The sequence below is a fragment of the Ruditapes philippinarum genome, unplaced genomic scaffold (genome assembly GCF_026571515.1).
Source record: "Ruditapes philippinarum isolate M1 unplaced genomic scaffold, ASM2657151v2 ctg6062_1_1_1_1, whole genome shotgun sequence".
NCBI lineage: Eukaryota > Metazoa > Mollusca > Bivalvia > Venerida > Veneridae > Ruditapes > Ruditapes philippinarum.
In genome coordinates, this window is record NW_026855467.1 from 36853 (window position 1) to 108941 (window position 72089).

The 72089-nt window shown below is 29.9% G+C and overlaps 1 protein-coding gene across 1 annotated transcript; it reads right to left on the reverse strand.

The window, feature by feature from the left end:
* Positions 1-22351: 22351 nt before the first annotated feature.
* Positions 22352-25383, reverse strand: LOC132743436 (G-protein coupled receptor dmsr-1-like). Its single transcript, XM_060731955.1, has one exon. It carries the CDS (start codon positions 24981-24983, stop codon positions 23796-23798), a length of 1188 nt encoding a protein of 395 aa, XP_060587938.1. The 5' UTR covers positions 24984-25383; the 3' UTR covers positions 22352-23795.
* Between the last annotated feature and the right edge of the window lie 46706 nt (positions 25384-72089).

Consider the following 72089-nt stretch of genomic DNA (forward strand, 5'->3'; position numbering starts at 1 on the left):
ATTGCATGAAACATTGACAATACCGGAATCTGTAAACACCGAGAATCGGACGGTTGAAAGGGGAAGATTAGTGTGTGTTTTTGGTTTTATTTATACTGGGCGCCGGTTTCCCATATGTCCCAGACTAGTCGGCCTCTATTACGATTGCTGGTAACGTAGAGCCTGCAACGGAGGACTTTTTCGCCTGCAACGTCGTCGATGTCGTAGAGCCGCGACGGAGGTCTTTTCATGCTGTCGATCGTCGTAGACCTTCTCTAGGACCCAATTCCTCGCTTCTTGAACAAAGGTTGACAATAGAGGAAAGGCACCTCTTCCGGGAGCAGCAGCTCTCTTTAGGGCCACACCCTTCGTCGTTGGTTAGGTCACACCAGCTAAGTGACCTAACTAGGTCACCCATCTGGTGTGACCTATGCCTTCCGAGCGACGTGCACGCCACGAAGGGAAGTCGGAAGGGGGAAGATTAATAGTATGAAGTCAATTATATAGATAATTACCTTGACAATACCGGACATCGAAGGTGTGAATAACCTTGCAATTGTCAATTGGTTGTGTGTAAATCGCTGACTGAGCGGTTACGAAACGGTAATTGTCTGATTTGTTTATTATGTCTCTTTCACAGTTTGATTTCTTTCTTTAAAACATTAAAAATGTATATTACTTTTTATATTTCTGTTTAATAATGACTAAATGACTATTGATACTGCATTATCTTTTCAGGACTTTACAACCGGAACATATATATTGTAAAATATTATTTTGTAAACCCCTTATGTATTTTATTAATACCCGGGTGAATAAAGATATTTGAATTGAATTGAATTGTTTATTATGTCTCTTTTCACAGTTTGATTTACTGTAAAGCATATATGTTACCGTTTACTATTGATGCCAAAATGCACAGGTAAAATCGGTATGAATAAAAACACAGATTTTTTTATAATGCGTTGCTTTTATATATTAATTTCCATATGTAGAATTTATTGACTTTTTGTGTAATAAACAAACTTACTCGGTCCGTCAATATGCCAGTTTATTTGGTAACTTTATTAATGTACTAATTAAATAGCTCTAAATTAACATAAAAATGAATAGACAGAAAGCTTGTCTTAGGTAAATGGTGGACTTCGCAGGCATCTTAGCGTGAAACTGATAACGATCGCTGATTGGCTTATCTCCGTGGCCCCTGTCAGCTTGATTGACAGGCGGCGTTATGTCAATTTTCAATGACTGCATGTTTATATTTGATACAAAATAACTACTTGTATGGCTTTATGCTACGCACGCCTTACGGCACACTTGTTTTTCATCCCTTATTACTTAATCGCTACATCTTAAAAATCTGTATGACACCAATTAGATTACCATTTGAGCATATTACCGTTTAATCTTATAAATAATGTTTATTTTTGTTTGTTTGTTTTGAAAAACGTTTCAGTACTAATGTTTCATCCGACGATGATAACAATAGAAAAATGAAACAATTTCCATTATTGGAATTGCTTGGTTTTATCCATTATATGAATAATATTAAAAATTTCTTTTCTATAAGGTTATTATTACAACTAAACGAAGTGATCAACATATTGTTTGTTTTTTTTTTTTTTTTTAAAAAAAAAACCTTACCGCGGTATTTATATTTAATGAAATCAAATAAGTTATATACTTCAAAACCAGGAGAGCCTTGACATTTAGCTTGTGGAAAACTATTTGCCTGTCAAAAATAAACTGGATGAGACAGAAAAAACAGAGAGGAGACCGGCGAACAGTACATCCCAGCATTTTGGATTTTTTTTAATTTAAATGGATTGTGTTGATAAAATCGTTACATATGATACTTTCCCTGTATTCATTCCCGTCATATTCCAAGATAAATGCCAATGCCTGTATTGTTATAATTATTATTATCATTTATATTATTATTATTATTATTTGTATTATTAGTATTATTCCTATTATTATTAATTATTATTATTAATTATTATTATTATTTCTTCTTCTTATTATTATTATTATCATTATTATTAATATATTATCATCAATATTATTATTAATCATTTATTATTATTATATCCATTATTTTTTATATATATTATTATTGTTATTATGATGATTTATATTTTTTATTATTTTCATTTTTATCATTATTATTAAAAAAAAAATTATTATTACTATTATTATTAATTAATATTATTATAATTATTATTATTATTATCATTATTATCATTTATTATTATTACTATTTTTATTATTATTATTTTTATGATTAATATCTTATTTTAAAAAATAATATTATTATTACTATTATTATTATTTATTTATTTATTATAATAATAATAATAATGATTATTATTATTATAATTATTATTTTTTTGTTATTATTATTATTATTTATTCATTTATCTATTATTATTATTTTGTTGCATTTTCCCTGCCATTTTATTTGTTTTTTGGATTTTATTTTGTTCGTTTATTTTGTATTATAAGTTATAAGCGCCACACCTAATAAATAGAACACTCTCCCATTTGCAAGGAATGGGAATTATCTCCCATTATTAGAAATGGGATTTTCTCCCATGTATCAACATGGGACTTTTCCCCCCATAATCAGGATAATCAGGATGGGAGGTTTCACCCATTGGTGGATTTGTCCCGCAACGAAAATGGGAGAATTTTTAAACATTACTTTTTATGCTTTTATTTACACAGTAAAGTATTTGAAGACTACAATAATAGTTTTCTTGCATAAAATTTAATTCTTAATTTTTTTTCTAAATCTCCCATTATTTTTATCTCCCATTTTTATAGAATGGGGGTAAAACCCCATGCGGGATAGCAAACCTCCAGTGGGAGAATGATAAAACCCCATGGGGGACTCAACTTTGATTGCCTCCCCAGCACTCATTGTAAGGGGTATGTGAAATTTAAAGACCAGTTTTTGTTTAACTTTATACCCATTGTTAACTGAACTCTTCATTTATTCTCTAATTACTTAAGAAAGGGTAGCTGAGTTTGTGAAAATCCCGGATTTGCAGCTGTTACTATGTTAACAACATTTTTATCATTTTCAATAAACAAAACCAAGCATACAGTCCTATAGCATATTTCCTTATAATACGCTTATCTTTTATTTTTTTTTTTTTTACTATTAATCATTTATTTATTTATTTATTTTGTTGATCTGTCTATTTTGGTTCTTTAACCCTTTCGCTGCCAGAGGGTTATTGTCTTTTTTTATTGTTTACATATTTGCCAGAGGGTTTTCTAAGAAATTACTATATTATTAATTGATATAATTGTTATTATTTGTCATTAGTATTATAATAATTATATATGTTTCCAAATATGTTAGTATAATAATAATTATTGTCGATGGTATAATTTTCTTTATATTTATTATTATTTTTATTATTATTATAATTAATTTATTATAATTACTATTATTATTATAGAAACGGCTTAAGCCGTCCCTATGGCAGTGAAAGGGTTAAGGCAGGGAACCTGAGTAAATCAACCATTATCGCGTAAACTCTTTATAATATCAAAAATAGAATAATCCAAATTTCCATACGGGATTCGAATCTACAGTGGTGAGGAGAAATGGTTTGAAGTCGTAGACCATAACCATTGGTCATGGACTTCCCATTATGTTTTATTTGATTCGTAAAGGTAGTTTGTGGACATGTGTTATAGCAGTTTTGCCCTTACGAAAGATTGTAGGATAGAGTGTGATTGAAATAACCTAATTAAAAAAGAGGATATCAAACCAAATTTTAAATGACAAGAACTTTAGATAAACTGAATATTATGCTGTCTTAATTTGTCGAAACATTAAACAAATATTAACTACATCATTAATTTTAAGACCCCACATCGACCACGGCTTGAATATTTTATATAATCTAATATGCACAAACTATTTAAAGTTAAATGTTTATGCTATCATTTTACATACAAATTATTCACATAGACTATTCTTGCTAATTTTTACTTAGTATAGGGCAAATAATAACATTTTAGGCCCTATTTTAAGCTGTTTAGGTAACAACTTCACTGCTATACTTAATGAGAGAATGTCTACCTTTTTAGAGAGAAATAATATATTAAAAGAAAACCAAGCTGGTTTCAGGTCAAATTACTCAATAACAGATCATATTTTTACCCTTAAATTTTTAATAGATGTTTTAAAATCTCAAAAAAAAAAAGAAATTGTTTTGCGCATTCATAGACTTTTCTTTAGTCTTTGATACAATATGGAGACTGGCCTCTGGGACAAGTTAATTAAGAATGGGTTCGATGAAAAATTTTATAACATTATTTTAAACATGTATTCAGGTATGAAATCATGTATTTCTGTAAACGATATTACATCTCCATTTTTTAAAAGTAACTGTGGGGTACGCCAAGAGGAAAATTTGTCACCAGCGTTATTCTCTATTTATCTTAACGACCTAGAATCGCATCTTGGTTTAACCAATGATGTCATTATAATTGAACAACAAAATATTCAAGCTGACCTTTATCTTAAACTATTTGTGTTACTATATGCTGATGATACTATAATTGTAAGTGATAGTCCTGAATCATTACAAAAAATATTGAACGACTTTTACGAATATTGCTCTAAATGGAAACTTACAATAAATAAAAGTAAAACTAAAATAATATTATTTGGATCAAATAAACCCGGTAATTTCAGCTTCCTTCTTAACAACGAACCAATTGAAATAATAAAGGAATATAAATACTTAGGTATACTTTTCTCATCTTCTGGAAAAAATTTTAAAGCTCGAAAATATTTAGTAAATGAAGCAAATAAAGCAATGCATATACTTTATTCAAAAATATCTTGATATCCCAATTGATTTACAGTTAAAATTATTTGACCAAACTATTGTTCCTATACTTACTTTTAACTGCAAAGTTTGGGGATTCGAAAATCTAGATTTAATTAAAAAGGTACAAATAACTTCCTAAGAACTATTACTAAAAGCAACAAAAGTACACCATTATATATGCTATACGGAGAGCTTGGGCGCTATCCAATGGACATAGTCATTAAGTCGAGGATGGTAAATTCTTGGTGTAAATTAGTTATGGGTAACAGAAATAAAATTTCTAAAGTATGTTATGATATAATGCTCAATTCTAACATAAGTTTTAAATGGTTAGAGTGTATAAAACAAATTTTAAATAATACAGGTAACACACACCTATGGGAAAACCAAATGAATATCAATCTTAAAGAATTCAGTATGACAATAAAATGTACATTAATTGGCCAATTCTTGCAAAACTTGAATAGTTCACTTACAGGTTCTTCAAAAGGTCTGACATATCAATCATTCAAATCCGACAACAATTCCGAACAGTACTTCTTTACATTACCTAATCATCTAAGATTGACCTGTTTACACTTAAGAACATGTTACCACAGGCTCCCTATAGAAACAGGCAGGTGGACGCAGTCTTTTGTTCCATATGCTGAACCAAAATGCCAACACTGTCGACTAAACGATTTGGGAGATGAGTTTCATTATATTCTCAAATGTCCTTTTTTCCTAGCCTCTAGGGAACGTTATATAAAACTGTACTATTTCAATAGGCCCAATATGCTTAAATTTTCACAACTTATGTTTTCTAATGCTACCAAGGGACTTAAAAATATCGCCCTTTTCTCGAGAGAAATAATGACATCATTTAAAAGGTAGCCCAAATAAACATAATACAAGTGGTCCAATAAGTTAACCTTTCCCTTTCGTTTCGAGACAGGTCGGCTGTAAATTGGCATAATAGTCCCAGTAAACTATTTTCCTCTACTTTTACTAAACACGTGCGCAATAATTATATATTTGATAATACATGGTATAACATCCTAAGCTCGAAATTCAAATTGCATTAATTAACATACCAGTTTGTTTAATAATCCTTTTTTATGTATTATCCTTTTTGTTTTGTTTCTGTTTTCTTCTCGATGCACTTAGCCTTTTAAAAAAAATTGTCAATAACAATAAAATGCCACGAAAAAATCATGGAAAGCATGCCTTCTTTAGATAGTAATACTATAGTAAAGAAAATTTCCACGGTATCTGTTTAAATTAACTATAAGTTTGACTGCATTTTTGATGACAATCATTTGCTGTATTTGTTGTCTTTTTATTTGTCACTATTGTTTTTTTTTTTGTTTGTTTTGTTGTTGTTTTTTTTCACATTTGACGAAAAAACATGAACATTGTTGTAAATGTATTCATTTTTCTGTCCCCGTAACATTATCCTCAATTACCTTATATTGATAACTATCTAACTAATATATAATCTAACCGGAGACTTACCCTCATAGTGTTCATATTTTAGATAAATCGTCATGTTGTTACCATGTTTGTAACCAGACTTACCAATAAAGAGTATTGTATTGTATTGTATTGTATTGTATTAAGAAAATTCTTTATGAAATATATTTGTGGCCAACTTTTGCTGACCGTATTTGTTATTTTTGTATCAATTAAGACACATAGCATTTCAAATATATATCATACTGCAATGTGTATTTTAAAAGTTAAGATAAACAAAAACGAAAGATTTGATTGATTTTTTTAACAATGTAACCTCAAGAATTATCTGAAGTAACATATTTCGAAGATAATGCAATTAGAAAAATTTAGGCTTGAGAAAAAGCCAAATTTGTATCAATTTAATGCGTTTTTGTACGAAGTGTTGAACGTGAACTGCTTTAACAAGCTATTGACCCATATACGTATATCGTATATGTGATATCAATCTTGAATTTAAGTTCTATCTAATATCCGGGTGAATAAGTTCGGGAATATATATGAATATATGGAAACATATTTCCAATCTAAACGATCGGGCGTATCCGGATGGGAAAATATGCCATTTCTAAAAAGTCCTCTTCCGAACATAGCATATCGTAATTGTCCGGAAGAGAATGCACTGTACTGGAAGATGTTTTAAAAACACTAGCGGTTTTAACTAAGTGATACTGCCGAGACACAAATAAACTAATGAATTCTAAAATTATCGAATGACGTTACCTTACCAACATTATATATGAACTAAATAACAAATAAAAATGATGTTGTGATATAACTTATGTAATAATGATGTTCTTAGTAATAACGACCTTTTAAGCCTTCACAAAGGGTGGTATTTCAACTCCAAACTTTCCAAAACCAGACGATTTTGCATTCTAGTGTAAGGATTCAGATGCATGCACCCTTCTCTTTCACAAAATATTAAACCGAGAAATAAAATGTAATTGCATTTTATCACAAATTACGGCGAATGAGTATTAAAAAAGCCATTTAATATAAACGATATTACACTAGTGTAATAATAATTTACGTTGAGGTCATTTTGCAGCCGATAAAGTAAGTGAGCTAAGTTAGGGATGCGTTAATGTAATTGACACTTTTTAACTGAAAAACGGTCTTTTTGTTGAGTATATGATATAAATATAATATTATATGTGTGTACATTCAACACTTTGTCTATTGAACTCGTTGAATAAATAAGTATTAAATATACACTCTATCAATGTCCTGTTTATAAACAGAAGTTACTGTTTCACAAAACAAATAACATTTTTAATACATCTCGGCAGACTCATTTCTATTCAATCAGGTGATTAAATTTACGAAGAGTTTAAGTGTATACATTGTTTGACATTGTACACATTTTTTTACATTCAATTTGATTTTCAATTACCGGTTATGTTTGTGCGAGTCAGTTGTAAATTTTGGTACACCTGTATAAAAAATTTTTTTTTAATTAATGTAGTTTAGATTTCATTTATCAAATGTTGTGTTGTAGATAATTTGCCGATACTATCAACGAAACGGAACTTTGAGAACAATGGTCAACACATCATCATTCCAAAAATCAATTCCGTGCTTTTCACTCTCAAACGGAGACATAAACTTGAATATATCTATTCAACTAAACAACAATGGAACAGAAGATATTCAGTATTAATCCTCTTCTCCAGAAGACCAAAATATTTCCTGTCCCTGTCAATAGAGAATATGATTTCAAATCTTATACTACATAGTATTATAATACATACACAAATTATTGTGATTTTACTCTGAAAATGTCTTTGTATATTATTCACGTACTCTACTTAAAATTCGCTAATAAAGAAGATTACGTATACGTAGACAAAATTCAATGCAGTGGTATCAAATTGTTTTAAAGTTGTTACATTTGTAGAGTGTACGTATATCTTTAAAAGTATATAGAATTCAGCATTTTATATGTTGGTTTACTATTTATTCTCAGTTAAGAATTGAGTACCGCTCATGCCGGTGCTAGCGGGGCGTAAGGGATGTTGCACGTTACCATTAGTAGTATTGTTGCTCTTTGTAATGCTTCCAAAGGGATACGGTAAGTGTTTTCCAGATATTTATCATTTGATTACGAAATAATATATATAAACTGAAAAATGTACAGTTGATGATATTATATGGTTAATGTGTATATTTGGATACACTTTTAACAATGTTTTTGTTTAGTATTTCGAATTTATTTATCGTTATTTTTAAGGTTTTTTATAAGTAAAAATATGTAAAAAAAATGTTTTAGAATATACATGTATTTCAAACTTTTGAAACTTAACAAAATAGGTAGTTCTCCATTTTTTTTCGTCCCTCATTGTATTTAATATTCTCATGAATTTAACAGTTTTGTCTTAACGAGATTCAATGGATAGATTTTCAATTGTTATATAATGACAAGAAGCACACAATAACACAGCTTTGTAAATGAAGAAAGTCGAAAGGCACAGCATTCTGTTAACCCTTTATCTTAAAAGCCTTAGTTATTAAATGAAAACGTTTACATATTCTTTATTCTTACAGGACGTATCCAATGGTAATAAGTTTTGGACTGAAATATTGTAAATGCTCCGAACGAATGGTAATTTATGTGAGTTATACTAAACATTTTAGCTTGCAAATAGTAAATTATAACATTAATTATCAACAATGAAAAAATATAATTTGCACCACATTCACACCGTATTTATGAACATTCAAAATAAAGTTGAAACAAACGCAATTTAAGTTAATTATTAAATATTCTCTATAACTTGATGGATGCTCATTTTTTTCTTTCATTTGTGTCGTTATCATTTTATAAACAATAATGCATTAACATTTTCTGTTTTTTTTTTGTTGTTGTTTTTTGGATGGGGGGGGGGGTCATTTTAAAGTTAATTCGATATATATCTGATCCGTAATGAATTTTGAGTAATTTCTTGGTGTACTGAATAGCAGTTGCTTAATATGTTACAACAATCTGAAAAATTTCTTTCTCAATACAATGATGAAATTTTACTCCTATTAAATGCAGTTTGAATACGTGTTAATGTTTTCTGTACTTTAAGTTACGTATAGACACATACCTTAAGAAATTTACTTTTCACTGTGCACGTGCATTTCGTGGGTAAGTAGAATACCTAAAATATAGTTTTCCCGGTTTGTCTTCACCCGACGCTTTCATTTGGTAGTATATTGAAGTATGATTGAACAGTTGTCGATTATAATATTGTTTTTTTCCAGAGAAAGCAGGTAAGGTAAAGCACTATCTGTTAAAAATTATATCAATGTAACAGTTTTCGACATGGAAACATTAACAAACGGATAAAACGACCTAATTGTAATTGACCACTAAATTAGATAGATAAAAGCATTTTTACGGTGAACTAACTTAACGTTTACTTTTGAGAAAAATTTTGATTTTAATCAACGAAGTTTTATATAAAGTATGCTAATTAAGATCAAATTGTATTTATAAGCCGAAATACAAAACAATGCCCACATAAGAACAACATCATATATCTTCAAACATATTTTGTTCGTTATAAAAATAAAATGAATATATATTCATTTTATGATTATTACATTTATATATTGATATTTTTTCATTGAAATTATAAATGTTGTGGGAATAGAGAATTTAACAAAACTGTCATTATAGTACTGTATAATAAAAAAAAGGAATTATTAATAACATATCAAAAATGTCTTATTTTTAAAAATCATAAATAAAATGAATTACAAATAAGTTTAGATTCTTTCCATAAATGACAATTCATTGGAAAAAACTATATTATTATTTACAGTCTATTTCTTCGAGAGGAAAAAAACTAGTTCCTAAATATTATAAACGTTATATTTTCCTTTCTTAAGAATTACGAAGATTTAAAAAGACTAGATGGTTATTATGGCAACAAATGTATATTGCCAAGTCAACAGACTTTATTATAAATTTGGTCATAGTGACACTTAGTGTAACATCTGATTTTTAAGATGATAACGTAGAGTTAATGGTAAGCAGATGACCATACACATATTGAGGTCATTAGGAACAATTTGACAATTTAATAACAAAAATAGTGTCCGATCTACACTGTTTGACAATGGTTGCTCTTTTAGATAAATCACATATATTTCATTAAATGAATTGCATTACAAATATTCCGAAGGAAATTCTCACAATAATAAGTAAAATTCTCAGGAACTTATGAATACGCACACATTAATCTACGCCTACAAATGTTTGGGGTGCTCAAATAATTAAATAGAGAAACGTAACATTCAAGAAATAAAACTTGTCACATTACACACAAACAATTCTTTTCGACATCCAGATAAATACGCTTTTTTACTAGTTCAGTCGCCAATTTTGCCGTATGTTGAAAGTAATATATCATCAAACTTTAATATAATGCCTTATTTATCAAAATGCGACATTTTCATTATTGGAATGAATTCTGCTGACCTGATTTTTACGAATAATTTAAAACAAACTACAAGAAATAATGTATTTTAAAAGCGTATTACCGATAGCGGAATGTGCATCATTTTTAAGGCGTATCAGCAATGCAGGTACATTATTATATTGTATATAGGATATGAGTACCATTTGAAATTGTTACACTGCAAACTTTCGCAACATTTAATGGGTTTTTATATTGAGAATAGAAAGCATGTACGTGGTAAAATATATCAAACAAAGCACACCAGAAAAGAATTCAGACAATTATAATATCCCACATAAGATTTCACAAAGGATAATTAACTTTAATGAACTTCAAATTGATTATTTTACAATTAACGAAGGAGTATCGCAGCTACTGTGTTTGATAAAATTGTATTCATTAATTTGTTTCTATTTTCGTCTTTAAGTTTATAGTCCTATAGATATAAATCAATTGTACTCATTTTTTCACAAAATGATTGATATTTAACGTTTATATTACAGACGGCATTTGTTAATTGATACAATAATCTTGATTTAATACGTACAAATATATAATGTAATATACTGGTTCTGTATCAAGTACACTGCATGTATTGATAAGAGTTCTTTTATGAATTTTGAGAATGACAATTTAACTTTTATTTAGATATTTTAATATCTATGCCAAAACGCAGATTTTTCTGTCGAAATAATGACCCCGTTACCTGTCATGTTCTTTTATGTACATGTAATTTTGAAAAGTTATGAAAATTTACTTCTATACATTTCTACAAAAAGTAAACCAAGGAAAGGGATGTTGAGAAGTAGTTCACTGTACGGCGAGCGGCCAAAGATAACTTAACTGAACAGTAACATGAGACAATATGAAAGTAAGGTATCCCTAAAACGGGTTGTTGGTTCCAAGCAAGGGGCCTGCCTTTCAAGCTATCGTTCTGACTGGATGCATTCATTCAGCATGTTTGCTTATATACATCTGAAATAATAGCATATGTTTTAATCAAACAAGGCACTCACTACCAAAGGACTTTTTAAATTTCTTGTATGTATTGGTACAACAAGCTAGACTATGAAACGTCAGTGGTTCTACCAAGGTAACCTTTTGGTGTTTCTGAAAATAATGCATAGATTTCTTCTGCCACCATTTAACCTAAGATTAGAATTCGCCGTATTTATATCTTAATTTTGTCGGTGGGACGTAAAATCAACACGAAGAATGTATAAGTGGAAAAGGGAATTTTCATTTTACACGCATCGTTAATGTTAAAACTTTTTTAACTTTATGTCTGCATATTTGTTGACATAAATTATATATTAAACTCATAATCTGACAGTTACTTGTTTACGGAATCGTTCTTATTAGCTGCCGTCTTTGTACTTATACCACACTTCTTTGTTTCAGATTGGTCACCAATTTAAAGTTATCTATTTCCAACAATGGAATAGACGATCACAACGGTCACTAACCCAACCCATAATCTCTAGATGACCAAGTAGCTTTCTGCCTATAGAAAAATGTTGAAATAAACACTGTGTCGTATTGGCCTTTTATAACCACTGTTTGATATCATACAATAATTATATATAGCTAGAGACTGGAGAATGAAAACATAGAAGTTTTGTTCTCATACGTGTTAATAAATATATCGGATTGATTTCTTGTGACAATAATTGTATTTAGTATAGAACAATTCAAAGCAGTCGAAAAGTCTGATACATTTTAACAGTTTTTAAAATGCTTATCATTCGGGAATTTTGTAGGCAGATGATGTCTGGTTATCAAAAATTTAATTGACCTTAATATTTCAGACGGATGCACAAATTTGTAGAACCTCAGACATATCATAAGCTAGTTAACTATAAAACAGTTTCTTGTGTTATTTGAATGTAACGGACTAAGGGGCGAGTGGGTTGAAAACATACACTTTAACCACTTAGCCACAGACGCCCTGTAATGTTTCTTAAATTCATAAAAAATGACATAATCGGTGCACATTGAGTTTGATAATATTTTTGCACTAAATCGTATACAGAACGTTAAATCCTGCTCGTAATTGAAAATTTTGTGAACTTTTTATATGACGAATATATTTCTGTCTAAAATTATGCCATGTTCTCCTGACAAATAAAACAATACATTTTTCACAGAGAATTCATGGAAAATTTCGAGAGCTTAATAGTTGACATCATCTACATGTAAAGAATGATTTAAGTTATTATGTGATATCATTTTACAAGCTAAGGTTTTAACCTTTAATAATTTGGTTATACTAGCACAGGTCTAGTAATTAGAAGACGCAAAATATTAAAGGTTTTGTCAATCTTAATTATGATTTATTAATTTGAAAACAGCTGAATTTATTCTATCATTTTACATCTATTAATTACACATCGCATTTAAATCATAAATGTCACTATTTTCAAAGTTTAAATAATCGGAGATGGACAAATTCATGTAACCTTTTATAAAATGTGTTACGTTTCAGGCCTGTCTGAGATATTGTATTTCTAAACGTACGGTATAAATTCTGTTAAAATATTGTTGGTTTAGTATAAAACCGAATTAAGATCAATTTCATCCGTTTTTGTACCAAGTACTGAAAATGAAATTCATTGACGCACTTACCATATTAGCATATTAAATTTAAATCTAATAACAATCTTGATCCTTGGGAATCATATATCTTTTCCTTTTTTATCTGAAAGATAAGGTTGACCAATACATGTGGTCTATTGCTAGTCGGCATTGCTCATTAATTGCTCACATAACTGCAACTTCTTTATTAAGGTTTTGAAAAGAACTTTTATTCCTGTAAGTGTGGGTAAGTAGTCGAAGTTTTTGAGGACCCAATTGAGCTGATCACAAATAGACCCTTCGCTAAAATAGAAATAACAGGATATCTTTCAAGTTGTTTTGTGATATGTTCATATCTTTTGTTGATTTTCTCACTCACATTCTTAAATTACAATAAAATAATAGTAATGTATTCGCAAAGAAACTGCTAAGGGAGCAATGATTTTTAAAGGAGGTAATGAGATCAACTACCAATTTTCTAGAACCAGAAGCTTCTCCTTTCAAGTGCAAGGATTCAGATGCGTGTACACTTCTTTACACAGTGAAAGAAAATGTTTTAACTGTAGACATATTTACACTAACATTTTTTTTACACATTTAGAGCAGTTCAGGAGATTAATGGATCACAACAAGATGGATGTATGTAGTTTTACTTACTTAATAGATTGTTAAGATCATGCTTACATTATTTAAGTATTTCAATATTTACATGACATTGCTCTTTTTTATATTATTTATCACGGTTCTAAAGTCTAAAGTTATCATATATGTATAAGATGATGAAACACAATGTGATAGTAATATAAAACAGGCATTTATGTATAAATTATAATCAGATGTGACAATACATGTATGTGATAAAGATATATGTTGTTTTATTTGCTTTTAGCCTACAGACCGGCAAAGAGCAACCAGGAACGTTTTGAAATGCAAAATCAAACAAAAACAAAAACTTTTAACGCAGTGATATGGCAGATACACCGTAATTAGTCTGATGTTCGTTCAGCCAAAGATACATTTGTTAGTGCACTATAGCCGAATGAAATAATCAAAGAGCATGAAATGGTAACTGAGAACCAGCATATTTTTTACAAATACATTTTTGCGTTAGTTTTTTTAAAGTGTGCTTTTTCAAGTTACATGATAAAAATACAAGCATGATATATAACAGGAGTTTTGCAGCACATAAAAGTTACACTTATGTGTATGTTCTAAAAAATATTTTATTCTTTTTTCTGTTCAATTCTTTGGCTAAAACAGAAATTGTGGGAATGTAATTATTATTGTATGTAGAAAAAATTAATTAAATAGAAAGATGCTAAATGCCAATGTCATTACTCTTCAATAATTACATCATTTACAGAGCTGCCATAGTATTACATTTTTTGGGAAAATTTTGACAGTTCTACAGTCACATGCAAACCGAGATAAGAAAGCATAGTCTTTATATTTGAAATGTTTTGTTTTTTTTGCAACAAAATAGGCTTATAATGTAAATGTCATTATGAACTCGTATTTTTATCGAGGACTCGCAAAATAAATCGTGTCATCCCGCAATATATCCTGCGTAATATTTAAAATCATATGCCTCACCTGCTCTCGAAATATCTTAACGTAAAATTCATTTACCTCTTTCGGATAAGCTTTGTACCCATAATAACCTTATTTTTCAGAACAATTTCTCATAATATATCAAATAAATTCACTTTAAAATTGAAATACTTGTTAATTTCAAAAGTGTGTATGTATTTCTAAAGAGCAGATAACACTTATATTTTTATGTTCATCAGTTTCTCAAAATCACCACTGATATGCAGTTCAATTTTACATGCTCGTTAAATAGCGTATGCAAACACTTTGGCAGACTTATGCTCTTTTTCGATTTTGCTTTCGTCATAGTATATCAGTACAGAACAACGCGGAGCATGCTGTTCCTCGGACGGTTCTTGTTAAATTCTGCGTCTTGATAATTAGCTGCTTATTTCAAAGAACAGGAACTGTGGCAACAATAGCCAGCACATTAACATTCCACTTATCTGTTCCGTGCTTGTCTACCACAAGCTAGGGCTTTACTTTGAATATATCTACTCCGTCAAACAACAATGAATCAGACGACGTTCGGTGTTAATCCCTTCCTTCAGATGACCGTAAGACTTCCTGTCCATAGAAAATAATTAAAGCAATGTCGAGTTATATATTGCATACAAAAACTAATGTCAATTTACTCCAAAAATGCGTTTGTATATTATTCACGTACGTCTTTCAGTAATATCTAACTAACAAAAAGGTTCTCATACAAAATACTATATATATTTTTTTCTGCGACGGATTGCTTTTTAATTTTTATGATTATACATTATATCAAGTATTTTTGAAACGACTCATTCATCTCTTAATTGTCGTCATGTGACTATGATTTAGTCTTACTTTGAGACATTTAATGAAAAAAAAACACTTAATATGTTGGGCAAAAATGCTTGTTAATGAACAATAAGACATAATAAACGTACAATATAAAGATTATATGCTTCGAATATTACATTGCAATTGTTATTTAAGCATTACGAGGTTCCGTACGTTATGGGTGTATCTAAAATATGATTTAAGAAAAAATGTAAATGTATTAGTCTATGAAGTTGTACAATTTGAACGATTCTCGTCTTTATGAAAGATGTCAATATGTAATTTATTTAATCTTTTAAACTGAAAATCATAAAATTTGACTTGTTTGTCTGTTAGTTAATAACAATTAATTGGCAACTTTAACATTAATTTGTAGTGACATGAAGCTTGCTAGAATACAGATTTATTTATTCAAATGCAACGGCATTCAGTTCACATTTTTAAGAGAATTTAAAGAATATGTTCATGGAGGACGTTGAATTGCTCATTTTGTCTTCAAATCGTATATATTGGTCATCCGTTTAGAACAAGAACATCGTAAACGCCTTTGATGTGGTAGATGGTTCTTGTTCCTCTTTTTTAAACTAGTTCTAGCAGAAGGATAATTTATTTATTGCATGCAGTTCTTGCTAGGAATTTACAACACAATGTCCATGAAAATACATTGTAAAGACTAAGCTGTTCATAAAAGTACGAAAAGTGAAATATTAAACTGTAACAGGTGATTTATATCTTTAATTAACATTACTTTCTGCCCTTGCTGAACTTTTCTGCTGACCTGGACTATTAAAATTATATATTCTAGAACGTTTTTATTGACTACATTTGTTGCTTAATCAGGCATAATTATGTTTGTAAACAACTAGATGGAGCTTATCAAATATACGGAAATGAACATGAAAGGTTGGTATGTTTACAAATTGATCAGCTACTTTTTATTTAAATTAATGTTATTTGAAACAGAATACTTTTCTAAATAAGCTACAAATGCTTTTAAAGCGATATAGTCTTAACTTTTGTAAGGTAGTTAAATCCTTTTTGTTCCATTTACTTTGATTAAAACCGGAATTAATTATTCCTGTGAATGAAAAAAAGGTATTATAGTTAATTATCATTGATGGTATCAGGAAAATAATCTATTTATATATCCAGTTCATGTTTTAATCATTGATTATATCTTCATCGCCTTACTCACAACACTGAAATAAAAATCATTCGTGATCATCATGATTACAATTTGTACTCGACCATAAGAAATGTCCTCATTCGCGTATATTCATATATTTTATCCCTTATTCAATGTCTCTATATGTTTATGTATGATCACATGTAATTATATTAGTAAATCACATAACAAATGTAAAACATCAGCATTAAATTACAGAAGTCTTGGAAAGAAAACGTGACCGTATGTTTGAATTTCTGGGTCGTGACGGGGTTGCGTTCACTGAACTGCGCTTTTCCTTATTGATATTGTTTATCATATTTTTTTGTTTTTTTTTACGAAGTGGAATAAATGATAAACGCTATGGCATTTCGAATGTGAATTGTCGGATATTAATAGGATATTTCTTTTTGTTTGAGTGAAATATGGAATATATTTTCAAGAAACATGATAAAATGCCACATATGTTCACGAGACGTGTTCAGTGAACATATATACCATTATTCACAAAAAACGAAAACATAACATTTTTATTTAATTTCATTATTAAAGAAACGGTTACGAAAACCCTTGCGCACAATAATATATTTTTATTTAAAGATGTGTCTTGTTTTGCACACAATGTTTGGCGTCACGTAAACAACTATTTAAACATCTGTACAGCGTTAATGACTGAATTAAAGATACTGGTGTTCGGATTTATTTTCTTAGTCAGACCATTTTCTATCATTTTAGATACTTTTCAAAATAAAATTCAACAAAAATTGTTTTGTTTCCAATTTTGTAAACAAAATGTCGAAATAAGTCCCTTATAAATAAATATGTGTTTTGACTCTGCCCACTTTTATATTTATATTTCATATTTATTTTTTAGCAAATATGAAATTATTTGACTGATATAGCATCTTATCACATATCGCAGGAGTGTAATAAAGCCATTTAATAAAAAACGATATTCCACTAGCCGATATTACACTATAGTCTGTCCCATCAAATTTGAACATTCCATTTTTTTTAATATAAAAGTAAAATCATTTAAAAATTTGTGTCATTGGTTTTCCCTTTTCTCCCAAAATCTTCCCAAGGGAATGTTTTTTCTCTTTTTTTTATTTATCGAAATATGGTCCCAAAATGTTAAAAAATATTTTTTTTCCCCTTAAATTAACGTTTGTTAACCCTGGGGGTTTACGTCCATTTTAAAAAGGCGGGCCCAAATATAAAGTCAATTTTTAAAAGGGGTTTGTCTCATTCAATTAAATGGAAAAAAAGGTAATTATAAAAATTTTTAAATTTTTCTTTTTTAAACCCCTTTCCCGATCAAAACCCCAAAAAGTTTATCATTTAATGAAACTAAACCCCCGCGAGGGCGGGGGTTCCCCCTTGTAAACAATTTTAGTTTTGGAAAAAAAGGGCCCGGACCCCCAAAAGAAACATGAAAAAATAAACAAGGGGAATAACTCAAAAAATAATAAGTGCAGAGCAGCAGTTTCTGTGCACTGCACTTCTTATCAATAAGATCTATCATTCTATGAAGTTTCAAGTCCATATCTTTTATAATTTATGAGGAATAGCCTGGATAAAAATAAAGTATGAAAATTAATAAAGGGTAATAACTCACAAATAAGAAGTGCAGAGTACCGGTTCTTGTACACTGCACTTTATCTTAATGAGATCTATCATCCTATGAAGTTTCATGTCCATAGCTTTCATACTTGAGGAGAAATGACCAGGACAAAAATAAAGTAAGAAAATCAACAAAGGGCAATAACTCAAAAAAAAAAATGCAAAGTATCAGTTCTTATGCACTGCACTTCTTCTTAATGAGATCTATCATCCTATGAAGTTTCAAGTCCATAGCTTTTATACGTTCGGAGAAATGGCCCGGACAAAAAAATTAAGTATGAAAATTAACAAAGGGCAATAACTCAAAAAATAAGAAATGCAGAGTACCTGTTCTTGCGCACTGCACTTCTTCTTAATATGATCTATCATCCTAAGAAGTTTCAAGTCCATGGCTTTTAAACATTAGGAGAAATGGCCCGGACAAAAATAAAGTATGAAAATTAACAAAGGGCAATAACTCAAAAATTAGGAAGTACAGAGTACCGGTTCTTGTGCACTGCACTTTTTCTTAATGAGATCTATCATCCTATGAAGTTTCAAGTCCATAGCTTTTTTAGTTGAAGAGAAATGGCCCGGACAAAATTAAAGTATGAAAATTAACAAAGGGCAATAACTCAAAAATTAAGAACTGCAGAGTACCGGTCCTTGTGCACTGTACTTCGGGTAATTGAAAGAAGCATACATACCAAGTTTGAAGTCAATCAGACTTATAGTGACTGAGTTATGCTCCGGACAAGCTTTAGGAGACGCCGACAACGACGCCGACGCCGCCGACAAAAGATACCCCTATATGTCGCCTTTTCAAGGCGACACAAAAATGAGAACAACGTTTGTGTCAAAAAGGCAATTTTACTAGCAAACCATTATTTTAAATAATCAAAATTATTTGAAGTGAAAATATCAGAAAACGCTTTATAAATTCGAACACACAAAGATTTAATTAATTACCATGATATTCTGTCGTATTATATATTATTTAAGAGAAAAAGAACAATAAAGTGATTTGATTAGATAGCTTTTCAATCAAGCGCGTATCTTGAATACCGCAATGCGTCGTAGGAGAGCGGGAAAAATAGCTAAAAGACTATAAAAATGCTTCTTCGCTAATTAATGTTTAATTTACATCATTCTGTAGTTCTGTAGTTGTTTGGATTCTGACCATTAGTATGTTTCACGTTTATTAAAAAAAAATTACCAGGTTCGATGGGGTACAAACATACGTTACCCTTCTTATATCGGGTGCGATGTTCGTGCGCTAAAACTTTCCGTAGGTTTCACAGGAAATCGCCAACAGATACTACATTATCGCGTTCGAAGAAATGTAAATCATAAGTATAACATCATGCTTTCTAGTTTGAGCAATCAAACGTAGGCCTATACACTATGCTCGTAAATACAGATTTAAATTTCCATCTCACAATTCAACAAAATGTCCAGAAATACCGGCAGTAATTTGATATTAATAAGAATAAGTTTGAATTGGAGCGTTTGAAATAAGCGACAATAAGTGTGTTTCTTTTTTGTAGGCTCAAAGTGTAACATTTAATTATAATGTTAATAAGAATGATTGGTCGAGTCAAAAAAGAGACACCGATTGACGTTCTCAATAATTTTAGCCTTCCTAAAATTTGAAAATATTCAGTGAAAAAACAATAGATCTAGCATATTTTTCGCGGGAGAAAAAATACCGCGTATTGTATATTTTGTAGCTCAAAGAGTAACATTTACAGATGTCTTGAATAACGAGATATTATATAGGGAAATCATTTCTGAGAAATATATAAAATAGTTCAAAAACATAAAATCAAAACGAATGTTATATGTAATTAATGGAAGAAGTATTGTACTGTTGTAGATTCATGTCATTTAGTGTTATTAAAATTATTTATATGTTATCAAAAGTTTTATTAATACATGAATTGAAGGTGCAATTTTTACAGTTTAGTTGCAAAATCTGGATACACAAAAATGATTTTAATTACCACCAAGACAAATTTATCTCAACGCTTAAAATTATCTATTTGAGGTTACATATGCCTAACCGCCCTCTGTCAATGCCGCAACTGGAATCATCTATAAAAAAGCGAGGCATTTTTGTTATGTCATATATTTCGTAAATTGTTGTTGACGTAATAATTTTTTTTTTCGTCAGAAATCCATTTTCAAGAGTTATAAACATTGTGGTGTTGACAAATAAAATTAATGGGCCGTTCTTGAATTATGGATTTGGTACATACTGAATTATGATGTGTTTGATTTACATATTTCATTTTCTAACCCAGATAAATCCACAAATTGAACAATGTTTTCATAATGAGACGGATTAACAGTTTAAAAATCTGGATCATCATAAGGTTAGGAGTCATGTCATTCAGGAGTTGAAGTAAAAATATGGAATCTATAGGAACTGGATAGAAACTTGCAATGAAGGAATCTCCAGAAAGCGAATTTGTCCTGACGTTTATACTTTAAGATCTATTTCGAAATTCATAGGGATTCTATTCAGCTTTTAAAGTAAATACAATTTCTAGATCTACTCCATGAGACTCGTGTTTTTGTTGCCTATTTTTCATTTTTTTTAAGTTTTCAGTCATGCATTGCAACTAACATGTTACATCTTGTAGATACAGCTTAGTAAAATAATCATGAAACTACCCCGAAAACCTTATGTATATTTAAGAAGAAACATGACATGTGCTTTCTCCCGTTCATCTTCAAATAAAGAGTACTTCGGCAATGGCTACGGAAAATAAACAACAGAGATTTACCAATGAGAAATCAAAATTTGCTTTCACAAGAAAAGTAGACACTTTAGAGTAAAAACCTGAAAAATCTCGAGGGTGACTTTTTTTAGTTTACAAAAATAGTTTAATTTGTATTCAACCTCTTTTTGTTAATTCACATCAGGCAAAAGTTCATTTCCATTTTTAATGGGACAGACTTAGTGTAATTACACTTTGACGTCACGTCATTTGCGCTATTAACATAGCGTTAAAGTGCGCTTATGTTAGTGTTACACTACAGGCGCTCAAAGAAAAATGACTCTTGTTAACAGTTAACCGTTCTTATTTTAAATATGTGATTAATAGAATAATATATTTTTGTAGATTCAATACTAAATTTATTGAACTCGTTGAATAAAAGTATTAAACATACACTCATTCAATATCCTCTATATATTTTATTGGTAAAACTAAATAATGTTCTGTACCTATACTTAAAGACACAAGTAACAATTCCATATCTGACATAATATTTATTTATCAATTAAAATCTATTCTCAAAATCTTAATAATATTTATCGGTATTTTCATTGATAAGTATAACAATAGAAATAATAAAAAAAATCATTAACATTAATTTATAGTAAAATAGAGAAAAATGGAATATCTAAAGGAAGCCCTACACGGCAAAAAAAATGATGTTGCAGGCTCGGTTTGATTTAGCTTGTTTATCGGGGGTACTGGAAAATGCAAGTTACCGTCCACGACCCCGGCTTAAGCAGAATTAAACATTTAAACACGTCAATGGTGAAATCTTGAATTGATAAGCATCCGCAGATACGGCGGTTATCATGGAACCTTCAATGTTAAACGGTAGTTCCATTACACGAAAAGCGGCATACGGTCCCCAAGTAAAAGAATGTGTGTGCCCTAAACGAGAAAACAATGGGCGGAACTAAATAAAATGGAGCTCCGAAAGGGGATTTGAAGTTATGAAGTCTGCAAAGTTCTTTGATTCGGTGTCAACATTCCTCACTGGACACTGCAATTGTGGAAAAGAAAACACATCAATAAACAAGATAACGGTAGGATGTACGTCTTTATTCAATAAGCATGAAAGATATTAGACTATTAAAACATTTTATAACTTTTTTAACACTCAACACATGCAAGAGAGTATGAACATCACCATACACCAATACAGATTAAAATATGACGATGAAAGCATCGATCAAATAAACTGAAAATAGAAATCATTTCCATAATGTACCTGTGTTTTACCTTAGAGTCAATTTATCATGGAAGAAAAAGAACAATATTTTTAATTTCATACACAATAAATTCATGTGCTGAAGATGTCGTTTAGATAGTAAATACAAATAGGAAATTTCAACAATAATATACTTACGATGATGAAATTATTTTCTAAATGACTTGATTTGATATAATTCAATTATGATATGTCATAAAAGGGAAAAAATTTAAGCAACTAAAGCAACGAGCATACACATAACGAACCGGCAGATATGTTACAATTCATTAGTTTACAACCGCGGTGGTATTTTTGACATTTATTCACAGCAAGCAAAATTAGCTACAGTACAACTCGATTTTTTTTTAAAACGGCGTCAATAAAATACATGATATTTTGTCTGTCGACTTCAAGAACAAACTCCAAAGAGTGCTTGCAATTATGAATAAGAAACATGTCGATAAATACCTTAAAAGTTTTTTTTTTAAAAATCTGATTTTCTTATTTCAATAGTAATTTGTTGGGTTATTTTTGAAATAACAAGGAAATATTTTCTTGATTCCTTCACTAATATTCCATGCGTGACATATCAAACATTGTTAAACCTTTCCGATTGTTTATTACATATTGAAAACGTTTGTTGTTTAAATATTCATAAAAAAGTCTTCTCTTGTAAACATGAATTAAAGATAAATAAATAAATTGATAAATGCAAACCCTACAATAAGACGGCGATACTATCCCTATCATGATTCAAAATGTACTGAACTGATACACACAGTTTAATATAAATTGTGTGCTAAAGTACCATGTTTTATTTTGTTTTTAATTGTGTTGAATTTGTTCGTTTTACTGATTTGAACAGTTATAAAACTATCAATGAACAGGCGAAAAAAGAAGTGGCTTTAAAATTGCGAGTATATCATTTATATTCAAGGCAAAAAAGTCACAGTTTGTTATTCATGTCAAACTTTAAATACGAAGGATCACTTTGTTTTTAGTTTTTTTTTAACAAGATCATGTCTTAGTACGCATTAATTTGTGCAGCTAAATATGTATATATTTATAATAAGATTAACAAATTTTCGGCAATTAACATGTTTTATGAAAAGCAAATAAACATCACATTCGCATGTAACACAATACATTAAGTAAACTACACCACTATATCATAGTTATACATGTATAATATATACAAACATTTTGTAATATATATTTACAATAACACATAATAGTACATATATTTTTTATCTCTAATAACAACAAATAAGTCCAACCTTATACTTCAGAATCTCTCGTCGTGACCATTGTAGTAACAGTTTGCATTTTGCGCCCATTTGCAATTGAAAAACATCGGAAAAACACGGATATGAACGTGTCCCGGAATTGCTTGCTCATTGTACAGTACAAAACAAAATTTATACCATTATTGATCAAGGCAAGAATGTCTAACAAGTCACCTAGTGGTGTGTAGATATGATGAAAAAAGTCTTGTATTAGGCCACTGAGTAAATTCATAATTCCTTGCGGAGTTTCCGTTACTAAAAATAGAATAACAACCGTAAGAAGCATTCTGGTAGTTCGCTGAGAACGGCGAGATCTTTTCGAGCTTGTTCCTATGGGCTGCGTTTCTCCGTCTGCGACAGAATTTTTGGTCATCATCTTTTTGCGTCTATTTTCAGCATCCTGCATTGTTCTGACGAGAAGGACGCTGAAGATAGTAAGCATGAAGCACGGCAGTAATTTTACAAATATAGCCTGTACCCAAAAATTAAATTTTTGTAAAACGACATCCGTATTAGTGTTATTTTTGACGTCAATCCACCAGAGTGAATCATTACTATTGTTGAAGCCATGAAGAACTGCTGGCTCATTTTTCAACTCATAAGATATTGAATTTGGTATGCAGACTATAGTAACAACCACAGCCACGGCTATTACTGCAGTTTTCGCTTTTTGTACGTTACAATACTGGGCTCCTATCCTCGGAAAGCGTATGAAGACGTAACGGAAAACAGCGAGTGTAACTGTTAACCAAATAGCTATAGAATGAACAATTACACTTACAATGGCATAACTGAGTTGAAACTTTGCGCATCCTTCAGTGTCCCTCTCTGGACTAACATCAATCCCATGTATAACATACATCTGCAGCGCCCATGGGAAATAAAAAGCCATAGTTAGCCCATCCGATATGGCTAAGCCGGTAAGTATTATATTTGTAGATGAAACCATATTTTTCCTTGTAAGCACTATGATATTTAGAACGTTAGCAATTACTCCAAATACACATACACTTGCTGCTAAGTACCCGTGAATAGGTTTATATTTTGCTTCAAACGTACGTAAAGCCGGTGATGGCGGGGTATCTGAAATATAGTTTCCCATAGTTGCTGTTGAATTCTCATAGTAAAAAGTAGTGAACGCTTCATAAGTGACATTGACGTAATAACCAAGTTTGTCCATAATATATTCAAACAATTATATGAAACTATTGGTCTTTTTCACTTAAAGACCACACTTCAAACAGTGAATTTAATAGCCTGGTAGAGTTTTGTTAAATCTCGGAGGCCTTACACAAAAGGAAACAAAAGAGATTTGAACGTGCGTGATCTGTAATTTCTTTTTATCACAATTACAGAAAAATAAATTGAACACTATATTCAATTATTACGAAATAAATTAAGTTCGTGTGAAACGCAATCACAAAAAGGATTTCACAGCAGGATAATCCTTAAACTGACAGTAAGCCGTCAGCCGGACGTGTTGTCCCTTCCTTCGTGTAATCCTTCACACAAAGAAGCTTTTATCCAATCTGTAAGTAGATATAAGAACAATATATAAGTTAAGCATGAAAGCTATTTCATAAATGCTACAGGTAGCTGAAATAATTGCAACGGTCTTTTATTAACTAACACTAATAAGACATACTAATGTATTTCAGTGATAGCTTGATTAGGATATTACAACAAGCAAATCTTGATTAGAAGTAAGCTCGAACACGGGCTAATCTGATTTGTACGAGGGAGCCTAGCCCCCGAGTATTAATCAGATTGTCGAGTGTTTTGATGCTCTTTCTCTTTTGTATCATAGTCAAACATAAAAACACGTTCCCTGTTGTTTGAAAAAAAAACACCAAAGAACGAGGATTTTAATATGATATTTCTGTCGTTTTTCCTTACTCTACTGTCACAATAAGTAAACCTTAGCAAAAATGAGCCAATCAATACTCATTCTCTGGGGTGCGGGAAACTAATATTTGCACCCCAGTTAACGCACTGTGCATGTATATGTATACGATTTAACTCGATTTAGACATTTTCAACAGAAAGGTCCCCAAACTATGATACAAGAAGACTAAAGTCAACTACACATAATATGAAGCTTCGCATCATGGAATACCAGCATTGTAATAGTAAATTTTGTATGCCACTCCTGTATTTTTTATTTTATTTGTTTTTCAAAATACAGGAACAGGAAACACCGCAGACAAAGTTACATCTTGATTGATTTATTTTTTTGCAATACATTGAGTTCATTTTTTGTTTTGAAAATCAAAGCCGGAAATTCGTAAGAAAATATCATTTCTGTCTAAAAATCTATTGCAGATAAATGACAATGATGCTCGTTGGTAGGCAACAGATATGATTAATGATCTAAATAAAGCATGTGTCTGTGTGACGGTGAGTTGTATAAGAAATATGATTATTTTGTGTGCGTGTGTTTTCGTATACGCCATTTCATTACATATGTAATCATGTCGGCGGCCGGTCCACCTCACCGGTGTCCTAGATAAATAACCAGTATTTTGTTAGTGCTAAGCAATTAACAAACTACTTATGCCACATAATTTCGGAATTAGCAATTGGCTAATGAGCAAATGTCTCTATGACAAGAGATTAATTGTCATAGGGAAAGGTCACTTTTTCAGCGACCTCTGGATTGCAAATCTAATGTTCTTCTATTCCGTTTCTTGTATACTTATCAACATTTGCTTGCGGAATTTAGAAATGTCACGAATAAATGAATAACTTTTCTTGATTTTAATATATTACATATTTGTTCTAGATTTTTGTATTAAAATTATTTACATGTATTTACAAATCTGATACTTGTCAAATGCATTTCAAATAACAGAATATGATTTAAATAAAATGAATGTGTTTAGATTTGGAGCATCATATCTAATAATAACAAGTTGTGCTTTAAGTATCTTAATTCAATATTTGAAGTTGCTTGTCAATCTGTTGAGTATCCAAGTAACTAGGGTGAAGTAACTGTAACTTGACATTTTGACGAAGTAAGCAGAAAAAGACTCGGTAACAACAGTCCGAACACAATACCTTACACGTGCTCGGATCGTCGTTATCGAATATCTGTCGCTTTGATACTGGCTTGTTTGTCACAGATTTTAACATCCAGAACGTTTTTATCAGTAACGTCAAAACTTCATTCTGAGGCGGTGCTAGCGGACGCGTCATCCGCACATCAGGAAGAGCTTGCAACAATCCGAGTTCTTACAAAGTCTGCAAAACATGATATATTTTCATGTTTCGTCGACCCTTAACTCGACTCTTAATGTTTCATCTTCTGATCCGTTTTTATATTTATTGACGGATGTCATTAGCTGGTGTGGGTTCTGATACTAGATGAATTGTGCTTGAAGCTGCCTAAATGTTACATATCTCCTAATGTTTTTCCTTGGTCGGGTTTAACGTCGCATCGACACAATAGTTGTCATATGGCGACATTCAGCTTTATTGTTGAAGAGATACCTTAGGTGCCCATCCTTGTATTATGTCAGGCACGACCGGACACCTGAGTAGAACCGCCGATGTTCCGTATGTTAGCTAGATAACTTCTTCACATGAAATAATCCAATGTCCCTGTCAGGACTACCTCGCCAATGTCACTAAGTGTCAATGCCCTTTCATTCCCATCAGTTATAATTATCCTTATTGATATTCATTCCTTAGCCTTTGAATGTATACATTGTTAGACAATTTCTAAACGCTGATTTCTGTAGCTGCTTCTTTTGATTTATGTTCGAACAATCTCGTACTAATTGCTTTTCGTTTTTGTCTAGTCAATGTCAAAGTTCTTCGATACGTCCGCAATGCTTTTGTTGTACTGTAGACATTCCGCATGTAACGTTTCTCTGTTGATTGATGTTTCAATGCAATTTCCAACTTCATTTGTACCATTTTGTTATGCAAATTACTGTTCCAAGACTTGTAGTGTAATATGAACAGACGCATCATTGCAATATCATTCAAGAATAAAGGCTGTTATTGACTTAAAATCCTATATTTGGTTATCCAATTCGATCTCACTACATTTTCATGGGGTTCAATGCAATTTTAACTGCATTTAACAGTATTTAATCATGTTTTCTGTTTCGTTTATAAAGCACGTAATTTATAAAGTAAATCATACATTAGTGTGCACATTTTGGAAGAATTTGTTACATTAAAATTAAGATTCTTGAATACAAAATATCAAAATAAAAATGTCTGAATAAATAAAGTATCAACAATTTAATCACATGACGTTTTAAACACACACAAAAAAATTCATTATACAACTGTATTATTTGGAAATGTGTTGAAAAATACAAAATAGTTTCTTAAGTTATTAAAACTATAATTTCAATAGTGGAAATGTATTGTTTTAAATCACATTGACATTGATCTATTGGCAATGCAACAATTTAAAATTATTTGATCAATAAACTGAATATGCAAAAAAAAATCATAGTATATAACAGGGATATGAATATTCATTCATAAAAATACAATGATTGTATCATTTGCCTATCACAAGTCTTGTACCTCTAAAACAAAGACGTTTGCCGCCATTGCTTATCTTTAGCATTATTTCCTTGACATAGGTTAAGCATATGTTAAAAATCTGTCTGATATTATTACCATCTTTCTATGCATGTGAATAGGTCTAGAAAGGCACAATTGAACAAATGTATTTATAATAATAATTGCCTTTATACGAATATATATGTATAATTTATTTTTAATCATGTTGTTGCATTTATGTGACCTGATTCTAAATAAAAGTATTTGTTAGTCTTGTTGGTGTTGTTGTAATAACGATAAACATGTTTTTAATTGTTCAACATTTTGGTTTTGATAGTACAATATTTCAAGTATCTTGATATTAAGGCGTATATATTTTTAAGTGAATTAAGACAATTTTAGGAAAGTGTAGAAGGGAAATCAATATCAAATCATACAGCTTATATGTAATACCTTTACACTTTATTTCACTTTGAGGTGTGTAATTATTTACAAACACATATGTCATAATTATAGTTTCGGTTTCAAATTTTACGATAAATTCTAATTGAAAACATGAACCTCCCCTAAAATCAAAAGCAGTACGAACTAAAAGTACAGCAGTTAAGCCCAAAGTGTGTGTATAAATGCATCATATATAACAAATCTGAACATTTGTCAATAAAAGAAGAGAAATTCTGTCAGAGGTAGTAATAAAGAAAGTAAACAGACGATCTAAATGATGCTCCTTAAGTAAACACAAGTAATTAGACAAATGACATACTGCCGTATAATAACATCGTTTTATATCGTTTTCCATGCTTTATTGCATGTTGCTATTCCAAAGAAGACAATTTTGAGGCACTTAATTGCTTGTTTTATAGATTTCAGATACGGTTTAATGATCGGGCACAGACGTCGTGCTAAGCAGACTATTTGATTGTTTTTTCCTCAACCTTCGCACTCAATATAGCATTATCCAGGCGATAAAGCAGAAAAAAATCTAGGTATAAAATGATATCATAATTGTTACCCATTTACGCTTTAAGCTTCCCATATGAATAATTCGTACAAGTCAATTGCATCATCGTTAGATGAATAAGTCAGACTGCCTTTTGTAAGTAAATATTTCCTGCTTATAAACACTGTTCACTGATTGTGTAAGTGTAAAAAAGACAAAACGAAAACGTGAAGTTTTGCGGCTTATCTAGCAGCCTGTACACGTATCTGTTCAATGAAACAGTTTATCTCGCAACATTGTGCTTACAGGACAAAATACTATGAGTTTAATCAGCAACCATTGTAAAAACAGGAAAATGTGACGGTCTTATAAATGCTGCTGAAACAGACATTGTTAAATTACTTTGAAGAAGAAAAAAACGATAAAATATGGATAACTTTCTTTATGCTGACTGTGCAATGCATATCAAGAAAGCAATTATGGTCGGGATTGGTCGAGAAGTTAATATACGAATTGCTGGCATCGTGGGTTCAAACCCCGTCAGGGACTAGCCGTTGTTTCATTAAAAAAAGTATACATAAACTCATTGCTTATTGCCTGTTGTTTTCCATGAAACGATTAGAATGTGTGTTACTAAGCTTACATCTTTGTACTAAATAAAATTAAATATTGTTTTTAAGGTCGGAAACATAGACAAAATAGATATAAAAACACATATTATAATTGAATGCTTTATGTGATAAAGTTTACGTATTGGCTCTTTTTCACATACAACTGTTTAATCTTAGTGATTATTGGCATTTCCGAACTAAAAACAGAATAAAATTAAATAAAGGCAAGGCTCACCTTATTTGTCTTGTCAACTTTTCGACAGCGACAGTACGCTTTATAATCTGAAAAGTAGATCGAAGTATACTGTTAGTTCAAAGCCTCCAAAACTGTGCACCAATATTAGAAATTGCATATTGAGAGTAGATTTGTCTATACTTCCTTCTTCCTAAGAATCAGATGTTACGCTTTTTTTCACAATTAAATGAAATATTATCATCGTCGAACGGAATTGTATGATATTTGACACACTAAAGCACAAGCCCTCTTTATTGGTTTCATATTCGTAGCCTACTCAGACAGAATTATTAACGCCTTGTAAATCTAGCACAATGAAATGTTAAACCTTTCATATTTTATCCCCAGAAGCATGCAACGCCCATGAATATTCTCTTTGAATTCTAGATCAGCAAGACGCATGTCTTTAGCATAAAAATGTCCATGAAGAAAACATGAAGAGTACGTGAAATTATAGTCGACTTAATTGGTTGGCCACCACGGATACACCTTTATATGTGTATTCAATTTGTATAAATGTTTATTGATTTAATGTGACGCCGATTATATTACAATATATTTATTTATGATAAATGGTTACGACTTATCAACTTTTTGTTGGCAGGCCAACTTGACTCAAAATAAGAAACATTACTTTTGTAGTAAATTCTAAATAATAATGCATGCATAACCTCTCAAGCAGCAAGCAATAATAATCATTTATTTATATTTTATGTTCATGTTTACATGCGTGTTTTAACTTTCCGTTTTTTTCACTGCATCAAAACATATTTCTGTATTTTAATTGGTGTCTCGCCATATATTGTCTTACTATTTCATCCAAGACACAAAACTAAAGTGGAAGTCATTCGAATCAAAAGGTCTAAATGATGAAATTCAAGTTTTAATTAAAATCTATAGATACAAGATGTCTTTATCTTGTGTTATAAAAAATATCATTTAACATCGGTGGCTACATATACATATCATTCGATGTAAATTAGTCCCGTATTTATAGAAAAGAAAACTGATGTTGTAAAATGTTAAAGATTTTGAACAAACGCTTTTAATCAGTCTGTAAATGTTGCTGTGACGTAAAACAACGAAAAATAAATATCATGCTTCAATTCGTAAAACTGATTTGTTGTTTTTACATCTTTTACAAACATCACTTACGCTATCTTACGAAATAATTAATTTAAACAATATTGTAATAAATCCATATGCCCCTAATTTGAATGTAAATAGAAACACATACTGTATAAGAATGCAAAGATTGTAAAGAAAGCTAAAACCATCCATTCCATATTTGAAATTATTCATTATATCATTTACAAATATTAGGCTATTCGGAAAATCCATTACAAAAATCATTTTACGATCAATTTATAATTCTGTTATTTTAAAACAAAATCAAGCAAAGATGAGTGTTTTTACAGAATTGTCGAAGACAAAGTGGTACCCTTTATGACATATGTCAACTCCGTATAACTGTAAAACTTAAGGCATGTTTATTTCATTTATCCATGTTTAAGCAAATATTTAATGTTTTTGATTTAAGAAAAAAGTGCTCTTAAGATTATACATCACTTTTATATATTCCAACTCATGCTTGAGAATTGTCGTACAAACCAAAAACTGAACAACAAAACTGCAGAAATGCATATATACAACTTAGAAATGGAAATAAACTCATTTCTTAACACGTTGTTTATTATTCGGAAATAGAAAGGCAATTCATGTGTCACAAGTAAACCACCTATTTTAGTTTCTGACAGTAAGATGCTTTTGATATCTGTGTGTAATTATTCCAGAGGCGTATTCTGTGCTTAAGTAATTCCGTAAAAGGCTGATTATCCATAAAATCGGCTTATTGCTGACAACAATAGGAAATGCTTAAAAGCGGCGAGGAAACAAGATTCTCTTACTTTTCGTATAATGGCCGTAATGGATTCAGGGGTTTTATCATTCATCGTCTATGTCCTAATACGCATAAGCCTTAGGCGGAAAGATTACTAAAAAGTCACGGAATAGTATATGAAAACAGAATATCTATTAACTGCACTCTTTCGCTGAGACATCAGCTAACAGAAAATCGACACGTTTTGAAGAATGAATTTTGACATTATATGAGATATAATTCTTCACGAAAACCGCAGCAGTTGATTTGGTCAAAGATTAATCCTACATTTTGAGATTCGGTTTTCGGTTAAGAAGTCTGAGGAAAAACATTTACTAGTTAAAGATAGAAATGGAAGACCTTGATATTATGATTTGCAGATAATATACTATTAACCTTTGTATGTTGCATGTTTTATGGGGAAAACTATTTCCATCTTAATTTATTCGTTTTTTAAGTTTGCTTCAAAGCATTTATTCTGGTAAAAACATGCTAATTGTTTTACATTGGTCGTAGAATAATTACATAACAAAGCAAAAATGTACGGAATCCACACAATCTCAACATAATGTAGAGCCAACAGTCTATGACAAACTAGTATGCAGCACTTGTTGTACTATGGAGATTAAAATATCATACTGTATTCATATTTGATATAATATGTCCATTCGTTTTCACCTTTGTCTTCATAAATGTTTTTTTTTATATCAAATTAGAGATATATTCGGCATTTTGGATACTTTACGTATCGCAGTTTAACAACTGTAACAATTCTTCCCTCATTGTTGCAAAACAACAGTAAGAAATTATCTGTCAATGAACATATTCCTCGAGAAATAAAAGCGTAGGGGCTATGATTAATATCATCATTTGCAATTCGAAATGTCAGTCTTTTATATTGATCACTTTTTATCATATGCATTGTATAAGTTTCCTCTATCCCTTAACCCTACTGTAGTTTTAGCAAAGATCAGTGTTCAATTATTTAAAAGACAGACCATTCTTCATTCGTAATCATCTCGCGGCTAAAGCCAAATTGCTTCCTGTCCATAGAAACTTTAATCACTTTCGGATTTCCTAACCCTGGGCCATATTCATTATTCTTAAAAAACGTCGCGTCGCCTTGCTTTTCAATTATTGCCTGCGATTGATAACAACGCTGGAATCCATCGCTGACCAATTCCAGATATAAGTAATAAATCATGTTTGGGAATAGGGTGAAAGAATAACAGTATATCGACGCCGGTGATATATCATTCTCAGAATATAACCATACCCTTATTATTTATAATTATTGTATATTTTCACAGGGAATACTTAACGTGTTTAAAATGTTCTTTGCAAAGAAGAGCTAAACTAGAAAGTATACAGAATGGCAATGAAATCAAGTATTTGATAAATGATTTAGCTAGTAAATTGTAAAATGAAGAACCTCTTTTCAAAGATGATGCATCAGGTTCATTTACTTTGTGATAATCATTTTTATTAAGTCGAGCTAAACCATTCACTTACATTTAAAAGCTAAACGAATGCTCGATTTTAATGACCATACTACTTAGATAAACATAGCTATAGTTAAATTGGTCTGTAGGTAATGATCTGATTCAAAACAATTACTCAGTCGTTACTGTTTTGACCTTTTTGAACAAGTATGGAAATACTGTGAAATATAAAGTAACCCAAATATAATATAACTTTCTAATCGCTGACATTTATTTTCTGCTTAATCACTTGTTTTTAATATTTTACATTCATAATAGAAATATGCATATATAAAGTAAATATTATCAGTTAAAGATTATCATTATTATGAACAAATTATGTAATAAATGCATACAACTATTATGCAATATAAACTATTCTTTATATTAAAACGCTGGTTGCAGTTTGGCATTGTTTTACATCATGATCATTTGCTTTATTTTACTCCTGCACGTCATTATATGTTTAAACATTACAAATCTTATCTGAAATTATACGATTTTATAATAGGTACCAATGACTTTTACTTTTCAGAAGTAATGCAACTCCATTTGATGGCGGAATGTGACACTTGCATACACAATTTGTAATAATATGATATATATCATATATTATTGCTGCGCAATATGATACTGGTTCCACTGGAAATCTTTGCAAATGATATGCAAAGTTTATCTCGTTGACATAATAAAGTTCGAATAAGTGTTCGTACAATTAAGCTGACAATTGTAATAATAATAATAAATTAATAATAATAATAATAATAATAATAATGGTAATATTAATAATTATAAAATAATAATAATAATAATAATAATAACAATAATAATTATGATCATGATAATATTATCATAAAAATGATTAAAAGAAACAAACAAAATTAACCATTACTGCTGTGTCGGATTATATTTTTTTGTAGAACAAAATGCATTTACCTCTTTAATGTTTATTAATATATGTATTTTTGCACTGTAAAATTCTCCAAGGGCACACTGCAGACACATAATTCAGTGTTGTTTTGAACTGTGATGTTCTGATTGTTTTGTTTCCTTTCATCCATTCCCTACGGGATTTAGAAATGTGGTGACATGTCTATGTAATTACGTATCTTATTATTCTATCTGTATAGCAAATAATTAAAGGCGATGTAAGCCATTAGACAAAATACTATACTGAAAATGGATGACAAAGTAATAAGTGTTAACATTACATTTGATTAACTTTGTTACTTTAGACATTCATTGTTTTATTCTTCTGTATTATTACCCTTTACGTACTTTTACATTTCTGACACACTGAAAAGAGAAATGTTTCCTTTAGTAGTATTTGTAATTTGTTACGTTAACGCAATAAATGAGACTTTCTCTCAAAACAAATTGATATGGAAGCCTTAAAAGACGTACTTCAACAACAAACAATGGGTTTTAATGGATTCAAATCTTTGATAATGGGGCCTGTCTATTTTATACTGATTTTCTTGCGGTTATTCCAAGAAAGGAACAGAAAAAAATCTATTAAACCTTTCATTAAAGTAAAATACTCTTTTAAAATTTAAAAGCAAGATATCTCCATATAGGATTCCATCAGTACTGTTATTTCCTTTTGAACCATAAGTAGGACAAAGTTAATTCACCAAATACAATGACAAAGGTTTTTCGCAGCTGAGGAAATATTTTATAACTATATAATTAATATAATTATACAAACTATATTTACCATTGCAAGTATACATATATCCAATTGCTGACTGATTTCAGCTGATCAAATCTGTATTTTAGTACTTTACATCACAAAAACAATGCAGTTTTTTCAACACTTCTTTTACTTTTAAACAGTGTGTAGGTTATTAAAAGTAGGGGTTATGTAAACATAGCATTTCATAAATGTTGACTTAAAGTAACAATATTGAGTATTGCTATATTCTCAAATTGTTGAGTATTGACAACATGTCCTCGGAATACTTTTGACTTTACAATTATATTTGACCGACCTGATAAACATAACAAACCATTTTTAAAAGGAATGTCAGTCGTAAAATATTAAAATATCAAACAAGATTAAGACCCACACGACCAAGCAACAAAACCCAGTGGCAAGGTGCACAGAAAATATTATAACCAGTTTAATATTAAAACCCTTATAACAACTAAATATTAAAATATTAATACACGTTGAATATCGTTAATTATCTTGAGAAAAAAAGAAACATATTTTAACTTAATGGCATAATTTATATAAAACAAAACTTTTTTTTCTGCATCCATGAATTTCTTTGCAATTTTCCTATAATAGTTAAGCTTGGAATTGATTTTACCATAAAACTTGCGTCACCATGGTAGTGTTTATAGCGTTGTTACATAGATTCAGCAGATTGTGACAGTGCTAATAGACGGCTGATTACATTAGATCAAAATCAGCATTCAATATAAGTTTGCACATTATATATACCGTAGGGGGGTTTTTAACTTCATACCTACTCCTATATTATATATCAACATACATTCTGTAAAGCTCGCATGCCAATTATTAATATTTGAAGAAAAATATTTTCTGAATCGATCTCAAATATATATGATAGTATATGAATTTAAAATTTCAAAATAAAAGTCTTCGTAGAGACACTACAAACATCATTAATGTTGAAATGGCACAACAAATATTTCAAATCTTAGAATTTCGTTTCAACATGAACATTGTGTGGTTTTATATCGATGTAATCATGAACGACAAAAACATTAATTGACAGAAGTTATAAACAGCAAAACGCATGAATTAAATAGAACAAATATGTAAGATTATATGAAATTTTTCTCGCAACTACAGGCCGCTACTTGTCTTCCAAAAAACTCTAACATGTTACCATTTACTTTGTTAAGTATATTTTAACTGAAATTATTGACAGGGACTTATCTGAATTGTCTAATTAGTTGCAGTGGAAATGCGGATAGTTTTTAGATCGATTCGTATTATTGCCACCTTGGGAAATTAGTATAACGTTTCAAAGTATGACTTTTTTTTAAAGACAATTACAAAATTTAATAACAACTGTTCAATATATATGAAAGATTAAAATAAAAAAATATACTCTCTATATGAAACTTTCGGAAGACTGAATGATGATGAAAGATGATTGAAGAATAAGGTTTCAATAGTATTATAATACTGCATGTTTGTAAAGTCGCATTTCATTGGATAAACATGGCGTGTATTTATTCACTCGTGTGTACACAACTTCTAAAAGTTCAATATCTACTGAAAACGAAAAACAAACACAACATAGTAGTCTTGTATTATAAGCTGGTTTCTGGCTGGCCCTATGACTATATAAAGACAATTGTTTTCAATATAATTCACGATCTGTCGCTGGATTATATTAGTTTTTAACCGTTAATATCCCTTTAACTACATTTGTAACTTAAAGATATATATGAAATTTAAAAACGCTCATTTATAATTATAGCTGCTTCTTTTATTGAGTAGGAAAGGTAAATGTTTGTAAGACTCTTTTTGAAAAAAAAATTTCATCGGACCACAATGGGAGCCATCGCTTAATGGTTACATAAACGAATTAAAATATGCTTATTTGAATAATCATAAAGAAATAAAATGATGGTATGTAGTATTCTAAATTAATAGTATATTGCTCGAATTGGTGCGCACTATTGTTTCAGCCAAACTTAACATGTAATATTGAAGGTTTCGAAAGTTAACTATGCTGACTAAACGTTCTGTTAAAAAAAAGTTTAAAACTGTTAGGTTTATGTCTGAAATTTTAGCTTTAAAGTGATTTATTTCCGTCAGACCAGACACATATTTTATGATTGGTTCAAACAAACTACACGTCTCAGGAACGCACTGAATTCATAAATAAAATGTGGGATAAATCGGTTCTACTTTTGCATCAGAGTGTTATAGTCGCATTTAATAAATTAAACTGAACTCAATATCTTAAACAATATCACGAAATAGAAAATTCGATATGATTGGAATGGACGATAATGTCTGCGTAAATATACTCAATTCAATTTAACCACATTTAAGGCTGTCTCATAAATCAAAATAAATACATATTTTACCGAAAGTGTTCAAGTTAAATCCTTTTAGAAGTGCATTGTGCATTGAATTATTTTATCTATAACAGCCTAAAAGGATAACATTATATATGAACATTTGAATTTGACGAATAAACATGACATAGTTTCATCTGTTTATATAATACTAAAAATAAACTCAATATAGAAATCGTAATGACCATATGACTTCAGAGTATTCGCTTATGAAAGAGTTTTATTATTTACTTCTTTAGCGTTAGATATTTTAATTTCGTTTTCTACAAAAAGAAAAATTAAGGAGATTTTTGAGTGCCACATTAGATACACACTATATAATCAATAAATTACAGGACAAAAACACGGTATCATTTGGAAATAAGAACAGGTCAATCCGAAATTCTCAGATCATATGCAATTCTTTTAAACATATAAAAGAGATTATATAAACATCAAATTTATATTTCACTTATTCTACATCATTTGACATAAATAATTAAAAGTAAAATAAGTGATAATTTCTTTAACACTGCAATTAATTAAATAGCCGTAATCTTATTTGCAATTTGTTTTCTTACTTTTTATGAACTAACTGTAATGAATTATCTAATTTTGATTTAAATACACGCCCTGATTGTTTTGGAAATTATGCTATTGCACTATAAAATAAATGTATATTTGAACATTTGTACAAAAACACAAAGAAAAGTAGTTCTTGACTGTTGAAAAACCCGTTTCCGAACAAGAAAAATGATTCCTTAATCTAATCAGTATTTGTTCTTAACACAAAACACGAATTAAATCAGCTTTTTGTGTGTTGTTATAGTTAACGTTTCGGATAAATAACAGCAATTTTATCATTTTGTAAAACTCTAATAATATACAAATAATGTATAATGAACAAAACAAAGCTAAAAAATATTAATATAAGGCGAGAAGTCTTCAGCAGCTCTGTTTTAATATTGCTTGCCTTTCATTTTCCTTCAAACAATTGAGCAAGTTTTTATGTAAAACCGACACAAAATTGAAACACTTGATGTGAAATTTTCTAGGATAAGTCGTTTAATTTATGAAACTGTCTCAATTTAACCCTTCCCTAAACATTAATTACTGGTAGTTACAGAAATATATCTGAGGTAGAACGTTTTAGGAGTTTCCTATTAATCATCAGCTTGGAATCGATTTTTAATTATGTACGTTCTAGAATGACGATGTCTGTGCAAGTTTTATGAATGTTATTGTTTAATTACTTCCCTCAGCCAATTTACAGCGACGTTACAACATTATATGAACAAAGTGACGGAAGTTATTGTCTCATAGAAAATATTGATTAGCCCCATTGTTTAAGAAATACTTCCTTAATATTGAAATCAAAATAAGTATGCATGCCATATTTAGTTGACCATTCTTTCATTTACCAAAATTGCGTGACCTGGTTATGTATTGTAGATGTTCATAAATGTGTCAAATGATAAATGTGTGTGACATTTGGGCAAATATTCATGTTAAATATAATACAACTATTGTCGCAAATTTATGTTTAATTTCTAGTTTAAAAATACACAAAAATATGACAAATAGAACGAAAAAGATCCGCTTTAGCCCCCGCTTAAGGATATGCATCAATCATTTTCCCTGCACATGTTTGTATAAATCAAGAATTTAATGAAAAGATGTAAGATATTCGTTCATTTACATTTTGTTGACTATTTTGTAACAAGAACATTCGCGGAAAACTGCAATTTATACAAAGAATAATGAAAGATCATTCCTTTATGCGTCCAATTAAGGACATAAAATAGTAGTAAAAATAGAGAAGATTGTCTATTCGTAATTAAATAGGTTTCTAAGATACTTTAAAAATCGATATTACTTTATTCTATACAATACGGTTTAATGTAAGAATCAAATCGATAAATGCATGACAATACATTGAAAAAGGTTATTACTAACTAAAAATACTATTTGTATTTGTGAATTCAAGACATGCATGTACAGAAGTGCAAATAAATCCCGCACCCAAATGTGTTTGTTCAAAATAGATTCAAATTCTTACTATTTCGATTTAATCTGAATGTAATGGGGGATATTATTTCAAGATAAAGTCTCTGTAACAAATGTTGAAAGCTTCATCTATCATCTGACGAGCATAAAATATTTCAATCACATTTGAAATCAGTAAATTTGAAGAGACGAGGCGAATCTAATACAAGCATAAACAACTGAAAAACTTGCTATCACTTTATAAAACATAACTGAATTTTTTTTATTAAATGAATAACGAACCCCTTGTAAAAAGAGAAAAAAAGAAAAAGAAAACAACTATCCGCGATACAATTCCGCAACTATAAATACACTTTCCTTTCTTCGCATGTAAGACGTATTTGTATCATTTTTCGCAAGGTGTTGATATTTTCACTTTGGCAATGCAATTTTATCATAATTTATGTAGCATAATTATATGCATTTTAGATATATATATTTTGGTTATTATCGTTAGAAATTTATGGTAATTTACATCACTGAAATAATAAAAATATGTACAGCTATTTCATAGACATGTCAATATGTAATTTTAGCGTTGACTTTTTTTTTACTGAACATTGGTATAGTGTCATACATTAGTGCACATAATTGAAATATTCAAAAGAAAAGATATGGTCATTAAAATCTAACACATCTAACTCATATATCAAATAATATGTTAGTTTTTGCTTTGTCTTTCGTTAATTTTATTCGATTTGTTGGAGTTTTATGTCTAGCTCTTGTGCTAAGTATATCAAGTCAAGATAGAAATCGGTATAATATTGGTATAATATATTCATAAAATGTAACAATTATTGTAAGAAAAACATGCACGTCTTCTCATTTTAACTTTAAATTATCATTGTTATGTTCTGTAGATTGTGCAACAGTTAAAGAGAGTTCATCTAACAAAAAAAAAATATTTCATTACTCATGAACATTTAAAACATGTCTGGAACGTAATATTCCATATTAAAATAATAATCCACATGTATTATATTCTAAACGATAGCAAAATCAAAATGTTAAAACTAATTGTTATGTTCAGAACTTTAAAAAACTAAACTCTATCTTATAATAATTACAAACAAATACAGTTAATATATTGAAAAAATATGATTAAATGTTCAAAATCTAACATTCATATTTTTTGAAATTTTAAACATTAACCGATTGATTTATAACTCTTATTTTAATAGATAATACATAATCTTAATAATTATTTAAATCCATCAAATTATTTAATCTAAATATATTTTTGTTTGAAATAAAATATAGGTACATAAATCATAATAAATGTGTTTGAAGTAATTGTTTTAATGAATAAAGCATTGTTTCACTAATAAACGTCATACCTTGTAAGTGTTATTCAACGTAACGGCATCCAATGAGAAAGAACAATTCCTTTTTCAAATATAACAAAAGTCAATTCCTTTAGCGAATGATGCTAAGAAAGTTAACAGCCGAGAAATGTTTACCGATAGCGCGACCACAGACGACAAGATGTTTCAATTTATTTGTGCTACTGTAGCAAGCTTTCAGTAATGATATCTACATCCAACCCTTGCTATTTTGGATATTGAAAGTGTAAAATATATATGTCAACGAAGTGTCCCCGACAATCATTTATTTGTACTTAAAAAATATTTGATTCGAATATAACGTATGAAGCATAGTAAACATATCATAATTCAAAATATCATGTATGATGCAAAATATTTAATATAATGTTTCACAGCAGCATAATGCCCATATACGTGTTCATAAAGCAATGATAACTTGTCATTTTGCGGTAATTTTAACAATTTTATATTCTCTTACTCGCGTGACCTTAGGAAACTTTGATAATATTTCATCGTAATTGAACGGTAGCGGCTAACAAATATAGATATGTATGCAATTGTTTTAAGCAGTTTAATATTTCATCCTAAAAGTATGTTCTTATCAATTATTCTTCGATGGCCATTATAATATTTAATTTGTTGAAAACAACTATCACTTCAACTCAGTTCTAGATCAAGTAGATGAACATAGTGCAGCTTTATAATTAAGATTACTTATGATTAACTTCAAGCTTTAAAATGATTAAACATTTGTCTAATGAAAGTAAAGTAGATATTATCCACTACTAACATTTTCAACACCGAGTTGGTTATACCATGATAAAATGCATACTTACTCATGTATAACATAAAATTGTGAAAACTTGTTTTATCCGAGGGTGGACCTAAAGGTTCGAAACAAAGTTACATTTGGAAAATAGGAAAAGCAAATGTAACGCACTATTTGCATGTTTTTAAAGAAAACTAAAACATTTAATCGTACGGCCATAAATACGGAAAATAGTTACGTTAATACTTTTTCTTTAATTTCTAATTAATAAAAACAACAATATTTCATCAACAGTTATTGACGTTTTTCATCTTTAAAACGCGTTTATTTACATTGTACACAAATAACCTATACAAATCTACCACAATTTTCAGTAAGTCATTGATATGTTACATTACGCATACTGTACTAAATAAAACTTATTCAGTTCTCATTTTTCCTATATGAATTGTACTTAAACATAGGCTATAATTGGTTGAATCCTTTATTATTTGATGCCAGAATATCGCATTCTAAATTCTTATAATTTTAATACTGTCTTAAAATTATACTTTACTAAGGTCGGCCTATTTTTACAATGCATATGTTGTTGCACACTATTTCAATTTTAGGTTCAGAACTGCGAAAATGGATTATTACGATCTGAGTTTGATTGCTTTGGATCTATCATTAAATTGTTAACATTTCTTTATAAAAAAGGGCATTCGAATTGTTATTGATTCCCAAAATACATGACAAATACATAATGAGAAAAAAGAAAATATTTATTCTAATGTGTCTGGGCTGCACACGATAAAAATGCACTCATAACCACAATAATCAATTTAATGATGAAATAGCAGGGACTTGCATGAATAATAAAATGGATGAATAACTGTGATCGTTATCCTTATTCGTATTTTAAACATTTTAATGCGTTTCTTCATGATTTTGCAAACCAAAGTCATGCATTAAAGCATAATGCATTAACTAAATATAAGGGAAACGCAGTTTGCATTAATTGTAAATAACTCGCAGAATATCTTATTAATAATCGTAGACAGACCATAATATTCGGATGCATTTTTTTAAAGATTTCTTAATGTATTTAAAGTTAATTTATCATATGTTTTATTATTCATTATATCAAATCATACTCAAATATTTTATTGCAGCAATTAGTGTTTCTGCTACAACTGAATGAGATTACGAATATTCGTGAGCGGAAAAGCTGTTGCCGTTGCCTTAGAACACTTAAAAAGTGCCTCATACTGTGTAACTCAGTATAAATTTACCTAAATTATAATTATACTGAATTGCCAACTAAATTTTGAAGATGTTTTATATTGACTTTTCAGTACCGTTTGTGAACATTGCAAATTTGGACGTTCTTAGGAGATTTGTTATTCTGTATTTCATATTTCTGGAAAGAAGTACTAACAACGAGTTATTCGAAATGACCCCATCACCTTACTGCTATCATACACAACTGTACCGAAAGAATAATGCTGTGAATGAAAAAGAAAACAGTTATTTCAAGACAATTTGAAGTAAGAAAAAAAATTACAGGAAAATCATCAACAATCAATTACTTTAGTACAACAGCAATTGTTTGTCACATATTTGTGTTGTGATATATTTCAAGTTATATGCTATTCAGTAATAAATTATTAATACTTTTGTTTACTTATTTACTCCATTTTTAACAATAGTTTACATATCGTTAAAGTAACTTACATGCACAGCCTCTTTCTGTGTTTCTTGAGACATGATATTATATTTTATATGCCCCTTTTTATGATAGAACGAACTTACTGTTGTTTTATAAAAACAATTATCATATCGCTAAGAAGAGCCCGTACATTAATTAATGTTAAAAGATTAAAAAGTAATGTTTTTCATATAAATAGAAACATATATATGTACTCAACGCAATAGAAAACATGTAATACCATTACATATTTGTCACACAATACTTTAATTTACGAAAATTTTCATATTATATCAAGTACATGTATTTATTGTTAACTTAATATATAATATTATTAATTAATTATTTTAAAATAATGTTTTTCGGCCTTGAACCTTGTTTTATTTCTAAGCATTACTGACTTTTTGTAATTCTATAAATTTTAAATTAAGATACGAAAATTTACATAATTATATTTGTTATATGTTTCGAAACAAATAAAAACAATTGTCATTATAATTGCTATTGCAAACGAGAGCAGATCCTGCTTTTAATGTGAAAAGAATTGTATGTTTTGTTATTTGATCCTTTTTATTGGCGGTAGTAAGAAAAAGTACTATTTACCCATGTCATAAGTCATAAATCATCATTAATAAGAATGTGTGCGTTCTTAAAATAAAAAAATGGAAAACACTGAACAAAAGGAATCTGAGTTAAAAGTGAGATCTTTTAAATTATGGGGGAAGTGGGGGGGGGGGGGGCAGGGAACAGCCATTTCGATGTAGCAAATACATGTATATATATCTAAACAAATAATAAAAAGACTGAAATAAATGCAGGCTCTGTTTGTTTAAGAATGTTAATGGTTTATAGTGTAAAGTGATAGGTGCCGTCTTACCCCCCTTGGCACTGGCTACATCAGTACTCAACATGTTCGTATGTTTGTGGTAAACCTTTGAATTTAACATCAGCAGATTAGTTGTGATCAACCTGCAACATGTGTGTATTACTGCATTTATTTAACTAAGTGTGTTGATGTACAAAATCACATAATCCAAAGCAGCTTCTCTAAAAGGTCTTGCCTTGGAATCATACTATATTTAACTGGAATTGAATATTTAATTAAAGCATTATTTTTTCGTTTGTGAAATATGCAGACGTCTTCATTGGTAAATGAAACATAATCAAATCAACGTACTTCTCTGAATTCAATTAAGCAACAAAAAAATAATATATTGAAAAAAAATATTTCAATTTATTTCAAACTTTAAGTTATCGTTATCAATTACTTTGTGCTGTTGAATTCATCATAAATAGTACTTAGTAAGTGATTGTTCCGTATAATTTGTCAATTTACATTTTATAAAGCAAACTTGATATAATCTGTCAATTAAAATCAAATAAAGACAACAAATCATTAACGTTTCAATAATGCCATTATATGATGTGAGGATATTGTTTGATCTGCAAAACAGAATTCCCAAGGGGCATGTTCCACATGATGTTTCAATTATACATGAAAGCCGCCCTTAATTGGTTGTATTTTCAAACATTCAAATCACATTAATTGTCTTATCTGTATTGTTTTATTTTCTGTTTCTGACGTTACAAATATAATTTCTATTTACATATTACTTTCATGTTTTAAGCAAATATAGAGAGGGTATCTTAGTTTTTGTCTATAAATTCAGGATTTATTTTCACCATGTGGTATCAAAATAAATTTATCATTAGTGGCGAAAGTCACGAGTGAAATATGATAATGTTCAATCCACAAGAAGGATATAAATCCCGTTTTTAAGGAAAAAACAAACAACTTAATTTGTCTAACTTTTCTTTTGTTTTGTTTGACATTGTTTGACATTAAACCTTGAAATACTTCCCCTTATTTAAGTGTATTGGCGGAATTAAGAAGAAAGTAGTACGACAATAAAAAAAATATTGTTTACGGTGAAAATACTGGGGAAAGAAGTCGTACCAAATTTCTTATTTTTTCATTATAAGTATATAATAAACATTTGATTTTGCAATATCACAACAATAATTGTTTCCGATAATATGAGAGAAATTACCTAAATAATACTTACATGACATACTAGTAATCATTTTATCATTAAGCACTTGACAATAAACGTTTATGAACAAGGAATTAACACAAACTCAGGAATAAAGTCAGATAAGGAAGTGGCAATTTACAGAGAGAAAAAAACAACATAAAACGAAGAACATTTATTAGAGACAGAGAATATTAAACTTATATCATCGACACAAATGTTTTATTTTGCGTCTGTGACATTTTTAAATTTGCCGTTTTAGGTGTGCTTCTCCAATGCGTATATTTTTATACATATAACTGACATCTAGTCAAACTATGAAATAAATGATAAACAATATATGTAAGTATTTCAATTATCTTCAGACAACTGCAACTTCGCTTTAATATACCAATTTGCTGCCACATATATACCTCGAATGAAAGTGAATATGATGAACTTGATGATCTTCATTAATTGAGATTAAACCTCGTGGAATAAACTCCACATTCTAAACTATTTTAATACAAGCAAACCAAATAATGTAAATTCAAAACATTTAATTTTGAGTCAAATTAAAGGAGCAAAATAACTGGCAACAATTGTATGAAACACTCAACGATTTGAGAATTGTTATCAGCTAAGATAAGCAAAGTAATATCTTGAATTGCTTAAACTTATGTTGAACTACTTAATAAATTGCGTCATGTGTGTTTATCCATGATTATCAGATTTTCGAATATAACCTATAATTTGAATATTGTTTTCTGTTATAACGTATTTGATTTGCAACATGTCCTATTGACACAATGATATATACGCGCATAATTGTCAAGCTCAATAAATAATTTATATTGATTAAAAAACATAATTACTAAGTCAACTTCTATATGCAGCATTATAATATAAATGCAATTGAATGCCACTTTAAGAGTTTCGCTAATTAAAAATATAAATTGAGCACGTAGCTAACCCTTTGAAAAATGTAACGTGACCAACATTATAAAAAACAAACAATTAAAACAATATTTTGTATAAAAATATATAATATAATTCTGTCAACGGAATATAGTTTTCTTCAAGTGATAACATTTATACTCTATAGGAATAACATACGAACACAATTTATTAAGCCTAATCTACGAGCACTAATTGATGGATTTAAATCATTATTGCCCCATTACCTTTTCCTAAATCGTTTTCATCATTACGATATTAGTTATCAATAATACTATTTACATACCTTTCTCAATGTCTTTAGAAAGAATAGAACTTCAAATAAAATCATCCAATACAATGTTTGCCACTCAACTTAATATTACTGAACAGTCAGTAAGAGAATGGCGCTTTAAAGTCAACAGCCGAGTAATGTTTACCAATATTGCAAACTGAGAACTGTGGATATTTCAATAAACTATTATCTGAAAATGGCGGGCAAGACTTCGTCAAACGAAAGGTCAAAGTGGCAAATTCTCTGGCATTTATATGACTGCATAAATCTAAATTAAATTCAGTTTTGGATATTTCTTGAACACAAGGACAGGACACAATTCAATTAACGGTCTTTGTTGATCTAAATAGCATACGGTACCCTCTTTACGGTATACTTAGAAATTATTTAACTCAAAGGTAACAAGATGACCAGGAGGAAAATGTTTATTGTTTATATCATATTCAATTTCAATAAAATTAATAAAGTAAAGGTCATACAAATACTTTTTAACGAGTTTACATTCAGCAAGTTGAGAGTAATTAATTCTACATATGTGCTATCTGAGGATAAATCACACATTGCCGTTATGTCAATTCAAAAAATGATCAATTGTTTTGTCAGCATTTTACGATGTGAAGGTCTATTCAAGCCAACTAGCGCGGCAAAATAAATCGAACAGTACAAAAGTTTAACGATACTTATGTAACTGAAAAAACATGTTTTGAATTAAAAAAAAATGTTTTGAAAACCAAGCGCAAGATTTAAAAAAGACATATGTGCCGCGGTTAAAATGAAAAACAAATCATTTGAATATTTCAATTTTCAAGTTCTCGAATAAAAACCCTCACCATTCGTTCGCGTCTCCTTCCTGATGAACGAGTAAAGGAATATAAACCGTTTTATAGTCTGTCCGAATTCTAAGCGTAGTGTCATATTTGAGAAATAAAATCCGGCCGATCAATACAATAGCAATTTTACGCGAAGACCTAGCACATAGAAATTTGTATTCAGTACGCCAAAAAGAAGACAAACTAATGAAACAAATTTGCCAAATGAATAAACAGACATTTGTGTTTAGAAAATCAAGCTGTATTTTCATATACGTCTGGAGTTTCAATACATTTCTATATTTATATTATTGGAATAAGGTAGCTGATTTGGGACACTTTAAGCGTTGCGTTGTTGATAGTGACAACAACACCTGTATCGTTATCGCTTTTCGTCTTGCTTTATTGTCGCTAGAGAAGCGTGCGTTGTCACACGATCGTATTGTTTTCCTGTCGCTAGCAACGCACACAAAACGGCGCGTTGTCGTGAGTCGCGTTGATGCAATGTCGCCCCGTCGCTTCTCTTATATATATACAAATAGCCAAACCTTCGATTTGAGCCGAGCGACAATGTAACATCGCGACAACATGCCGTACATCAACGCGCCGTTAGCGACATGACGACAAGACGAAAGTTCGACAACGCGCCGTTTGACCCTATGTCGTGCTGTCGCTAGCGACAACATGGCGCACAAAGTGTCTAAATCGGCCACCATAAATGGAATAATAAGGAAATAAGTCCTTATATATGTTTAAATTTAAGGATATGGATTTGAAAACAAAATTGTGTATACAACGTTTAAAATGGGACACACACTACTGATGAATTAAGTTTTCTTTCATTTAAATAGTATTGTAATATCTTCAATGTTCAACAGTTGTAGGGGATGTAATGTGATTGTCTACAGAAAAAAAAATACAGAACATATAATATGAGACACCGGTACAAGAAGATAAGGTTTAAATGGTAAAATCTTTCATGTATGTATGTATATCAAGTCATGTATGGTAACGAAATATTTCGAATCCAGATCAAGGGAGAGCAAGCGAATTTAAATGTACTTTTTCACAATCAGCATGGTTATATTGTTGTCTTATGTTCTATATGTATATACTGCTTGGTTTTCTGAAAAAAGTGTAAATAAAATGAAAAGGAAGGAATAAGTAGTTTGCATATCGTATTAAGTGCTATTAAAATTAAACATGCATTCTGTTTTCTATAGTGTTTCACTAACAAATGACCATTAGTCTTAGAAGTTTGAATAAGAACTGAATAATAGTACATATAGTTACAGTACGTTCCCAAACTGTCTAAATCTATAAAGATATTACAAATTATGTCTTTCTTCTTTTGGCAGCATTTTATCTTTTAACAAAAGAAAACATCTTAAATTCGCCTCTCATTTTCAACATTTCCATTTTGCTTATGATTCCTATTTCACTTTATCCAATTTAAGTGTCTGGGAGCAAATAACTTTATTGAAAACCTTCAATGCAATGATAGATTTATGTTCGCAATATTTGTTTAGTTTGACCTTTAAGTTGTAAATTGAATTTCTTTGTACTATTTAATCAATTCGATTGTGCAGATAATTGCAGTTTTTGATATCATACAGCAAGATTTACAAAAAAATACACATTGTTTTTCGGAAATTGTTTGAATGAAATATGATAGATAATTTAATTAAGATGGCACTATGTGATAATTTCACTTTGCAAATATTTCTGAAATGAAATGACTTTTTTTTTGGTAATTTTTGTTTTATTTTCACTGTGAATGCAAATCTGCCTTTTTCCCCTATAAATCATATTGTGAATCGAAAGGTTGTTTGACGGCTAAAACAAGTTTTTTGCAAGAAATGCCTTTTTTCCGATTTTGTTACTAAAATGTGCAACTTATCTTGTTGGTAGTACCCGTAAATAAACAGCTTTTCTTTTATTTATAATGCTTAGGAACGATTTAGTTATAAAGCTTTGAATGTCAAAAAGTTGTCTGTGTTTTGATTTGACATTTGTCTAGTAATAGTTAAGATGTTTGCATTGTCAGAGGATAAAATAGACTTTGAATAGAAAAGCTCCGAAAAAACATTTTATACCACCTTTGGGAATTTACTTATGTCTAAGCCCCTATATCATTTCAAAATGAAGGACTGTTTCTAATTAACTTGTCAAGCAGAGACAGGATCGTTAATAATTCTGCCCATACATAAAATGGTGCGATATTAAATAACACTTAAATGTATATCAACAGTTATTTAATTAACAGATTGTTGCTCAGCAATAATATGTTGTTGTAACATAGTACCAGCATATAACAATTTTAAAATTGAAGACAAAAAATGAGTCAGAAACTAAGCTTTCCGACATGCACCTTAGTCAAGAATATCCACTTCTAAAAAAGTGCATTACCGCAATTAAATGCTCGGCTCGGCAAGTAAATTTGCCTGATTACATTTTATCTATTGAAAGATTTAATGCCGAATAATTAAATGATCTGATATCAAACGTCGACTCAAGTTATTGTAATAAAGAAGGTAAGACTAGCAACAAAACAAGTGCAAATCTTACTATGGCACCATAAAGTCGGTCAGGAAAAGTAAGGCGATGTCGCTTTAAGGACAAAATCATTGTACTTAAACAATAAAATAAACAAACAAACAACAACAACAAAAACTAAATATAATATGTGACTTCACACAAAGTAAATAAGCTATGATTTAAACTCTACACACTATGAATATTTAATTTCATTGATCAAAAACCAACAACAACAAACTGGCAAAAGTACCGTCGCAGCTTCACATGTATGTTTATACATTATAATTTTATTCCAATTAGCCATATTCAGTAAGACTTTCATAAATTTTAATAACTTTATGCGATATAAATCTTTTTACTTAAAGATGAACATTGTATATATTAAATATGTTATCACAATGACTTTTATATGTTTAATCATTTTAAATATGCCAAATAAAACAGGGGTCACTTTCATTATTAACCAAACATACAAGCGGCTCTAAATAGTGTTTTTCATTTAGAAAAATAGGCAAACTACAGTCTTAATTAACTCAAATTGTTTTCTATGTGTTTTAAACTGACAGTCTTAATCATTTGTTTAATATCTGGGCAAATAAGACATTTTCAAGATTCCTTTACAAACGCAGGGAAAAAAACACTTAAATTTCTATTATCCATTTTTTGTTCTTGAGGATGTAACGCTGTTTATGAGAACATTAATATACGCAGCATTTTCCTCAGGCTGTATTTCCTGTTCGTTAGACAGAATGTCAATATCAAGATCAGTATCAACAAAACATGCTATAAACTACAATTTTCCCTACTGTAAAACACAGCGGTTTGATGTGTTTATGATTTATTCCTTATATAAGAATATTTAATCACCAAAAACCCATTTTACAACCACTGAGTCCCCAGACACAAAGTGATTTATACATTTCTTAATAATTTTCAATATCCTGATAAACAGTTTCAACAATTTTGTTTCCATACAATTGATACCATACATTGTTTATGTCAATGCAAGATAACGTTTGTGGGAAGGTTGCTACCTTCCGTCTAGCTTCAATGACAACATCGAACAGTCAAGCATATTCATCACATGCCGTATTATTATGTCCTTTGTTAGATTGTTTTTTTTAAGTTTAGGCAAAACCAAAGACGTATTACCATGCAATGAAAGTTTGCAATTCCTACAATGCTGAACAAGTTAAAAAATGTTTGTTTTCGGGGACAAAGACAAATAGTAGGGTCCCAATGGTTCATGATATTATGACCAATCAAATGCAAATTAAAGAAGATAAAACAAATCGCAACCTTTTAATGTTTTACATAAATTTCAGTACAACCCAATGCAACTTAAGAGAACTGATGTTATTTATTTGTAATCAGAAATTTCAGATTAAATACAGTTTAGAAATATAAATAATGTTTTTTTAGGAAAATAAGTAAAGCAGCGATCAAATTATCTACAACTTTTAAACAATATGCGTGATTCACGTATATATATGTGCTGCGTTAAACAAATGCAAACAAAATATAAAACACGAAAAAATAAATCCCGTATTATATATGATTGTGGTCCGGATTGGTGTCCTTGACGTAATGACATCACGTTACGGATAGATATCCAGAAAAGATTGAATGTACGTGTCACTGCTCTCTTGGATTTTACTAGAAAGAATCAAATCCGTGCGTGGTCCGTGTCCAGCAAAAACAACTCGAGCTTAATACAAGTTCCACAAATAATCATAACGTATTGCTATAAGTCCTTACCTACACGGCAACATTTGAGAGAAATAAAAGTCACATGAAGGCCTTTATCATTATACTATTAATAAATGGTCAATGTGTACTGACATTATGATTTTTTTTCAAATTAAAGGACATCAACTGAACCAATTTTGTATTATTTTTTTCTCACGTGAGTTTTATGATGTCAAACAATGACTTCTTATATGTTCTAATATGTTCATGTAATGGTATATCAATCGTATTGGTGAGCAAACAAGATAGAAAGAAACTTCAAAGCTATACTAGTGGCAGCTTTCTGGACTAAATTAGATAGAAATGCTGTGTAAGAAATCTACAATCTCTAAATTAGCCGCGTCACGACAAAACCAACATAATGGGTTTGCGACCAGCATGGATCCAGACCAGCCTGCGCATCCGCGCAGTCTGATTAGGATCCATGCTGTTCGCAATCAGTTTCTCTACTTGTAATAGGGTTTGTAAGCGAACAGCATGGATCTTGATCAGACTGCGCGGATGCGCAGGCTGGTCTGGATCCATGCTGGTCTCAAACCCATTATGTTGGTTTTGTCGTGACGCGGCTCAAAAGACAATGAGCTGTATAATGTACAAATATACAGTAATTAAACAGAACATGATGCAGAATGCTTCCAGAGGAAAGATAATGTACTTAATTTCATCTTATAACATACATGCTCCTTTGCAAGATCAAAGGCATCAACTAACTAATTCCAACAATGTATATATCTATCTGCATTATCAAACAAGAATTGTTACTTAACAACTTACAAGAACTTGCAATTTTATAATTGCTTTGGTAAGCAGTAAATTCTACCAATTGTTTAATATCTTTGCTTTATCTTTATCGTCATGAAAATGTGGTTTTCTTGTTAACAGATAAGCACAAAGAACTAAAATAATTATTTTAATATTTATCTTCTAATGACGTGATAAATATGTGTAAGTTAATGATGATAAAACAAAATTAAGTACAGTAATACAGTATGAATAAACTTTTCGTTTTGTCAGAAAAATTATACATCTTACCTTTGATAAAATTCCCCATTGTTAATAAAGTGAGTGTCACATGTCTGGACCAAGTTTAACAGCCTGAAAATAAAAATAATTTATTATTATAATTTGGATTAGATATTTTTTTCAAATCAAACACTATTAACATTACTTGCAGTACTGCAAGCTTTTGCTTTTATCTCTTTAAGATTTTAATGCTTTCCAATTTTAAAGTCATGTAATGGAACAATCATTCAATCTATTGCCATATAGCAAATTAAGTTAAAGTAAGATCAAAGTATAAAACACATTTACCTAACAATACTTTATTCCTCCTTTTAAAATGAAACTTTATGCTTGTTCAACCTTTTTAGAATTGCCGTTGATGAAATACAAATATGCATGTGGTTGCAACTAACAGCTATGTTATCGATGGTTACATGACTATATAACAAGGGAAGGGCAATTCGTATTTAGGCGTTTTATTAAATGTAATAATGTAAGATAAAACGCAAATGTCTCCACATTTACAGTAACATAGTTCCTTCCGTTTTGTACGTAAATCACTCCCCCAGTAATGTAAAAGGCATAAAGATAATGCGTTTCAAATTATCGAGAAGTATTAAAATCATAATCATTCTCTTTTGGAACATAACATAAACGATTTATTGTCTATTGAGAATTTAGAATGCATATATAATGCATTTACTCATAATAATGGTGATAATCGGCTGCATAAAACGAAAAATATTTTCGTAAATTTACAGAATGATTATTTATTGTAAGAATATTTATATAAGCATTGATAACGAGAACTCTCGTGAGAACATTTTTATATTGAATATCAATTCTGATAACATGACAAATTTGCACTTTTTGCACTTTTCTTTTAAAGAAATCGCTATTTTTTCCTACGTAATGTTGAAACTGGTTAGTATTCTACGTCGGTTGGTTACATTAGAATAAAATTTTATTCTCAATTATTTTAGTCAATTATTTTTGTTTCTATTCAAATTGCATATACTTATTTTAGATAGAAATATATGGTCATGACAAAGAGATGTATACATAATAGTTAGTGTTTAATTATAAACATTTGTCGTGGATTTTAAAAGTGATATAAGTTCAAAAAGAGTATTAAAGTTATATGGTTCCAACGAATGTCATGCTGGAAAAGGCTTTTGATTTATCGCAATAACTCAAACAGAATGTTTGGTTGAACATCACATGGTATCTTGTCTGTCAAGATTAATCAATGATGATTATTGCGCGTACAGATGTTATTCCTATTTGTGTTAACCTTCAAAATTAATATCACATACAAATGACAATTGTGTGTTTATTCAATAGAACTGTATCATGGTATTGTCAATGAAATATCAAATATACACACTTTTGGTCTTTTCGACAATAGCAACAATACGTCAGTTGATGGATACATTAATTTAATTTTTCATATCAAATGTAATAGTTAATCAATATTAAAATGTAAAACACATCTCTTTCAACGACTTATATGAACACATATTTGTGCAACTTAAAAAAAATGAAAAAATTCCCTCTGAAGAAAAGGCAAACAAGTATTTAATAATGTTTTAGTAATAAGTTAACAAAAAGTTAAACATCTACCAGATGTGACGAGGAGCAAAACGTTAACAAAACAAATAGTATGTGTCTTCACTCTAACTATACTTATGACCAAAACGTATACATTTTAGTTAAATTAGCACTGTTTGAAAATGTAGCTTTACAACAAGGGTTAACGTTCTTTTGAGAAAAATGATAATTATATAATAGCATTTTTGGGGCAAAATGAGCCTTTAAGAAAGTATGCCTTATTAATCATGGTACAGATATCACATCAATCGTTTACACAAACATCAGAGCAATGGCTAGATACATACATAGTTAAAATATTTACACATATATGACATAGTTTAAACCATGCTCCCTTAAAAGAAGAAATCACTGAACTATCACCCATTTTATTGAAAATTGTATTCTTATTTTTATAGAAGTTTAGAAAAACGCCATTTTTGTTCATAGAAATACTTTATTTGTGTTTTTCGTTTATTTATGATCATTAACCAAATAAAAATGAATGAACATTGGAGAATATGAATCGTTGACATTGATCAACTTTTTTTTAAGATTGACATACAGTACAAGTCAGAACGAAAATAAACACGCATTTACTTGTATAATATAGTAATATATAAACTAAATGATGTGCTGCCAAATAGATAATAATAGTAATAATAATAATAAAAATGATGATAATAATAATAATGATGATGATGGTGATAATGATGATAATGATGATGATGATGATGATGATTATAATAATTAAAATAATAATAATAATAATTATAATAATAATATAATATACTAGTTATAATTATAATAAAAGTAAAATAAAATAAACTCTTTACACAAAATGAAAAGGTTTTACTTTTTTTTTAAAGAAACCTATAATATTAGATTGTTGTACACCAACAGACAAACATAAAGATAAGATTACTACAATAACTGACAGTTTTATAGACAATGTCAGTTACCCAGATTGACGTTCTCCCTTATTTCAAAGCAGCTGACTCCTATTATGAAGGTCTGTCTGATTTTTGTGGAAATTACAACAAAAAACCTTTGAAAACAAATAAAATTGTATTTATTTAACTATATGTATTTTAACAGATAAAATTCCTACTTCTGGAATACACTAAAAGACGTATTCAATGCATCGTTTACATGTCTTTGAGCACACTTTAGAAAGTCAAAACAGTTCGGATTAGTCTGTTTCCAAATACTCTAATAAAAGTGTAAAATACAGAAAAACTGAATCCCTGATAACGTCCACAATGACAAAATTGAAAATGTTGCACCCTCGGTTAATTGGGGCCTGTTCCCCCCGGGGGTTTACTGGAAAAGTGAAAAGATCCCGTCCACAACCGCAAAGCCCCGGTTAAAGCAGGCAAAAATTCAACTTTTACCCAAAAAAATTAGGAAAATTGTTAATTAAAAACCCCCTGCCCCCCAAAATATTGGAACAAACGAAGGGCCAAATTTAAAGAAAAATAAAATCAGATTTTATCGCGATATACTAAAAAATTAAACGCTATTCGACAAATTTTGGGCTGGTTTCCTAGTTTATATCGGTGAAAATTCATAAAACACTGAAAAAGGGTAAACCCGTTTTTGGGTTCGAATTTCATCAAAAATTTTGCTAAAAAATTTCCCCTTTCCCCTTTTTCAAAAACATTTGGTGTTTTAAAAAAATTTCCCCCTTGCGTGAAATTTTAAAAAATTTCTTCATCACAAGAAGTGGACAACCTAACAACAATTTTCCATCATAATAGGATTTGCTGATTTTGCTTGTAACAAGGATAAAAACATGTCAGTTACAATAAGTTACTGCTCCTTATAAATAATTGAAAAGATATATTAGCACGCATTTCAGTCATCCAGTTTATTTGAATTTACGACGTAGGAGCATAGATGTTAATATTGTGTTATTTTGTGTAACCAAGCAAATGCATAGTGTAAAATAGAGATTTAATATAACAATTTAAAAACTAATTAATGAGAAAGTGTTTAATACTTTAAAATGTTATCAAATTAAACGATTTTCCATTTTTCATCACTTCACCTTACTCCTTAGGCATCTGAATTTACGATTTACAACATGGATTTACAACAAGGATGTATTAAATCAAAATTTGTTGGAAATTTAGCTTTTATCCATCAATTTATTAGGACAACAATTTTTTATTTTATAAATCCTTGCCGTTGAGACATACTATATGTAAATGAAGATATTATAACGGAGTAAGGTGAGATAATAGAAAAAAGATAAAAGCTAAATATCCATCAACAATTTCAATTAAGAACAAACGATTCATGGTTAGGTTGGCGATATGATTGCTATACACACGTACTCTCATCCGTCAGTTTGTTTATGCCAAGATATAACCTAAATGTGATGGAACTTAATACTGATAACCTTACAACATTCAGTATTTTAAGACGAATTTGCTCAATTTACTTTTGATTTTATGCAACGGTAAAATTCTGTTAGAAATAAAATAAAAGTCTGGACACTTACGATTGAAATGATGAAATGGTATAAAACAAAAGCATTTTTAAAATAAATAAAAGAAAAATGAAAATAAAAATTATTTCAAAATGTGTCATCCCTTTTTAAAACAGAAAAAAACGATTTCTATAATTTATTCTTTGGCGTAAAGTACTTTATTATTTCTTTAAAAAATGTGTTATTTTAAGCAAAAGTATCAGTTTACTTCAAAATCAATTTTTCCATTGAAACCCTATTTTGAAAAATTTCCCCACTCATTCTCTTTTTTTTGGCGTGGAAAGAATTTTCTATTATTTTTTCCCTATTTTATGAAAAGTTCAAATTTTTTTCCCTTTGTGAAAACAAAGCATGTGTCCATCAATGTCGAATTAAATGCATACACGGTAACTGAATCTGAAACAAACTTTTCAAGTGATAACAAATGGTGTGATGGTATTTCAAAATAAATGATATTTAAGTCTACAATATACACAATAAGATTAATAAATTTGATTTGTTGTGCAAACTGACATATGGCAGACATATAATATGTTTGTGAAGTGAGACATTAGCACGAACATATTTGGTTTTGAAGATTCGGAGGTACATTTTTTGACTTTGAAAAATGACAATCACAAGAATTTTGAAACTTATTCAAGAAATTGCATATTGGCAGACTCTAAATGCATAATATAAGAGGAATCAAACAATTCTTGGAAAACTGATTATCAATTACATAAGTAATGAGATAGATTACATTTTTGTCTGGTTCTTGTATAACGCTGAGCTAGCATTACATTTACCACTACCGTCCATAAACAGGCTCAATCTGGGCCTTCAACATTGTCAACAATTTTGTTGTTGACATAATTTAGATTTTTTTTCTCTTAATGCCCTTTTTAATGATACCTTTACACATGAAACGTTATCAATACACACTTTAATGACAGAACTGACTGCTATCGAGATAAAGGCAAAAACCTTTAAAACAATGTGCCTCCAAATGTTCTTTAGCCAATTCTACAGGCAGTCATTCATCGGAATGAGCAGTAGACTTTTTATAAGATCAGAAAACCTAGAGATCGAATATTTCGTATTTAAGGTTGTACAACTGTGTGAAGAACGTAAGAAAGTTATGTCAAATATATCAGAATATTCCAAAATGTCATTACCATTATGACAAAAAAGGACAAGAATGTAAATTAGGGTCAATGTTTTGTTGGTAAAATATGGAAAACACGATCAACAAGGAAAAGCGGCGCCCCATGAACGCAACAATTCAATTCATCAGGCACATTGTATATCCTTTGTGTTAGCTCGATGCATATAATAAACATGTCGGTGTGAGATACTGCGACCGTGTCAACTTACATCAGTTTGGTTTTACATTATCGAATATAAAAATACTCCAAAAAGAGTGATATGTATTTCCTAAAATTATTTTTATGAATACCGCTGTGTTCACTTTTTTCAATGTTCTGAGTCTATGATTGTACATTGTATATTCTAATTGTCAAGACTAATAAATGTTCATTTTCTTTAACTTGATGTACATATTGTTTCAGATAATTCATTTCTTAGTATAAAGTTTATGTTATTATCGCAAATTCCGCAAAACTTAGACATTTTATTGGTAAATATAACGTTATGCATTCCATTGATATATGTAAACATGAACACTTTCATACATCCTTTACACATCTATAGAAAATGTCATTTGTAATTCTTAATGTATTCACCGACATTCATTTCTTTCGTGACAATATGTATCTTATATTATGGAAATAACCTTTGCGTGCGGTCTAAATATTTCCTAAGCGTAGAGATTCTTAGAAAAATAAATTTGCCAATAAGATTTGTTGATATTGTCGATGTTTTCTAATCGCACGTTAAAATTGAAATAACATTATCATATAACCAAGAACCGTACTTTTATATCATATCTTAGCTAACGTTTACTCGTAGAAGTCATGCTACAACGTATATGTACCATGATGTCCATTTGGTCAACCATTTGATTTACATGAAAGTTGATTATTATAAATGAAAAAAAATAACCTGGTCATTTCCACTCTAATATCCGCTAAATGTTCTTACATAGAGCATATTTAATATTTCGTTTATCGATAACCCTTGTTAGGCATATAAGTATCACTACAGACAACAATAGCATGAAAAGATAATAATCATTACCCGTTGAACTTTAAACATTATTTAATTATTCCTCAAAATGTTATTTAGAATAGATTGCCGGAATTATATTAATTTCGATTAATACTACCTTATGATAATGATTAATGATTCAGTTTCTCTTGTTGCCATTGGTGTAGGTGAGAAAACACGGAAGATTACATTTAGGATAATGATTGCCTCAAATCATAGTAAAACACAGAATAGTTAGAGGCCGGCCCTTGATGCGTATTGAAGCAAAACATACATAAAAGCCCTTGTTTTGTTTGGTTTATTCACTTTGTATACAATCGAAAGAAATGTAAATTAAATATTTAAGATTTTGATCCATATATTAAGCAATATGTTTTAATGAGTATTATACCTCATTTGCATATGCCCTTCTATATTTCATATTACGTCATCTAGTCCATAAGTCGCAAACAGACTGGCTACCTTGTCCATGATTCTTATAAAGGCTATTTAAACGCGACTTTCACGATGTGCGAATTTAAAACAGAAAAAATATTTAATGTAATTAACAAAAATGGAACATTGAAAGAAGTGCATAATTTTTTTTTGCTGCTTTGCTTATGCACTGAACAAATAAAAGTTTTATTTAAAAGCAAATTATAGTTACTAGAATGACAGCAACAAAATGGATAAAAGGATTTAGATTTGGTACAACATAACAAATAAATCATGAAGCTTCAGGCCATATACCTTGCCCAGACTGACCAACCGGTTCGTAAATTTGCATATAGTTCTCAAGGCCATGTTTTGTTTGTTAAATACTAATAAAAACTAAGTTCTGTTTTATTTCAAGCAATACTGGCGAGCCCATATTACACGTAAAGTATATATCATTCTACAAAAAAACACAAAAACAAAAATATGAAAAATCATTGTTGATAATCTTGTAAAAACTGTCATTATAATTGTAATCTTAAAATAACAATGGGTTATATGCAAAATATGTAATAAGACTTTTCAGAAGAGGATCTTTGTTAGGAATGATAGTATTTTTCTTTGAATTTTTATAACCTTAATTCGTTGTTTATTACAAAAGCAAATAGCATTTGCAGCCCCTTGAAGACGATATTCGGTAAATCTCAATTTAAAAAAATAAATGTTGATTATTATATTTTTCAAATAAAATGATTATCAAAACACGTTATTTGTAGAATTTTGAAAATCAACTGTGTTTTTGTTAGTGTGTTGTTTCTTGTTGTTGTTGTTTTTTCATTTGTTTTTTTTTTTTCATCAGAAACATGTTCAAATGAATTATATATGTTTAGAAGTGTTGTATTTATACATTTGTTTTCTATTTTCCACATTATTATTTTGCTATGAATATATTTTATCTCTCTAAAAAAATAAATAAATAAAAATGATGGGATCAAAGATCAACGAGGCAAAGCCATAGAACGAAGCCGGCTTAGCTAAATTGGAGAACGCACAAGGCCGCAAAAATAAGGTGAAGGAATTACCAATGATAGAAAAACTATAAATATACCAGTTTCTAAACATACAGTCATGGATTTAAAAGAAACATACAATTTGACAAAAGTATGGCAAATAGCACATAATATAATTCATGCAACTCTCCTTCCAGGACTCGGAACTAAAATGCAAGATAGCAGTTTTTTTATTAAAATGTTATTTTAAAGTAACATGATTATAAAAATATACTTATAATAAATTGCTGCTTTAGTTCTTATCAGAACGATTTGTAAGCACTACCATAGAAGAAAATGTGTGGTTTTGATTTATGATGTCAAGTTTCTTGATCATTAATTCATTAATCTTTCTTTTTACCTTATCATAAAATGTTATTCCTTTAGGACAATATCCTTGCGTGTAATATAAACATTTCTTTGTAGCCAAGAAAGGATAGCCTTAGAAAAACTTTCAAACGTAATAGGATTTGTTGATTTTGCTAATAATGAGGATAAAAGATGTCTATTACAATAACTTACTGTTCATTATGAATACTTGTAAAGAGATATTAACACGCATTTCAGACATGCAATCAAGCTACTTTTACAACGGACAGAAATATTGTTTTTGTTATACCTCAAATAAAGTATTTAAGGTAGAGGAAGTTGATATCAAATTTGGAAAATGTTAATTTTGAAATCACGAAATGCCACATTTTGGTTCAAACTTACATTATTTATTCTTTTCTTGTCGAGCAAGTTGCCAGATCTGCATTTAGAAATGTCTCACAATATGGGTATAGATTGACAATGGAGAGCATCGTGCACGTAACGTACTTTCTAGTGTCCTGTCCCACATGTCACACTTAGATGTTAATCGCCTTTTCAACAAACCATGCACAAATTAACCATACAATAAAATAACTAGTTTACGAACAAAGACGATTTTAACTAGTGTGTGCATTTATTACTTTACATGTACATATATACTTGTTTTGTCCTTGTGACTTTAATCTGATTTTAAGGTGCCCTACTGGGTTACGTATCGGTGGTTTTGTATCGCTGGATTTTGTTTTTGCCTGTAGTTATGGAATTTCGCCATTTATTGTTGTTCATTGTTCTCAAAGTTTATATTTCTAATAATTTTTATTTTAAGTTTTATTGACGTAAAACAAAGATGCGTTCTTCTATGTTGCATGCAAACTTTAGTTGTTACATGATTTTCTTTGTTATTGAAAGCTTGCTAAATTATAAATAATTCTTTTTGAAATCTTTTTTTGCCGGGTATAAAATCGCACCAACAGGTGTACAGTAATAGGTCTAGTAGCGACTTTCTAGCTTTACTGGTGAATGTAGATGTCATCGTACTTTCGACTTTTTGCATTCGTGATTTCATAATTTCGACATTTCACCAACGTAATTTCGTGTTCTCGTTGTTTCGAGTTATAATTATGTGTGTGTCGCAATGGCCCTTTTGGGACATCGTACTTGCTGCAATGCAGAGTTTGGCATTTTTCGAAATAAATTGTATGATTGTGTAGCAAATTAAAAGTATAATAAGAGATTATAAAACATGGGTACCAAAACGAAGTTCGAATCTCATCGTAACATACATTATATTTATCTGAATAATAAAATCTAAAGAAAAAGAAATATTTCAGATTATTGTTATTTGTAAAAACAGATTTGTTTGAGGCATGGTCAATTGAAATCATATTAAGCAATTGAGCACTTTTGTCAAGCTACACATACATTGTTTGAATTTAGATATCTTTAAATTGGGTGTTTCCGTTAGAAAACAAAATAGTAAAGATAAATACGAAATCGAATATCGAGCATGCCTAACGATCACAATGTTACTGATGTATTTATTCTCTCTGTCGGCCATGGTGCTTTTCACTAGGTATTATTACTATCTATAAAATGAATCCAGTTATTCGGAACAGAACGAGTTAACAGATGCGGTTTGCAGATTCCTTTTTAAACTCATTAGATTCTTTAATTAAAATATTTATTTGTTATGTTGTTTCTACCAGGCCATTAAAGGTATAATTACATGCTAAAATTATGTCATGAGCGATAATACTGTTTCACCTTCTAGTTAAATTATTATATAAACTGTAATACTCTTTTTCTTTTGAAAATATATTATATCATGTTGGTTTATTTAAGAAACACACAGTATTTTATCATGTTTCTAGCATAATACACATGATTTCATGAAAAATTCCAATTCTTCTATTTTTCTAATATATTATTTAATTTAGTAACAGAAATTGCTGAGTAGATAAACGTGAAACTATAGTCTGAATGATATAAACTTGACCCGAGGCGCTAGCCGAGCATAATATTTATGTCAGCAAGGCTTTACTTTACGTTTATGCCGTCAGCAACTTATATAAGAAATGCATAATTATGCAAATTGTTATCACGACAAATTCCTAAGAAAACCCAGAATGTTTATACTGTTTTCAAAAAAGTGCGGAAAAGTCACAGGTAAATAATGTGACGTTCAACGGCTACGGGACGCTGCGAACCCTTTATAGTATTAGCATTTGAATCGAGAAAGAGAACATAGAGAATAAAAAGTAATAATACATTGTACAAACTTAGTAAAACGTCTTTTATGTAGAAATATATAGCTTTTTGTGCGCGTTTTGGCCCTTCCCGTTATATACAGCATTATATGCAAGTTGTTTGAGCAATTCAGAATTGGAAACATTTTCCTTTTTGCAATATAATTATAAAGTATCTTACAAATTGTCCCTGGCTAAATATAAGCTGAATTTTTAGATTTGCTTGACAAAACATTTACAAAGCGACATTGAATACAAATTTAGTATGATATTAAATATCCTTATATATTTGGCAAATTACTTTGATATACATCCCAGACAAATCCAATCACCAACATTTAAAGAAAAGAATATCAGATTGTAAAGCACCAAGAATCAAGTATAAAAGCGCATACTAGATATATATCAAACTGACAGTTGTATACACACTGTTAGTAACGCAAGACTGACAATTGAAATTCTTATATCAGCTTATTGTTATGTTATTACATTTGCATTGAATTGTATAACAAATTAGATAACAAAAATAGTCTTAGCGAATGTTCAACAAAAGAGATCTTAAGATTAGGATACCTATTCCTTCCAAGGAATATTTTCAAATATATTAGTAGTAAAATCAATATTACGTTAGCTATAAAAGCGGCTTTTGCTAATTTCCCTAACCCTAATATCATCTTTCATATCCCATTTTCCCTATACGTCATCTGTCCAATTTTAACTATATCCAATGTTTGTGCGTGGTAATATAGTATATAAGTATTGCTTTTGGAGCCTCTCTTATCTCCGCCCTTTTGCCCGTTACGTATATAAACGTTTTCTTCTGTTCGGTAGTCTGCCTGCATAACTGGACGTTATTTTGGACTGTGTTCCGTAGACAACGTTCTCACTTGTTCATTATAATTATGCATTTTGTTTGCTTGTATAATACAAAGTGATTTTTTCATAAATGCATTTACATTATATTGTTTGAAACTTTTCTGCAAATCAAAACGCATTAAAATTTTCTTATTTTAATATACTATTTTTACATTTAAACATGCAAGATACAGTCCACTGCAAGTTTCTTTTAACTATTTAACGAATATTTTCTCATTATATATTTTACATTGTAAATTTTACGCGATTGCCGCGGTTTCTAGCAAATATGTTCATATCATTCGCATAGCTCTCAATATTAATGAATTTTATTGTTTAGATATTTGAGGACCTTGACATATATGACAAACTATTGAAAACTGGTAAAATTGTTTACTTTGGCTTTCTCACGTCCACCTTTTACAACATGTCCTTAACATTTGTGGTTTCATAATAAACAGTATGTCTTTTTGCTTTAATTACTGTCTAGTTCAATGAAGTTAGGTAACAAATTGGGATCAAGGACACATATTACAACAGATAAATGTCAATTCTAATAAATCATTTGTAGATTTTTTTTTATTAAATTGTTTCAGACTATGCATATAAAAGGAGATCATATGCAAGAAGTCATAAAAAGATAAGCACATTACAGTTTTTAGAAACAGTCTCGTTAACATCAAAATAAGAGCGCAACAATTACCCTTGAAGAACTTTTCAGCACATATTTCAACCTTGAAATTTATTTACGATGACTCTTTGGTCTTCAGTTTAATTAATATATCAGAACAAAAACAGCTGCGATTTCACTTTGATTTAATGACTTGTGTTAGTCGAATGCAGTTCAATAATTAAAATAAAGGCTAATTTTGTATTCTTGACCGAACGTAGAACTTACAGATGCGTTACATATTTGCTTGATAATATTTTATATAGCTTAGGTATAATTTGAACATTATTCTTGTTCTTTTCAGAAAAACATCTGTGTCAAGAAAACTGAACAGCATAGATTTTAACAACGTTTGACGTATCTCATTATAATAATAATTAAGGATCACGTAACACGATCAAGCATTGAGATACGTTTCGAAAAAGGAGCCAGACCAAAATTGTATAAGGCGGTCTTACTCGATAGGTTGACCTTTTTTATACATCTTTGTATTTTATCTGTCGCTTTGCAGCCATCGTGCGATCTTAGTCGGCATATTTCATTAGTTTGCTCTCTAAAACACCCTTATCAAAGTGATATACAACAATGTTCTTTCAATAATTTCAGATTTACCATGTCATTTACTTTATCTGTGCCGATGACAATATCGTAAACTCCAAGCCATTTGCTGTAAATATGCAAACTATGAAACTGATGTTATAGCATGATTAATTGCATTTTATTACAATAAAAATGATTTATATATAAATATATATAAGGAAAGAGAAAGAGAATGTGCCAGTGTGCATGCAATGTTTATCGAAATATTCTTATCATAGTATAGGCAGATTTATATCTTATCCTGATTAACTGTTGGTCAGCCACCATTTCAACATCAATCGTCATAAATATATTGCAATTTCACCTCATCTCATCCTGAACATGTCAAAATAAACATAATGCCACTTTAAAGGGACTTAGGCTGCTTTTCATTTTATATAAGATTAAAATTTATAGATATATCTATATAATGAAGCATTGCAAGTTTCTGTTTGTTTCCTTTTTATATTATGTTGCTATTAGGTCATTTAGCGTTTTTTGTCAGATACTTTCCTTTTTTGTAACATTTTTACTGCATATTTTAGTGACTGTTTATCTCCCTTTAAATTTGTTTTTAAGATCCGGGTACTTAAGATATTTAATGTACAGTTCTTAATCGAAACCTGTCGTTATTTGGCGAATGTATTTAGCATTTGCATTCATCTATATTATCATATTTTTTTCTTTTCAGGGTGATGATGTATTTTATTTGTTTGGATACATAAAGGCAATTTCCCAATCATATTTATAAATTGCTTCGAGCGCAACTTAATTCTTAAAATAACAATTGGACAAAAACCTTTACAAACACAAATTAATAAAAACATAAGTTTCTATGACGTCTGTTGTTGATTTCTAGTTAACTGATTCGTTTTTTAACGTTTGATGTAAAAACTTGATATGAGGTTTTGATATTTATATATTACAACAATTTACTTGACACGTTCAATGAGACAGACAGTGACAGAGAGGCAGCGAAAAACATTTTTCCGACCTTATTCCATTACAGTGATACACACAAATGATTAATGCGTTTTTCCCATTTCTTTTGATACGTTTAAATGTCCAACACTCATAGAAACACATGCAGAGGAATAACTAGTTCTAGAATTTTTCTTGTTTGTCACGTAGTAAAACAGGAGAAAAATAATAGTACACTGAGAGACTGTTTTCTTGGCATAGTTTTCTGTTATATTTCATGGATCAGATGCCAAAAGTTTATCTATATAGATTATAAGGATGATCATCAAAGCCATAGTGTATGGCTTCTAAACAATATTATAAAGGTCGGTGGTTCACAATGACGTGAAAGATGTTACTTTCATAGTATGAAAACCGAGGATGCCTCGTGAATATTTTTCAACATAATCTGCATTTGTTATGAAATTTAAGCAAATAACATTATTATAACATATTACCTGTCTCGGCCATGTCTTCCATTTGTACTAATATAAAGGTTACATCATGTCCAGAGTTAATATAACCTGTAAGTATAAAACATATGACGATTTAAAAAAAAGCAAATTGACCAAAGGTGCTGAAAAGTCCATTTAACCCCAAAATTCTTCCTTTTCTTTCGTTTCTCAAAAACAAATTTTACCCTTTTAAATGGTGTATAAATACAATATCCGAAATATTACTTACTGACTATGTAAATGAATTAAATTATACTTGTTTGCAATCACTATACGAGTAGTTTCTGTTTGAATTATTTAGTATTTTTTCATGGTAGTCAGAATGTCATTATAATAATGTTTTGCTATCTTTATTTCTCTTTCAGCACTTAGCCTGCTGTGTTACTGTAATAAGCATCTTAAACGCATTAAATGCTTTATCATTACATTATTAAACACATATCAAAGCAATGTTGAAAAACACATATATTACGACGGCATAGTGTGCACTTAAGTCATTTTATAACATAGCTGTCAACACGCTGAGTAATGAGTACTCAACATGAACAATAACGTACGAGGTCTTTCGATGTTTGAACATGATACTTATTTATAAATTAACAACTCTTTATACACATACTTGCCTGCGACATCATCAGTTTAATACAAAGCAGTAAAATGCTTCGCAATAAAACTAATATATGAAAGTAAAAAATGTAATTTTTCTTCACACGTAAAAATACAATTTTCATAAAAGGTGAAAAACTATTATAGCAAATGCGTTTAAATCTTGGCAATTCTTACTGAATTTGTCTAATTATGTCTAATTGTAATAAGAGAATGTACAAACTCTGTTCAGTTACATCAACCATTACTGTTTTTCAAATAATGTATAATGTGTTAATTATAGTGTGTAGATTTTAAAACGTAGCATAAATATATTGTGTGTTCATAAAAAGTGTGTATGTGTGTGTTTTTTGTATGTTTCAAATTAATTTGTTATAATTTTGTTGTTGTTTTTGCATCTGTTTAATTGTTTTATGTTTTGTTTCCTTTTTTTCATGATTGTATAGCAATAATCATCTTTATTCAAAATTTAATATCGAATTTGAAGTAATATAATATTCATTTAAGTGATATTTCATGAAACCACATTCTGTTGGGAGGTACTTATCAAAAAACGTGCATTTTCTGTTACAAAAGGCAAACAAGACACAATGGTTTGTTCTACATATAATTTCGAAGATCTTGTTGCGTGCAACAACAGTAGCGCTGTTAGTAAGGGCGATATTTTACATTATTCTGCTATAATTTGTTTGTCTGTCTCTTATACTTCAGATAACTGACGTGAAATTATGGCGCCTGTCCATAAAATTTACGTTATAAAATATCAATTTGAAACATGCAAAAAAAAACACGTACATTATCTTAGCAGGCTTTCTAGATAAACTATTAAAACATCACGCACATAGGAAACATGGAGAGATATAATATTCAAAACATCATCAAGATATCTAACAAAATTATGCATGACTTTTTACTAGTATAAGAACAGAAACATATACATTGTTAAGATCTGCTGCACCATATATACCATCCAGCATAGTCACTTGAATGACTTACAGAAAATAAGAACTTAATATTGCAATATACAAAAAAGTTTGTCTTTGTGATTAATAAAACCGAGGGATCACCATTTGTGCGGACTTCATAACTTCAGTCCAGCAACGACTTTTTGATAATTAATTGAAAATGAAATCAATTGTAAAAGACTTTCAACTTAATTACATATACTTTCATCATTTTGCTTGCGAGCTACGTAATCTTCCGATTTCCAGCTTTGCTATGTATATATAGAAAGGTCTCGTCATCAAATCAAATAGGAGACAGAGGTGACTGAAGCAATCTTTTCGAGCGGATTTCTTTTTCAGCCGTTGTAATTAGATATAATACAAGTTTCCGCCATCTCTGCTGACATGTATCAAAGGTTTACACGTCCCATGAGCACAGTTAGAGAAAATTGGATTATTTTCGGCCTCATCTTAGACACTTTAATCGCAGATAGCGGATACATAGTTTGACTGCAGCTTAAATTATTGAACATCAGCCAACAGTTCTAACGAATATAGGCGCCATTCTATACTTAATGATAGGAACGATCTTGTGAACGAATTAAGAAAACTATCAGAAGAACATTAAATTACAAATATGGATATACTAGAACGATTTAATATTACAAATACACATTGTAAGCACACTTTTTTGAAAATAAAATCCTCGTTAACATTCCCTCTTGAACAAAATCAAATGAATTTTGCGAGCGAAGGCTTGTTGTCATTATAAACAAATATGATGTTATATGTATAAACAAGAACAATATGGAATGTTAAACAAATAATTTTATTAATAATCGAACATTTAATCATCTCCTTAGAAAATTTGATGAGTCTCATCAGTTCCTGATTTGTGTGTGTGTTTATTTTAAATAAAGGGCTTTACGAACTATCCATCATAGAGTCTCCCACTTGGTCCGTCAGATGCAATCAAAAGAGGAAAGCGTAGTGTCCAACTGTAAAAGTGTCGAACACTAAACATGCAGTATTAAATGCCACAATTTGATTTCCCAGAATATCATTATTTCAGCCCTTTTTATCATACTATTACATCACCTAAAATAGATATGACAATATTTAGGTTCAACCTGGTAAACGATTAGGGACATTTTTGCAAAACAAAATTCATGACAGCCAGTATCGCATAGACACTAATAATCGGTTAAACTTGTAATGTAAGAGCAAACAGATTTTTCTGAATATGTCTAAGAATATGTCTAATGATAATAATTGTAAAGGCTAACCGCTAACAATATGCTTCTTAAACTAACCTGTTACAGTAATATCCAGTGAAGTGTTCAATGATAGTTGCTTTGACAAATTTTACTCATTTGTCATACCAAACATATCTTTATCCCATATTATTATTTTTTACTGCGTAGAATAACACGACGTCTATTTGTGTCATTAAGGTCGATTTTAAATTCGTATGCTAGCTTTAATCCGTTTATTGTCCTGGCAACATTTTTTCACATACAAGGTTACAAAGTATCATTGAGGCATACTGTTTCACAGAATTACTGATTACTTAACATTTTTTATTGTTCCTTTGCCGCTCGTATGGAACACAAAATACACATCAATATTGCCAAGTATGTCCATATTAAATTACAGTTTTCTATTATCTAATTATTTACATGAATTTGTAAACTTCCTAAAGAATAATGACGATGAACAAACTATAGTTTAATGCATTCAAACTTATATATAAAATATAGGAGAGGGGTCAACAAAGGCATGTCAAGTCCACTAAAGAAGTAAGTCCCATTCCCGCATAATTTATTTAATTAAAGGCGAAATAAGAGAGCATACGAAAACATACTAGGCTTGGTGTCAATGCGTTTAAAGAATAAAGTTGCAAAATTTTATTTGCAAAAGAGACCGACACATTTATAAATTATATCGCAGTTACATAAACTATTTATCCAATTCCTACAAGAGGCATACCCAGAAAATTTCGGTTAGCAAATCTAATGAGCACTGTCTCGTAAGAATACAATGACAGAACTGAACGGTGTTATATTCATTTCATTGGATTTATCATTTACTTAGAGTTACGCAAGTACATTTCATAGATGAAGACATGTATCAGTTTCGAGAATCTCTCAGAGTATGTCAGTATACAATTGGTTAATAACAACGTCATTATATATGAACTTAAAGCAGTTCAGTACAGCATAATTATATCATTATTAAAGCGTACTCTGATCGTTTTTACACGCTACTTACATTTAGTATTAAGAATGCATTACATTAAAATGAATGCATTATCTAAAATGTGATAACCCTTTGACAAAAACGCAGCTATTTAGAATAGAACTCTAAAATCAGTTTCTCTATAGCCTATTCCTTTTGTTGGGTTTGTTTTTTTATGCGTGCTTTCTTTCTAGAAATATTTGACAAAACACAGCCAACAGAGCAGAGTTCTTTTAGCATCCTACATATATCAGCTGACATATGCACAATCCATCATTCCTCTGTTTTCTATCTGATAAAGCATGATTTATGTAGCGTTCATTTCTTTTATTATTTTTTCCCTTATTGTTCATGCGTAATAACATATGAGGCTATTGTCGACAAAGCTTTGAAATATAATGGATTGTGAATTTCCTGTGTCTGATTTCTTCAAATGCAGTTTGATTGATGATCTGTAAAAAACAATATGAGCCGTGTCACGACAAAACCAACATAGTGGGTTTGCGACCAGTATGGATCCAGACCTGCCTGCGCATCCGCGCAGTCTGATCAGGATCCATGCGGTTCGCTTACCAACTCTATTACAAGTAGAGAAACTAATAGCGATCATCAAGGATCCTGATCAGACTGCGCGGATGCGCAGGCTGGTCTGGATCCATGCTGGTCGCAAACCCACTATGTTGGTTTTGTCGTGACATGGCTCATATGTTTGCGCTGACTATGGGTCTCTATATTTTACACTTGGGAGAAGAAGACGAAAACCTTATCACCAGAAACATATTAACACACTTAAAATCTCAAAATAGTAATCTTACTTTCTGGTTTTTCATTTGTTGAACAGCATTTAGCTGTTGTATTTTCTTTCTATCTTTATGAATACCGATTTCTGAGAAATGTGAAAAAACTGACCAACATGTTGTTTGTGCTTCGTAAAGGGCCTTATGTTGCGTCCGTTAATCGTTAAACAGTCTTTCAAACATATTATGCAGTACTTAAATGTGTGGAAACACGTTAAATTAATCAATTCATATAATTGTATATCAACTATAAAAATAAGAAGAAGAAAAATGCTTTCATTGGGCGCAATTAAACACATAATTGATATATTATGAAGACGTGGTATGTATATAATTGATAAAATCACATTAAATTCGAGAAAAAAGGTTTGTTCAGCTTAAAGTACATTGTCAGCTGTTGTAATGTGATGTATTTATCATGATTCATTGAATAAGTTTAATAAGATAATTATAAATGAAAGGAATTTCGGTAATTATAGGTATATTTGCTGAATGGTAAAGAAAGCTTTTATATGTTACAATTATCTCCAGCATTGTAATATATATGGTTTGTTATCATTCTCAAGGTAAATAAACTTAAAGTGAATAATAATATTCAAAGATATTTGCGATGCAACTAATTGCCGACTCTATTATTTGTTTATTTTACGCGTTGATGAATTTGGGTATTGAATTTTCTTTTAAAATAGATTACATTGTTTTTTTTTCTAAATATCTATTTATATTATTATTGTTATTATTTTAATTTCCTTTTAGTCACCATAAAGTAAGAAAGTTTTAGTTCAGTTAGAGATACATATGTTATGCATATAGCATAAAGCACGAGCTGACATCATGTGATACTAGTTAAGGTCTGAAAGATATGCACTATATTCGTAGAATTAAATTTTAAAGATTTTTTTCCATGTATCATTTGTCTTTAATCGGGAAATGTTAAAGTGTACAAAGCTTTACATCTAATGCAAACAGTATATTGTTTGAATTAAAAAAAATGATACTTACAAAATGGAAGTTACAGTTTACTTAATTTGAAGACATTGCAGT

Excerpts from the sequence above, each read along its gene's own strand:
- LOC132743436 (XM_060731955.1), bottom strand. The coding sequence starts at position 24,983 with ATGGACAAACTTGGTTATTACGTCAATGTCACTTATGAAGCGTTCACT.